This window comes from Blennius ocellaris, assembly GCF_963422515.1.
Source record: "Blennius ocellaris genome assembly, chromosome: 11".
NCBI classification, from domain to species: Eukaryota; Metazoa; Chordata; class Actinopteri; order Blenniiformes; family Blenniidae; genus Blennius; species Blennius ocellaris.
The window spans coordinates 15,611,868-15,675,467 of NC_137660.1; the positions used below are offsets into that span (position 1 = coordinate 15,611,868).

Sequence of the window (63,600 nt, forward strand, 5' to 3'; positions counted from 1 at the left end):
CACGATGTCAGACGGGTGCTCCTGGCAGTGAACCCCCGGAAAGCTACTGGCCCAGACGGAGTTCCTGGCAAGGTGCTCAGAGCATGCGCCCAGCAGCTCACCACCACCTTCACCAGGATCTTCAACCTCTCCCTGGCCCAGGCAGTCATCCCGTCCTGCCTCAAATCTGCCACAATAATCCCGGTGCCGAAGAAGTCTCCCGTCACCACCCTGAATGGCTACCGGCCGGTGGCCCTCACCCCGGTAATCATGAAGTGCTTCGAGAGGCTAGTTCTACAGCACATCAAGGACTACCTCCCCCAAGATCTCGACCCCTACCAGTTCGCATACCGGGCGAACAGATCCACTGAGGACGCCATCACTGTAGCTCTCCACTTTGCTCTGCACCACCTGGAGCAACAGAAGAGCTACATTCGGATGCTCTTTGTGGATTACAGTTCTGCCTTTAATACAATTAAAGGATTAAGGACTTTCTCTCCAACCGGCCCCAGACTGTGAGACTTGGCCCCCACCTCTCCTCCACCCTCACGCTGAATACCGGCTCTCCACAGGGCTGTGTGCTGAGCCCTCTTCTGTACTGCCTCTACACCTACGACTGCAGTCCGACCCACAACAACAACCACATAGTGAAGTTCGCGGACGACACTATGGTGGTCGGACTCATCTCAAAGGGGGACGAGGCAGCCTACAGAGAGGAAGTCCGGAAGCTGGCAGACTGGTGCTCAGAGAATAACCTTGCTCTGAACACCAAGAAAACTAAGGAGATCATCGTTGACTTCAGGAAACACAGCACCGACCTAGCCTCCCTCTACATCAACGGCGAGTGCGTGGAGAGGGTTCACACTTTCCGGTTTCTTGGCGTCATCATCTCCAACAACATCTCCTGGACAGAGAACATCACGGCAATCACTAAGAAGGCTCAGCAGCGGCTGCACTTCCTGAGAGTCCTCAAGAAGTACAACCTGGACTCCAACCTGCTGCTGACCTTCTACTACTCATCCATTGAGAGCATCCTGACATACTGCATCACAACATGGTATGGCAGCTGCACTGCTGCAGACAGGGAGAGGCTCCAGAGAGTGGTAAAGACAGCACAGAGGATCGTCAGCTGCCCTCTCCCCTCCCTGACGGACATCTACACCTCCCGCTGCCTCAGCAGAGCCATGAACATCATCAAGGACAGCTCCCACCCTGGCTCTGACCTGCTTGAACTGCTGCCCTCAGGAAGGCGCTACAGGGTCATAAGGTCTAAAACAAACAGACTCAAGAACAGTTTTTTCCCCAAAGCCATAACCACTGTGAACTCCCACATGCACTGACCTTACAGTCTACCCACCACTGGTCTACTATACTTTGTGTGAACACATCTGCATCTAGTGTAATAATCTGTATATATATATAGTATCATATTTATTTTCTGTAATTACACACAACATATTATTATGTATTGTTCTCAGGACTGAACTGTGCACCTTACCTCCTCTAACCCCCCCCCCCCCTTGCACTTATTCTGCACTTTCTTCTTAATATGTTTTAACATATGTTTTGCACTGATACTGGAGTTGTTTTTAATCTCATTGTACCTAGGTATAGTGACAATAAAAGGCATTGAATTATCGTTTATGGGTCTCTGCAACCAGTGACTCCGGTGAACCGGTAGGAGGAGACTGCGATCGGTCTTCCGCCTCACTTCTCCACTCACCGCGTGTTTAATACCTTTGTGCAGTGTCGAAGGGCTTTATCAGTTGGTGAACAAAGTCAGAAAATGAAGCGTTGGGTCTGAATTGTAGCTGGCAACGTCTATGACACCAAGGGCCATCACTACAGGAGTCACAACTCTTATAGTGGTGCCAAAAGTCCCTCAGACGTGAGGAGGACTTTTCTTCTCCAATTCTCTGACAGGAATAGGTGAGCAGCAGAGGGAAGGACGATGCTGATGTATTCCTGGGTATTGGAAGAGCATTCATACTGAGCCTGTGGAACTTAATTCATCTTTAAAAGATCCTTTCAAAGCCAATGGGGTCAAAACAAAATTAAACAAAAAAATGGACATAAAAGTGTAGAGATACAGTGTTTAGTCTCTCAGCATTGCAATCCCTTTTTGTCTGCAACTGAACTGAATGTGCTGCCTACGTCTTCTCTCCATCTCATAAGCCATCTATTCCTGGTGAGGGGCAGGTTTTTTTCTTTTTTTTCTTCAAAACCCAGCCCCCCATTTTTACACATCATCATCATCTTCATCAGCTCTGCCAGCCCAACCCCTTCAACCTGCTCGGTTCATCTGATAGCAAGCCAGTGGACAAACTGTTAAATATGCACGAGCTTGACAAGTGGCTTTGAGGAGAGAGAGACAGGAGTAACTGGGTGGCTGTGGTGTAAAAGAACAGCAGGTGAAACCTGAGACATATTCTCTGACAGCTACGTCGGCAACTCTTCCTTCTTCTTCTTTTATCAGAACCTTAATATTTACACTTGATTACAGCACTTAATCACTCCCGCCTCAGTGATACTACACACAGGGAACAAATCAACCGTACTTTGATGGGAGCTTGAGTTCAGTCAGATATGTGCATCTCCTGAAACTACAAACAAAAAACTATGATGTGCATCTGACATTTCCCTTTTTTTTTTTTTTATTATTTTTAAATACTTTACAGTCATTCCAATTTGCTGTTATAGAGAAAATAGAAAAGCCCAACATATCCACATGAGCAAGCAGGTGTGTTTGCGACTGTGGAAAGGAAAAACTCCCTCAACAAGGAGAAACCTTTGCAGAAACCAGACTCAGAGGTGGCGGCATTCTGCGGACCGGTTGGGGTGAGAGGATAGAGGAGAGGAGAGGAGAGGAGAGACAGAGAAAGGCTTGGTGAAACAAAATAAATACAACAAATACAAAATACAAAATACATACAATACCCTTGTTAGTGCTACATACATTTTTTTTTTTTTTTTTTTGATAATACATTAACCACAGTGATCTAAATATTTTCCAACTGCCATGAGATTAAGACCAGCCTGAGCAACAACAGAGCAAAAGACCTAAATAATGACAACAATTATAACAAAAGCAAAAACAAAAAGGACATAGAACAAAAATAAATAAATAAAACAAACAAACACAACAACAACAAAAGCAAACAACAACTTGGTTTTGATCATTAACAGAACAATCTCGTCAATGAGGAGTGTGTGTGTGTGTGTGTGTGTGTGTGTGTGTGTGTGTGTGTGTGTGTGTGTGTGTGTGTGTGTGTGTGTGTGTGTGTGTGTGTGTGTGTGTGTGTGTGGTTTGTCCTCTGGATGTGAATGGAACTGTTGTGGGGGGGCCGCAGCACCACCCCGGAGCCCATGGCCACCAGGGCCGGACGCCGCCACTCCGGCACCCAGCGACCCACCGGATCCAGGGAGGCCCCGACAAACCCCCCCGGAGAGCCACGCCCCAACCCGGAAGGCACCAGACGGAGCGCGGAGAGAGGACCCCCCCCCCCAGGCCAGAGGGGCCCACAGGAGAAGGATAAAGGGCGCAGAGCCCCGGGCCCCGACCGAGCCGCAAAGCTGGGACCGGCCAGTGCAGCGCCCCCAGGCCACGCGGGCAGGGAGCCCCCCCGGCCCCGACAGCGGAGCCCGCCGCACCCCCGGGGGCCATCCCCCCACCACCCCCCCAACCCCCGGCGGGACAGAGAAGGCCCCAGCCGCCGAGCCCCAGACCAGCCACCAATGTTTAGATCTTCTTCCCATTTGGAGGTGGGAAGGGATATTGTGGTATTGGAACATGACAGGACTGAAACGATTTTAGAAAGTGGTTTTGGTGCTGAGATCTTCAGGAGGTTTGTCACTGTCTGAGGTAAGTTTAGGTTCATCTCTTCTAGTTTGAACTTTGTTTGTATTATTGACTTAAGCTGGAGATATTCCAGATGGTTATTTTGACTGATGCCATACGTTTCTATTAGATCTTTAAATGGGATAAAAGAGTTATTAGAGAGAAGGTGTTTCAAGTTTCTTATTCCCTTGTTTTTCCAAATTGTGAAGTTTATTGGTTTCTTTTATTGCAGGATGTCAGGATTGTTCCAGATGGGTGTGAGTTTGCAGGGAATGAGTGATGATCCATTAATTTTAAGAAATTCCCACCAAGCTGTGAGCGATGTGTTTATATTGATGCTTTTAAAGCAGTTGTGTTTTTTGATGACAGGACTGAAGAAAGGAAGGTCTCTGATGTGGAGATCTTCACAGAAGGTTTTTTCAATGTCCAGCCAGCCTTCATCTAAGGGTTTCTGATTAATCCATTTTATAACGTAAAGTAATTTATTGGCAAGATAATAATTATAGAAGTTTGGAAGTTCTAAGCCTCCTTGGTCCTTGGTGTTCTGCAGTGTTTTTAAACTTATACGCGATGGTTTATTTTTCCATAAGAATTTTGAGATATGGGAATCCAATTTATTAAACCATGTTTTTGGTGGTTTTGTTGGGATCATTGAAAAGATGTAGTTAATTTTAGGCAGGACCATCATTTTAATTGTTGCTACTCTCCCCATAAGTGATATAGGAAGTGTCCTCCACCGAGTGAGGTCCTCTTCTATTGTTTTAATGAGGGGGGTGTAGTTTAAGTGCACCAAGTCTGACAGTTTGGCTGAGATATTAATGCTGAGGTATTTGATGTTCCCTGGTTTTAGTGGGGTATTTGATGTGTGCTGAAAAATAGAGTTAATAGGCAAGACAACTGATTTATTCCAATTTATAAAATAGTCTGAAATTGCAGAGAATCTGCCTATTAACTCTATTGTTTGTGGAAGAGAGGTCTGTGCATTTTGTAAGAACAGTAATACATCATCTGCATAAAGACATATTTTATGGGTTACATTTGCTGTTTGTATTCCTTTTATGTTATTGTTCTGTCTAATGGCTGCTGCTAATGGTTCAATAAAAATTGCAAAGAGAGATGGTGAGAGTAGACAGCCCTGCCTGGTACCTCTCTTGAGATTGAACCTTGAGGAAATTTGATCATTTGTTTTAACACAGGCACTGGGTGAAGTGTAGAATGTTTTAATCCAGGAGAGGTAATTTTGTTCAAATCCAAATTTCCGTAGTGTAGCGAGTAGGAATTTCCAATTTACCCTATCAAAAGCTTTTTCTGCATCTAAGGAGGTGATAATGGCTTTTTGTTTATTCTGGTGGCAGTGGTCTATAAGATTAATTAATCTCCGTGTGTTGTTAGTGGAGTGTCGTCCTTTAATGAACCCTGTTTGATCAGGGTGTATGATGTGGGGTGTAATTTTTTCTATTCTGCTTGCTAAGGTTTTACTGATTATTTTAAGATCTACATTGATTAGTGATATTGGGCGATAGCTAGATGGTAGTGTAGGATCTTTATCCGGTTTAAGAAGAAAATTGATATTTGCACAGTTCATATGTGGGGGGAGAGATAAAGATTCTTTAATTTCCTCAACTGTTCTAAAAAAAATTGGTGAGAGTAAAGGCCAAAATTCTTTGTAAAATTCAGTGGTGTATCCATCAGGTCCTGGAGCTTTACCATCAGGCATGTGCTGGAGAGCTTCATGCAGTTCTTCTACTGAGATGGAAGCTTCTAGGCCTTGGATCTGTTCGTCTTTTAATTTTGGGAGGTCAACTGTGCTTAGAAAGGTCTCTATTTCAGATTGTGAAGGGTCAATTTGTGAAGAGTAAAGTTTTTTATAAAATTCTCTGAAAGTAGTATTTATTTCCTGAGGGTCAGAAGTGATTTCACCATTTTGGAGTTTTAACTGAGGGGATTGTACATTTTTCTTTATTTCGTTTTAGCTGATTGGCTAAGAGTTTGCTGGATTTATTGCCATGTTCAAAGTTCTCCCAGCGTAATCTCTGTAGTTGAAATTGTGTTTTGTGTTCAATTATTTCATTCAACTCCATTTTTAATCTCTTTAACTCCGTTAATAAGCGGTCGTCATTGGAAGCAGCATGAGCTGTCTCTATGGTCTTGATTTTATCTTCTAATTCTTTTTCCTTTATTTTTTCCTTTTTGGTTTTGTATGAGGAGTAAGAAATTATTTTGCCTCTCATGACAGCTTTAGCTGACATTTCCCTCTTAAATGTACTGTACAGCACTTTTAAAAACTTTAACTTGAAATGAGTATTTTCAAATTCAGACAACAAACTGAATCGTGTGAGAGATAGCCTTGAGAGTTCGGTTTGGTGATGATCTGTGGCGGAACAATTGCTTAGGGAAATATCCAGATGTTTGTGCACTGGCCAAATATACAGAATACTCACTCTCCCATAGTTGACATATGCTTTCATTGTTTTATGTCCCAACAAAATCACAGAAATCCATGCTTAAAACCTATTTCAGTTTCAATTGATTGGTAATTCCAGATCTTCAGCAATAACAATTTCATTGGCTGTTGGATTTCTATAGGTGATTAGAAAAGCTCAACAACCTGAACGCATTACCTACAAATTGGTGACATCCTTCGGAGAAAACTTTTTGCCAAACTTTCACTTTGGTGAAATTGACAGCAAAAGAGAGAAAGAGAGGAGAAAAAGAGAGCAAGCAAGAACACATTTCTGGGAAAGCTGTGACTGCCATCTAGCGTTCATAATAAGAAAGTGACAAAACAATGTAATCAATGTAACCTTCTTCAATCAGGGTAGTAATACAAATATGTCTCGGATAATAAGGTTATAACCGAGAACTTAATTTCCTCATTTGATATAAAGGAGTCATAGCACACAACTGGTCAACACATTCCCGTTGTTCTTGTTTTTTCCCAAAAACCGTTTATTCAAAGCTTTTTACCCCCAAATCCAGCTTGTCACCTGCAAATACCTACTTGTAGGTGGGTCAAAGGGAGGGTCTATCTGATGTGGGGTTGACGAAATATCTCGGTGACGATACCAACGGTTTGCGTTCCAATTAGCTCTTTGGATCACACACACTTTAGAAACAATTAGATAAGCCAGAGAATGAGATGACAGACTTTTTTTTTTCCACTTCAAGAGTGTCATTTACAGGAATGAGGATGCATATTACTCTAGGAAAACCATTAGAATGTGCAAGAACACGAGGGCTGTATAATCTGTAGTGCTTGTTGAACATCCCTGGCAAAAAAAAAAGAAAATGGAGCGATGAAGCACTGCAGCTAGATGTGCTCCGTAGGCGAGGTGAGCGTAGACTGCTACTTGGCTCGGTGAGGAGGCGATGTGAGAGGATGTGAAAGCGGGGCAAGCGAGGAGGAGTACGAACAAGGCTAACGGCTAATCCCTGCAAGCCCGCGGTTCCAACGGCTCTCCTGGTCAATGTTCGGTCACCAGACAGCAAGCTGGACTACATCAGGCTGGCACTGTTTAGTTGCAAAAACAAAGTAAGGTTGTGAATTTTACTCCTCAGACTACAAATATGAATATACGTGTACATATATTAATATGTAGTCCGATAGGTTGATAACCTGCTTTTAAGTAACGGTGATTGTGCACATCTTGGTATGTAAAAAATAAATAAAAATTGTAAGCTCTTTCAAAAGGTTTTGGATCAGTGCAACATGATGCAGAATGAAAACAGCAACACAATGATACCAAGATTGTTCAATTCGGCTGAGAAACGGAAGAATTCTGGCCATTTTACCATCAGTTTCCATGGTTTTCCATTGTTTTTCTTTGAAAACTGATCACATATTTAAAAATGACACAAAATGTATCATAACTTCTTTGATTCTCAAGATATTCAAGTGAAATTTTCAGGATATTGAGAATATTGTGCCAGCATATGAAAACTAACTGAAATAAGAGTCATCTGAGCGAATTAGATTAACTAATGAGCATAATGTGCATCAATATGCATTATTCTCTGTATTGCTTTGTAATGCATGTAATACATTATCGAGGCCTTCCTAAAATTCACTAAATCAGAAAGACAAAATTACCTGGATAGCATATGATAGTGTTGTCCAACACAAGAATTTATTTTAATCAGCTGAAAATGTTCATCCATAAAAGCAAATGACATTTTCTTGAAACCAATCCATTAAACCGGCCGGGCTTAATACCCCTCCTTCTCATGGACTCAGAAGGGGGCTGTTTGAGGGGAGGGGGATGTTTGAGGTGGGGGCTGTTGTCTTACCAGTTCTTCACACAATCAAAGAGCCGTACCCAACCCCCGATACATTCCAGTGTCCTTCCTTAAGATATTCATGACAAGTCAGGCCAGGCTGGGCTTGATCAATTTCAACACCATGCACAGCTTGAACTCTGGAACCCAGCTCCATGACAGGGGTTGGACAGTCCATTTTTCCAGTGTTGCCCACAGTATGAGGCGGTGGGCTGGCGTGGGCTTGCTTATTGCCCCACAGCTCAGCCACCATGTGTTGGAGTTCACCCCGGTGAACGAGAGGGTTGTGTCCCTACGCCTTCGAGTAGAGGACAGGTCTCTGACTGTTGTCTCAGCCTATGGACCAAACAGCAGTTCGGAGTACCCGACCTTCTTGGTGTACCTGGGAGGAGTGTTGGATAGTGCTCCAACTGGGGACTCCATTGTTCTACTGGGGGATCAATGAAACTTCATCAATATTTAGTTCAAACATAGTAAATCATCTCATCTTACCTTAGAATGTTCTCACAGCCGGAGGGAGTGTACAGCAGTTGAATTAGGCATAAATGTTCAAATCCGTCAATCAAATTGAAAAACTGCCCGATCTGAAAAATCTGAAAATCAATGCGACAGCGGTAGAGTAACAACACTACGTCATAGCAAGAATTCCTGCAGAATATCAATGCGAGCCAATCAGTAAGAGCTTTTCTTGGTATGACCACCGTGCGACACAAATAGATCAGCAGCAGTGGGATGCGGAGAAAATTACTGCACTCAATGTGCGTTTTGTCACATACCTACGATAAGTCAGCCAGGAAACGGAGAGAGATCCTGGATATGTTTATCACGCTTCACAGTACAGGCCTCAGGTGTATAGCCTAGAGTTTTTTTGATTTGGTTGTCTGTCTTAAGAAGCTATGTGCCCCGGATAAGTGGTGGGGGTCAGGAAAAAACCGATGTATGCTGGTGATAACAGATTATGCCTTAAAATTTGAATGTGCTAGTTCCACTCCGTACTGATGAGCAAAAGCTTCTAGCAAAATGGTAAGGACCTTTTGAGCTGATGAAGAAACTTGGTCCAACCTCCTACCAGGTAGGAGATTTTGACCCAGGACGATCACATTCATAACAACTTCTACGACACCAAGGGTCACCATTACAGAAATCACAACTCTTGCTGCTTGGATGGCAGTTTCTACAACTCCTCTCATTAGGCCTTTGCTGCGACACCAAAAACCTCTGTCCTGAACCTTATCCAGGCAAGCTCCTGTAGCTTTCAGCTCCTGAGTTTCAGCTGCTGGTAACAAGAGGTTTTTACTTTTATGTGCTGCCAACACATCATTTCCCACTTCTTCATTATTTGTTTGATCTGTGTGGTCCTGATGCCCAGTCTTCATTGAGACAGCAGAGCTCACATTTGTCAGCTTCAGATGCTCAGAGCTTGAAGCATGAATCTTCTCAAGATCATCACACATACCATTTAGTTGGCTTTTGGCCTGTTGAGCATTTTTGGACCGACCATGTCGATCTACCTCCAGACTTTCAATCTTTCTCTGTTTCATCTTAACCTCCTCTTTCAGCTGGGCCACCTGAGAATTAAGACTGGTGTTTTTGTCATTGATATCTGTGGTCTCCATATGTAACCACAGTATTTTCATCTCATATACTGATTTTGTCTTCTCCCAATTAGCTTGCTTTTGTCGCAATTCATCCTGAGAACTTTGACAATATTTTTGGGAAAGGTCATGCGCTTCCTCGAAACTTTTAATTAATTCATGCGTCAGCATGACCTGCTGTTTCAACTGGGCCACCTGAGCAGTAAGACTGCTGTTTAGGTCATTGATCTTTATGTTCTCCTGCTGTAACTCCAGTATTTTCATCTTAACATTTGATTGTGTGCTCTCTTGTGTCTTCCACAAGGATTTCATTTTGTCAAGTTCATCCTGTGAATGTTGTGTCTTATAGTGATCCAACAATGTTTCCAATAGAGCCACCCTCGCAACAAGATGGTGCTGAGTCACACTTGATAACTTTTGCGGGAGATCCTCAATCATTTCGTGAAATGCTGACTCAAACCTCGTCATATTAAAATGTAATTGTTCAAGCTCATGCGGTAGTTGCTGTCGTTGAAATGCCTTTTTCTCCTGAATTGCATTTAACTGCACCTCCAGATGCTGGAATAGTTTCCGCAGAAGATCCCGCAGTGGATGTATTATCAATACTTCTGAAACAAACGTTCTGTTGTCGGAATAACCTTCAGCCATAGTAGCGTTTTCAAAATGAAATTCAACAATGAGTAGGTAACGAGCAGTAACAGCAATACTTGTAACTGCAGCTAGTGCATATCCTAGTGTTTGACATTTCCCTTTGATTTTTTTCACATTGATGTTGTCATAATACATCAAAGTGAAAGCACCTTTTAAGTATTGTGATGCTGTGACGTCCCAGATAGCAAAAAGTTATTGAATCAACATTGTAATTTCGTCAGGCTGAAGAGTGAGATCAACATTGATGTCAGAACATTGACAGTAACATTGAGTTTGCTCACTATGATCAACATTAAAAGAATATTGAATTTTCGATGAATCAACCTTGTTTCAACCACGCTATGATCAACACCCAGACGATGAATCAACCTTGTTTCAATCACACTATGATCAACATTGAAATAATATTGAATTTTCAATGAACCCAGACGATGAATCAACCTTGATTCAACCATGTTATTATCAACATTGAATTGCATTAACATTGATTAAACTAGATATACATGTTGAAAAATTACTATTAAAAGGCCATTTCAGCACTTTTAACATTCCTCTATTTTTTTAATGTGTCAAATAAAGCCAAAATAATCACTTTAATCTATATTTAGTGAAGTTCCACAGGGGTCATGCAAAAGTCATCCAGTAGTGACATCCCAGATAGCAAACAGTTATTGAATCAACATTGAAATTTCGTCAGGCTGAAGAGTGAGATCAACATTGATGTCAGAACTTTGAAGTAACATTGAGTTTGTTCGCTGTGATCAACATTGAGAGAATGTTGAATTTTCAGTGAACCCAGACAATGAATCAACCTTGTTTCAACCATGTTATTATCAACATTGAAAGAATGTTGAATTTTCAATGAACCCAGACGATGAATCAACCTTGTTTCAACCATGTTATTATCAACATTGAAAGAATGTTGAATTTTCAATTAACCTTGATTAATTGAGTCGCTGCCCGACTCAGCCTCGGCCATCCGCCACCGGAGCCAGCAGAATCTCAAGCTCTGGAGATCCGTACCCAGCGAGGACTGGCCCCTTTGGTGTTCTCTCTGTTTGTTTAATAAACTCTCACCAGCTGTCTCCTCCAGCTGATTTATCTGCACCTGAACCTCCAAAGTTGCACTGTAACAGTCATTGCATCATGTCTACTATGCATTGGCTGTGCAAGCTTTACATTGTTTGACATTTTATTTTTTACGTGTTGGAAAATGGTGGACAGAATGGGCACACAGGCCTACATATTTTATTTGATGTTTGGCAGCATTGAAATAGATTTAAAATGAATAAAGCATTCAATGGCATAACAAGCTTTGTGGCATGGTAAATGCCAATGCATTTTCTGACGTAATTTTCTGACACAAATACACTGCTGACTATAAATAACCTATATGAATCTGACCACTATCGTGGGAATTGTCAGAAATGCCCGCATGATGAAAACCATGGTTGTACTATGACCGTAAAGTGTTGTGATGAATTGAGCCCAATATTTCTATACCAAAAATTCCCTATAATTTCAGACGACATTAGAAAATACACAATTGTTCACCATCTTCTGACGGACCGTTTCCTCCTTCAGTGCGGTTTCAGTCTCATCAAACTGCTCCTCATTGGTCAGTGGCAGCACCACAGGGAAGTTGTCTTCCTTCTGCGATTCAGGTCCAGCAGTTTGTTAGCGCACGTGCAGCCAAAAATGTTTGACCGCATGGCCTGAGCTGCCGACTGTGCATGCGATCCTCCACCTTCCCGTCAGAACAATCACAAATTAAAAGCCAATAAAGATACCCAGACGGCTAAACTCCTAAAATGAAACCCAACTTACTTTAGGAAATGTGGAGAACACTGGGCAACAGAAGTGGGGATATTTTTGTTCATGTTATGAAACGAAGTGAGTCCAGAGTGGAGCATGGCCACCATCATGAACCACCCGCGACCTGCGCGAAGTCTGCAGACGAGCATTGCGGAGAGTATGTTAAGCCACATGGCATAGCCTCATGGCATCCCCCCCACCCTTCCTCCCACCGACTTTCCCAACGGATCTCTCCCGACACCGGGACCACAGTGTTCGTCATTAACAGTTGGGACAGTTGTCGACCGCAGGTAACGTTTGGGTTTCTACGATTTACGTTAAGAGGGCCAGTTTAGCTAACTGGCTAACAGCACATCGCTCACACTTATTTTTAATGAAACCGGGCAATAAAACTTTGCAAGCAATAACGCTCACGATACGTATTTAACCTTAATGTTACATGGTGACTCAAGACAATTATTATGCTGAAATGCTGACAATGAAATATCCAGACTTACCCTCTGAAATGATGGTGTGACCGCACGCAACTCCTTCCCAGCAATCAGACCTCTTCCGCAGTGATCACACCTTATTCTACCTACGACTCAAAGCGCGCATGACAAGATCACGTGTGTTCTCACGATAATGAACATCGTGGGACGATGACATAAAGCTGCAATCTCCAGACAGTTTCCAGCCATCTGCGAAGCACAACGTGAATTTAATTGCAGAAGTCAACATTCGTAGTACGCTTGGAAATTCATCGTGGCAGAAGAAATTGCATTAATTGTAGTTATAGTACATGTGGGACTGCGTGTGTGTGTGTGTGTGTGTGTGTGTGTGTGTGTGTGTGTGTGTGTGTGTGTGTGTGTGTGTGTGTGTGTGTGTGTATTCTGTCATTTTTCACTCTACGTCTGCCAAGCACTTTGAAATTGCTCGTTTTGATAAGTGTTGTATGAAAAACCTTTTGTATTAGCATTGTTATTATCATTATCATGATCATCAACAACATATGTTTAACAGATATGAATCTCGTGTAGTGGAATATACTTGATCCACTACACGAGGAATAAAGTATACTTTATTCCACTATATGAGATTCATATAATCTTTGAATTGAACAATTTTACAGGAAAAAGGATTTTACACCAAATGTATAGTTTGTGGTCCTCATGGAGAGCATAGCTCCTTGAAGACAGCCAGATCATGCTCTGAGGTCTGCAGGCGGCTGCAGTAGGTTTAGCAGCTGCCTAAAACTGCTACTGCCTTGATCTCGTGAGATTTTCATTGCCAGCAAATAGAGCAGATATCTGGTCAAATATAAACCACATCATGAAGAATATATATTATAAAATAATATGAATAATATATTGATTTGGTGTTCCATAATTGTCCTCAGGGTGAAAATATCCAGAATCCCTAAATATCTGTTTTTGGATTCGGTCTAGAATATGGACAGATATCTCTAAAGTATATTTTTGTTGATATGCACCATATCTGGTCAAATACGAACCCAGTATGCGACATGAAGACAAAATATTGTGCAGTATAGGCATTTTGGAGTTTGTCATATGTTCTATTAGGCCATATCTGATCACACTTTTTTTCTGGAATATGGATCAATGGTATATCTGAATATGTTAATTATACAGTCTATATTAAATTAATATATCACTTAAAGCCATAACTCTGGAACCGCTATAGATTTTCCAATGCATATGGTTGTGTTGGCATATCTAATCAAATACGGATTAAATATACAGCTCCTTATGACTATGATGCAATGCACAGTACAAACATGTCGACACTCTAATTTGAGTAGAATAATTGGAATATATCATATCAAAGTTCAACCTTGTGAAATTTGACCTTGATTTTACAACTTCAACAACATACCTGAAACTGAACAAGTAAAAAAGTGAATGGCTCTCCAAATACAATAAAACCACTACTGGCAATAATTGTGTGACATTATCTGTATCTATGAAATACACTTTGGAGCTGCTAACATATTAGTGCGGTAAACAAAAATCCACGGACTAAGAGTTAGAACAATACTCATTTCATCAGATGTGTAAGGATTTCGTGTTTATCGTGTATGGGTCTCTGCACCGGTGACTCCGGTGAACCGGTAGGAGGAGACTGCGATCGGTCTTCCGCCTCACTTCTCCACTCACCGCGTGTTTAATACCTTTGTGCACGTCTACTGCGCACTCGCCTACTTTTTCGTTCTTTCTTTCTTTCTTTTTATTATTATTATTATTGCACCAAAGAAAAACAAGGCGACGGCACAGAAATTTCCTCACTGTGCAGCTCCTCTTCCACCCCCCCTCCCGGCCCTCGTTACCACAGCCGTAACTAGAAGTCGTGCACCGCCTCATCCATGCATTGGAGTCCCGGGCCCCGGCGCACCGGCTCCAGCCATGTCGGCCCGGAACGCAGCGGCTGCCGGCGGTGACAGAGCGGGAGGCGAGCCGGCAGGTAATGACATGGCTTCATGAAGCTCCAACGAATTTGCACGTCGTCACACGTCGCCTTATTATATGATCTGGATGTGACAGGAAGCCAGGCGTGTGCGCTAGTGTTTTTGTTTTTGTTTTGTTTTTTTTCTTTGGCCGGCTCGCCGTAACTTTGCGCTTTTCCAAAACTAGGTCAGTAGATCAGTGGAGCAAGCGCTCCCGGAACGTTCCGCCATTTATATAACGCGACTTTCTTTACTATTTCGCCAGCATTTTGCGAGACCTATCTCGGCTCGCCACTCTGTTCGTTCAACAACAGTGGCGTATTTACGTGTGAAGTATGCGTTTTATTACCGTGTCACGTCAACGCGAGCGTCTGAAGCTCGGAACACGTTAGCTTAGCAGTAGCAGCAGCAGCAGCTAGGCCTGTGTTTACCAAGGCGCTGCTCTCAACCAAAAAAAAGAGGTGTCTCGGATTACTACTGTCGATACTACCGCTTAGATAACCAGGTTTTATTTGATTTTTCTTTTAAATAAAAGTGTTATCCGCGTTTACGCTCGCTTGTTGAGGCCTGTCGATGGTTTTGTCGTTTATTAAAGCAGGTTAGCGTTGCTCCACAGTCCGCGGAGTTTCTGTACACCGATCATCGTCTGTCATCAATTTCGTATTTAAACCCCGAAAAACCGTCAATAAAACATCGGCTTGTATTTTAAAGACTGGCTGCTGTTCTCCCCCCCATGACTCAAGATGTGTCGTTCTGTAATTTACAAACAATTCGAAGGTTCTCATCGAGAGTTGTCACAAGCCAAAGGCAGTGAAGTGTGCCACCTTCACATCTACAGAGAAGGTCATTTATTTTTCTTGGAAAAATAGAAACCACGAGATTACAGCCGTTTACCGCAATTGTTTGCAGCAATTTAACAGAGAGAAATCCAATCATGACATTCAACTGTCATCAAGCTATTCCATGTTCTCGACAGCGAAATGATTCCTGTCACTTTGACAAAGTATTTTGTCTTCTTGGTTGACGCATAAAACGTAAACTGAGAGAAAACCCGACCTTTATCAATACATTTGAGTTCCCCTATTTTTTGAGATTCATTGTGCTGTTGTAGTAAGTGAACAGCGCTATGGTTTGCTGCATAAATTAATCTTTTTAAAGTGTGAGTTAGGTGAAAATACATTTAAAAAAATGTATATTCTCTCAATGGGGAAGGTTTTTTTTTTTAGGGAAATAGTTTTTTTTTCTTCTCAAAACATGCCATCATATTTATTTGGAGCATAACTAGAATAAACCAATCGTGATAATAATCAACCTGTGTCAAATCGAGAACAAAATCTGTTATTTTATTTTTTTTAAAAAGACTGGAAAGAAGTCTAAATGTATTATATTACACCCTTTCATACACTGTGCTTGATTTATTACTTTATAAAAAATTAGCCGTTTAAATAAACTGAAAGGCTCAATTCATTCTGTCAAAGTGCTGCCAGTGAGTAAATGGGATGAGAAATAATTCATTGCAAGACCAAATACACCAAACACTGAAATGTGGGCTTTTTCACTTGTTATACATTCGATGTGTGTAGCACTATTTATCCACCTGTTTCTCTTGAATTCTAGCAACACGGCAGACATTGCTCATCCTTTACTGAGAAGTAGATTGTGTCTATATCAGAGTATTTTTGAATACAAGGACCCACATGCAGTATTTGAACCAGTACTGGTATCGGTATCACTGCATCCCTTTGTGTTCACCTTTTATAAATGCAGTGGTTATGGCTGGGCCACTGCTCGATTACAAGTGTAACTAATGAGTTGACGGGTGTATGCAAGGTTTTTCTGTTGTGTGTTTTTATTCAGAGGCAGGTGTGGGTAATATGACGCCTCGTAAAAGTCCTTTGGCTTTGTCCTTTGCTGGTCTCCCTTTGGGGCGAGTAACATGATTGGACTTATCTATGAAATGCATAGTACACCAGGATTTGTCTGACCTGTCAGATGTCAGGTTCCATTGTTTGTAGTGACAGAAAACTGGTGTGAACCCAGTTGAGTTGCATCTGTGTTGTAAGTCAGACCCCACGTTGTAAACAACAATATTAAGCTGTAAGAACGGTGTGCATTTGAACAATATAGCCATATATAAGCCATCCAAGTATATGAAATACCATGAAAAGGTTAAGCAGAGCCACCCAGTGAGATCTTATGTTTAGGTCCTGAATTGTGTATGATGTTATTTAGCCTACCTTTTAAAGATGCAAGACAAGTTTTTTTTTTTTCTTTTTAATCATTGACGAATCCATCTGAAACATTTTCCTTCAAACCATAACAGAAGAGATTTTCTCATCAAAATTTCTTCAGCTAGATTTATTTCTCCCCTTTTGTGCTTTTGAAATATGACAAACTCGTGTGGTGCTGAACTGCGGATAAAAAAAAAAAAAGTGATCTCTATGAAACTCAAAAGAGGATTGAATGAAACAAAATTGGATGTAGGCTGACTGGGAGGTTCAAATATGTAACCTCATGATACATTTTAATGAATAAGACATCACGAGTTGGTTCATGATTGCCAACAGTTGTTTGTATTTGCGTAAATCTGTTTGCATCGTTTGCTTTTTGACATCAAATAATGATTAATTCATGTAAATGACTTGTCATAATGGATTTAAGCAAGTGCTCAAAAGAGAAAAGGCTACCCTTTTTAAATAAATATTGTTCACAATTTATATACAGTATAATTACATACGTATTGTAGATTAGCGTATAGAGTATAAATCTATTTCAAATCGTTTTTTATGGTGTGGCCACCCTTTGCTTTCAAAACAGCTTCACTACTTTGCATCTGGTTTTTTTCCCCACAGCTGCATTAAACCTATGCAATTAACTGTATCTTGTAAGCTTTCCATACATTTTTATAAAGAGCCGATTATCCCGGTGCTATTTTGATGTGGTAATATATCCAGGCCATGTGTGGTGAGAGGTTTATTCAAGTGCAGCAAATGCTCATTCAGGTATCGAGTCAGTGAGCAAACTCATTGACACGTGAGCTTTGGGAAAGGGATTGAGAGGCGCGTGTGTACAACCCGATGTCTTGTCAACCACTTGCCTTCTCCACAACCTTGGTAATCCTGCAGATCTCGACAGGGATCTGGTGATTAAAAGTCAGCGGCGACCTGCTGATCTGGTGATGGTCATTTGGGTCACGCGTTTAAAAATAGGTGTCATGAATGTCAACCACATTTGTTGTGTTTCCCGCCACGGGAAATTCTATCCCCACACTCTCGCATGAATACGCATGAGGCTGTGACTAACTCGGGGAAATAGAAAGTAGGCTGCAATAGTATGGCGAGGGAGGCTGTTGTTCTTCATCATGGCTGATCTCTATTAACTAGGAAGTAATTCCAGGCAAGTTTCTTTTTTTTCCCAGGCCATCTCCTGCCGACATACGGTTGTAGCTGGGGTGAGATATAACCTTGCGTTCTGCTCTGCCTGAACTGCATGGTCACGCAGCATTGTAAACCTGATTGGGCCATCTTAGGAGTTCATGTGGCTGTCGGCTGAAAGGATTACTACATCCAGCAGTCTGCTCTCAGTTTCCGTCACAGCTGAGATGACAGAAGGTGAACGCTGCTTCAGTAAAATCAGCTCCGCGAATCTATGGCAGGAGAAAACTCGTGTCTCTAAATGACATGACAATAAGACTCTGGATTATTCAATTAACTAATTAGATTAACTTTCCTGAGAAAATGGCTATTTCTGATTTATATAGATTTCATTTTTCTGCATGAGCAATGGTCATTACTGATTTGTTTTCATTTTAATTTCGATTTTCGTAGAACTATAGCCAGCGCTTCCAATACAGATGAGAATACATACTTTCTTTCAATGCCCAAGATGTTCAGAGAATGAGGAAAAACGAATTCAAGTGATAGGGATTGCATCACTTTAGGAAACCTGCAACCACCAACATGCATCGCAGCCTGACTTGACACTCTTTGTACAACATTTCTGCAGCTCTCGTACACGTTACAATGACAGCTGGAGGAAGAGGAACCCGAAGCCTGCATGAATAGCTTCCTGTGGGCTTTTAGAGTTGTAACTTTCATTTGATTATAAGTCGTTCAATTGTGTCATGAAAGGGGAAAACAACACGTATACCAATGGCACTGGTGTATTGATTAGGTTCCTTTTTTTTCAATGCAAAGACACAATTGTGCCGTCAATAAGCCTCGGCCAGCAGCTGCTGTTTGGAAACCCATTTGGTGATTCGTTTCTCGAGCTGTGACTTCTGCTGCCTTCTATCAGATACGATAGTATTGGATATTTTTCAGTGACACTGTAGTCATACAGAGTGCCTTAATGTTCAGAAATTGTATGTATTGCTAGTATAATTTGATGTACAAGTCACTTCTTAATATGTGTAGCATGAAACATGAAAATGTACCCTAACATACATTATAAGCTTTTACTGCATTATAATGTTTTTGGCATTAGAAATATTGATACGCTATTAATCTGCACATCACGAGAATTCAACAACAAATACAGTGGAAAAAGGAAACACCCACTTGTTTTTGTCATCTGTTGTCTCGTGATGTGAAAACTATTAGATTAACTGAGGTAACTGACTAACATTCAGGCTGACATGCATATCCAGGTGTATATTAAAAATCAATCATGGACATGTTCTTTGCATTGAGCTGTGGTAGAGTTCCATAACAAGGTTTGTTTACTTGTTCACTAAATGTTTGCACAACTCTTAAGAGTTGCTTTGCATTTTTCCTCTTTGTGTGAGCTGTCTGAACAGAATATTGGAAGAAAGAAAAAGATTCCCAAAATGAAAACGGTCCATTTTACATGCAGCCTGCATGACGTTGAGATATATTACGTGACCAAGCCTCACTTTGAATGCGGAAAAAAATTAAAGGCTATAAACGTGACTCACCATCTTTTCCCTCCCCCTCAGTTTAAGTGAAGTAGATCAAACGTGAGAGTCACACTTTATAACCCTAAAATCTCCTGATAAGTAACACATAGTGGTTGAGGTTGGACTGGGAAGAAAACTTTCTAACAGCTGTTGGGATCCACAGGCAAGAAAATCTTAGTTCAACCAAAACCGTGGGTGAGGTGAGCCATTACACACCTCTATTCAGCATTCAGAAGGGGAAAAAAAAGGTTGTGCGTTTAAATTTAGGCCAGGCTATCCGATGTAAGATTTTGTTCTCCATTTTCTCCCAACAGTCCAAAAACGGCACAACAGAGCACAACAGGAGATCCTTCATTCCTATGGCAACAAGACTCTATAACTCCTCCTCATAAATAATGCGTGTTGTGTCACATGTTAAGCTCACTCTGCCCTGCCACTCCATCACTGCTGAGCTTCACTTTGTGTATATGGGCAGTTCAATTAATATTTCATATTTAACGTCGCTTGATATTGTGTCATTCTGTGTTTAATCGTTTCATTCTTTGTGTCAAACGATTTCCTCCAGGGATAATCAAAGTGATCTGATTCTGATATGAGGGCAGTTGGTGACCCCGGATCAGATTCTGCTTCTGATGAGTTGCCCGAAGGTGTTATTGTCTCTTTGTTTGCTCTATGATGGACTTTGCTCATAGTCGTCTGAGAAATGTGTCCAGTGTCCCGCAACCCTAAACAGGAAAAGATGAATGGATCGGATGTAATCGTCTGTTAATTTCACCAAGCGATTGCAAAGATGGCGCCATAAAGACGGTTTATTGAACCTTGCTTTGTGAGTGAAATGAAGCTGGAAATATGAATGGTTTTGTTGTATTGAGTGAATGTCGAGTTCTTGACAATATTGAGAATGTGAATATGCTGCAGTGACACCAGAGCAACCAGTCGCTCTGGTTCTGCTCGTAGGGTGATCAACACAACAAGTACGTGTACCACATAGGAATTCTGAGTCAAGGATCCATTAAAAACATGCACTCCTTTGTTCTTTAAATGTTACACAAGTTATGTGAATGATATGTTAAGCGTTTGTGGACACAAGCCAGACAAAACTACATATCGTGAGTACATCCATCTGTTATACTATACTATGCTATAGCAGTCTGTCCCATTCCGGGTTGCAAGGTGCTGGAACGTGTAATAACCTGGACAGATCGCCACTCTGCCACAGGGCAAACGAAGAGACAGCAAGCCACCCACACATACAATTTGGGCAGTTCAGGATCATCGGTTAACCACAGATGTGTATTTTTGGACATTCCGGTTGAAATGCAAGAAAGCAGAGAAAATCCTCTCCCGGAGAGAACATGCAAACTTCAAACAGAAAAGCCTGGCCTGCCGTCGAACCGACTTGCATTAATTATCAAACCTTTCTGGGTGATTTGCAATGAGCCTTGACATCAAAAACCTGTTCAAGTAATAAAAAAACAAAAACGCTTGAATACACACCACTGTGTCATCCTCATCAAAACCTACTGTAGATGGAGTGTTTACAAGAACACTGCGCTTTCACTGTGGCCTACATACAATAGAAAAATAAAGTAGTGCTGTTTCGCAAACAAAACCATCTGTTACTGGAGAATATGCAAAAAGAAAATGCCTGCAAAGCAGAGTTTCATTGTAATTAGCTCTGATCCAAAATGGGCCTATTGTTGAACTTGCTGAGTTTTTTTGTTTGTTTTTTTTAGCACAAGATTGTCTGTCGAGCCTCGTCTCGCTGCACTTATTTTAGAATTCAACCACTGCGCCAAATTACACGGCGAGGTTTGTCAAACCCATTCAAAAACAATGCAAAGTGGTTATGCGAGACAAAAGTACAAGTTATCTTCTTTACCAGTAAGTCACACCCTGAGTGCACCGAGCTACCTCACAGGGGTGTTTGATTTGGGTCACATGTCAAGAAGTGCAATATATCAGTGATAAGATGCCGTTGGGGCCACACCTGTTGTTGCCTTCCATGAACTATGTAGAGCTTCTTTGAACTATGTAGAGCTTCTTTGAACTATGTAGAGCTTCTTTGAACTATGAAGAACTTCTTTGAACTATGTAGAGCTTCTTTGAACTATGTAGAGCTCCTTGGTCACCTTGTTCTACTTTGTCTCCTGAAAGATTCTTGGTTTTGTTCAGTGAATATTTTCAGAAAGCAGCTACTTTTGTTTGTTCCTTTTCAATAATCGGCATTAAAAATATAATGAAGTAAAGAACCACACAGTAAAAGTGTCACTTCGCTTGTAAAATACCAGACTCTTGAATTACCTGTGTAAGTATTGTAATTCTAGCCTTATTGTTTGTAGGTATTTACTGCCTGCCCTGTTATTCCGGGCTTATTATCGGCAAGCAAACCTGAACTGCTAAAATGGCTTGTATCACTTATGGTGGCCAATAATTCCGTGATTGGTGACGTATATTATTGCAGCTTTTTTCATAATCGACCATTTGTCACAGCAGTATATGCGGATAAAACTGGTAGTCTGCTTTAAAGGTGCGACATGTTTTGTTCCTGGAAGTGGATTGGAAAGGAAATGTGCCATCCTCAGAGTCGGTGTTGTATTGCTGTTGCATCTATTTGTTGTTGTTTTTTTTTTCATCATTTCAACTTTCCCAGCATGTACAGACGGGAGTGTCCCCTCGCCTCCTTTAACACAGTTCCTGCTGTGTAGTACACTGATGCTTTTTTTTTTTAGCTGTGTGACCCTTTATGCTCACTGAGAAAACTGCTCATCGTGGCTGTTTGTGACCTCCTAACAGGAACACTGTGGCCAATGTCAAGCCCTGAATATAATAACACAACCAAATTTAGAGTCTGGAAAGGTTTGGGGGTGGAGGCCTCATTTGTATGTAATGATGTCACCAAGTTTAAACCATGTATGACTATGCTGTTTATTGTTGTTTGTTGCAGAGGATGTGCTGGTGGAGGAAAGTCAGATCAGTTTTGCGTCTCGGTCCAGCCTCATGACCCCCTCCTCAGCTTCTGGTATGTCCCTAAGCATGGAAATGCCCCGGAAGCGCAAGGGCAGCATGGACAACCAGTGAGTAACAGAGTGATTGCTTTTGTTTAATTAAGGGAAGAAAAAAAAAATCCAAACCTGTTGACCCAAACTGGCGCTAATATTTATGTTGTTTGTTTTTTTCAGGGATTCAAAATCAGTTTCAATGACCGACGCCGATGCAGATGATGACCAAATTGGGTACTGTGTTGGTGAAATCACAACACCAGAGATATATATATATATATTTAATTATTTTTATAAACGATCACATTTAAAATAAATAAATAAATAAAGCCACTAAATGAAATAATGGTTGCATTATCAATGACTTTGGATTGCAGTGTGTTTTAATTTTAGCGTTGCAGCACTAAGCATTAAGCTTTTTTTCCTGACTTATTGTTTTACAGGTCAGATGAAGAGGACCAACATGCCAAAATGAAATGCCTCAGGTAGATTCAATTTCACAAACTGTATCCGATGACGTTTATTGCATAGGTGCTGTTTTTAATCCAATTTTTTTTTATTTTTTTTTTAGGGAACCACATAGCCAAATTGAGAAGAGGAGACGGGACAAAATGAATAAGCTCATCGAGAAGCTCTCGGCCATGATCCCGACCTGTAACCCCATGTCTCGCAAGCTGGACAAACTCACGGTGCTCAGAATGGCTGTGCAGCACCTGAAATCTCTCAAAGGTACGAAGCACGTTTTACGGCCTGTGGGTTTGCAAAATAGACCAGTCTAATGATAATGTGACTCTACTATATTTAGGTATTCTGCAAATGAGCTGCGATATGTTGATACAGCGCCTTTATGATGAAGAGGCACAAATCCTTTTTTTTTTTTGTCATCTGAATGACATTTTTTTTTTTTTTTTTTTGCTGATGTGACAAATCCCCAAATAAGATTCAGTTTGTGTCACGTTGCTGTCTGTACTTTCAGGTTCGGGGACTTCGTTCTCCGAGGCCAGCTACAAGCCCTCATTCCTTCCCGATGAGGAGCTCAAACACCTCGTCCTCAAGGTAAAACACACGGCCTATCGATCAATCGTGTGCTCGATCATCTCAGTGCAAAGAATGTTGCTTTATTTTTTTTTCATTCGACAACGGTTTGTAATGTAAATTTAAGTCAGGGATTATCCCCAAGTTTTGTTTTTTTTGTGTTATCTTCTTTTAAAAAGGTTGTAAAACAATCTGAAAAGGTGAACTGGACTCGGTCGTGTGTCTTGAAAGACGTTTGGCCTCGTCACACTAATAAGCCTCGTGAATGGAGGAGCATGAACGGATGAATCCACTTGGATAAGGGGGGTGGGGGGGGGACGTCTTTCGAGATGTATGAGCAAATCCACTTCACCCGATTCACCCGTTGTGAGATAGATCAAACATTTCTGATAAAACATTTTTTTTCCTTTAGTTCATTTAATTTTTAAATTCCTTAGCTTTCTTTAAATTGCAAGTGTCTTCACCATGTTAAGTGATTCAAATGGTGTGATACACAGACAACATGAAGGGTGATTGTGATTTTATTGTATCAGAAATGCATAATTTGTATCTTTAAAAAAAAAAAAAAAAATGAACTCAATGACCCGCTTTCTTCCACTTCATAGCACTGACCCCCCCTTCTTCTCCCCGCCGTTTCTTTGTTTGCGCAGGCTGCAGATGGTTTCCTCTTTGTGGTGGGCTGCGATCGTGGGAAAATAGTTTTTGTCTCGGAGTCCGTCACGAAGACCTTAAATTATAGTCGGGTAAAACTTCTACATTCGTCACTGTCTCTGCAACCCTTTTTTGTTCCGTTAAAAACCCCACGAGATCGTCTGTGGTGTCTTGAGGCTAATGTCAACAGAGCAGAGTGTTCACGCCACGCGAGGCTCTGTATCAACATGTTTAGCCTCGTGTCGGCGCTCGGCAACGTCGCGCGCTTCCCGGAGATACAAAGTCGGAACGATGTCATGAGACTAACACACCAAGCTGCCCGTGATCCTTCTTGTACTCTGCTCATGATGCTAATGGCGTTTTTGAAATCTTGATAGTTTGTTTATCTCTTTCCAGAAATTGCTGTTCAAAAAACTTACTGGAAAGTTTTCCGAAACAGACACGTACAGTATGACTCTTAATTGATAAGAGAAACGTTATGTTGGTACATAAGCATCTCAGCTTGTTTTTCGGAGCACTGTAAAAAAATAGTGGCCACTTCATTAGGTACAGTTGTGCAGCCTTATGCGATCCAGTACCTCATCTCATCATGGTTTCTGCTTTTATAAGGGTTTGTGCTTTGGATTGTCAGAACGGCTTTAATATCGCAAAACATTCGTCTTTGAGGTTACATCCAGATTATTATCAGTGGGAAGTACAACTTGGAAAATATGACTTCAACTTAAAAGTATTTAATAATCTTAATGGCAGCTTAACATTGACCTTTGTAAAAAAAACAGACTTGGTGCCAGAGCAGTTGTGTTCAGTCACATTAGATTGTACCTAAAGAAGTGGTTGGAGAGTGTAAATTCAGTAACTGTCTCTGTTGCTGCTCCACACACTATCTACTGTAGTTTGAAGGCAACAGACCAAAAAAAAAAAAAAAATTGAAATTGTAATTAACAGGAGTTGCTTTTCATGAGAAGCGATTTGTTACATTCTAAAGTCAGGATCGAAGCTTTTTCCGTGTTACTTTACGAGAACATTGTCTTTTCCAGACGGAGCTGATTGGACAGAGCCTGTTTGATTACATCCATCCAAAGGACATGGGAAAAGTGAAGGAGCAGCTGTCGGCCTCTGAACTCTACCCCCGCGAACGGCTAATAGACGCTAAAAGTAAAAAAAAATTAATAAAAAAAAAAAAGCCCTAATTTCTTCCTTGCGCCTCAGTCTCATTTAACGCGTCTCCCCCGTCCTCAGCCGGTCTGCAGGTCCAGGCTGACCTCCCAGTCGGCGCTGCACGGTTGTGCTCAGGTGCACGGCGGTCGTTCTTCTGCCGCATGAAGTACAATAAAATCTCTGTCAAGGTGGAAGAAAAAGAATCGCAGGCCAACTCGTCCAAAAAGAAAGGCAAGGCGATTGTTCCGCGATAGTTTTTTTGGGGGGGGGGACTCGTAACTTAGCAACATTTGCGTTCGTGGCCTAATGATGGCTGGTGGGTCATTGTTTACGTTCACTTCCAGAGTCACAAAAGTACTGCACAGTCCACTGTACAGGCTACATGCGCAGCTGGCCGACCAGTCAGTTGGGAGCGGACGGGGAAGGGGAGTCCGACAAGCAGGACAGCTCCCACTTCAGCTGCCTGGTGGCGATGGGACGGGTCCACCCCCATACGCCGCCCCAGGTCAACGGCGAGGTCCGAGTCAAAGCCACAGAGTTCATCACGCGCTACGCCATGGATGGCAAATTCACCTTTGTTGATCAAAGGTCAGAGCACAGTTTAATTATTGGGCGATGCAGACCGTCTCATACTTGTCCTGATTTCATCATGAGCTCAGTCTATATTACCGGTACTGATATGTCATAGTATGTGCTGGCAACCCGATTATCATCCCTCATGATGATAATTGACTATGAAGACACACTCTGTTAAACAAAACGTCAGGATACTGGTTTTGTTCGATTAAAGTGAAAAAACAATGTAGATCTATTTTGATTGTCAGCATATGTTTTGTTGGGATTCTTAAAAAAAATAGCGCATTAAAAAAAAAAAAAAATTATTTCTTTTCCAGAGCGACCACCATTCTTGGTTATCTTCCGCAAGAATTGCTTGGGACTTCGTGCTACGAATACTTCCATCAGGATGACTTACCACATTTAGCTGATGGACATCGAAAAGGTAACGTTAGTCTCTTCAAATTTCCTTTGACTTCAAAGGAATTAATCATATTTATCCGAGGCAGAGTTTTGCAGGGTTTAATAAATATTATCTTACGGTTCAAACTATTGACCTCACTGTTTTTCTTCCTCAGTGCTGCGGAGTAAAGAGAAAATAGAGACAAACTGCTACAAGTTCAAAACAAAATATGGCTCTTTTGTTACTCTGCAAAGTCAGTGGTTTAGTTTTGTAAATCCCTGGACCAAAGAAGTAGAATATATAGTGTCTACCAACACCGTCATATCGTGAGTATATATGCCTTAAGTTCTTTTGTACAGATCACCTACGCACCTTTGCTGGTTGCATGTTCATCTGAGCCCGTTTTTCTTCATCCCATCAAAGGCATGACCACAGTCGAACAAGTCGATCGGGAAACAAGTCTGAGCAGTCGACCAACTCCAAGACTTCTGACGGTCAGTCCTCGCTGAATCACTGCCGCTGCATTAGTGTCACTTTTGTTTCCTTTCTAACTTCTTTTTTTTTGCCCCTGTCAAAAGATGGCAAGAAGTCCCTTCCAACCATACCAGGCATCTCCACCACACCTGGAACCATGATCTACGCTGGGAGCATCGGGACCCACATTGCAAACGAGCTGCTGGATTTCAACAGGTGGGCTTCCTTAAAGGCCTAGTGAAATGTAAAACACTACTTTGCAAAAAAAACGATAGTTGGGCTACCACTTATAAGGTTTCTCCGACTCTGCCCCACCACTGTTGTCGCATAGCAAAGTTCTTAGAATTTTGAATCTCCAGCCGACGAAGTCGGGGGAATCCTTCTTCGTGAGCGTGACGTCAAGAGATGTGCAGATCTCGATCTGTTGTGTTTACATTGGCTTGTTTCCCTCTTAAATATCGACGTTTTAACAGTGTTTTGAAGTTATCGTCTGCGTTTTATGAGCCTTGACGAAAGATTGAGCATGGAAGAGACCCGAGAGAGGAGAAAAGGAGCACAGGTGGCGGGAGCGGCTAGCTCGCGCGGCTAGCGGTTAGCGGGAGCCGCTAGCTCGGGCGGCTAGTAGACGATCAAGTAATACATGGACTCATCTTCGGTGATTCCGCGCAGTCGGAAAAGCGCTTCGACATGATCCACGAAGCCGGGTCGTTCTGCCAAAAGTCAGGACGCCTCAAAGCCGCGGTGAAAACTGCCGGCTGCTGAGGCGGACGAACCGTCTTCTGCTTCCTCAAACATGTTCCAGACGGGGTCACCGATGGCAGAACGACACATTCTGTGTCTTCTTCATCAATCACTGGATTTGAAATGTCCGATGACGATGAACTATCGTTAAATTCAGCCCTCTTCGTTGTCAAAACTCTGATCCGCCATAATGTAAACACAACTTGGGCGTGTGCACATCCCGTGATGTCACTCTGTTATTGTCAGAAGCTCCGGCGAGCAGCGAACATACCGCTGTTTATCGGCTATTTTCTCGCGGATTGCCGTCTTTGAACATTTTACCCTTCAACCAGTTGGCATAAAAATTATCCTAGAAGCAATAGCCAGAGTGTTTTGGAGGTTGAATTTTCATTTCACTAGGACTTTAAGGATGGCGCATGTGTTTGCATGAGCACAGTGTTCCTGTCATCTCTGGTTGGGTTCTTACTATTTAAAGGGCCGGATATTCCTGGTTACACGAACACTTGAGTAAAGTCAATAAGATGGATTTCTATGTACAATGACTATCGTCACGCTTTGATGTTCCATTATGTGGCCGTTTTAACTTGGACTTTGTGACTTTGTTCAGAATGAACTCTTCGCCCTCCAGTGGAAACGTCAGCCCGTTCAGTTTGCTGCCGGACAAATCTCCACAAACTCACAATCCACTCAGCAACAATGTAAGTTTTTGACGGCAACACCTGCAAACCAGAGTAACGTTTCCCATTCACAAAAGTTGCATCAAACTTTTGGACTGGCCCAGTGTATGTGTGCTTATTTTTGCCAACAGATTTAAAAAATAAATAAATAAATTTGTGTGTTTTGCGTTGATGCAATCGGAAAATTGTACATTTACTCTTATCAAATTGATCTTCGATAAATACATCTTTTTGTTCTGGTAATATTGGTTCTGATTCAGATATTATAGAAATCACTTGGTTTAAATATGATCATTTACACTATTATGAAATAATTACATCATAAAACGTACAAAAGAAAACTGGATGTCATTTTTGTGGAGTGCAATAATAAAACTACACACCCAGCTTGTAATCGGAAGCATTTTATATATAGAGTAACTAATATCTAAATTAATCATCTGTTGTCCTCTGGCTTCATCCCATTTATAAAATATCGGAACTAACTGATATGTTTCGGAGTCATTTATTTGTATTTGCATATGAAAATATTCAGTGTGAATAATGCAGAAATATAAAAGGAAGGAATTACCCCTGTATGCGCAATAAATTTAAGTTGAATTCCTTGTTGAGGTTGGATCTTGTAATGTGATTATTCCTCCCTCCTCCTTGGTGATCGCCGGGCCATGCTGCTCCTGTACTCATCGTGTCTTTTGGTCTTCAGGTGCCAAATGGCGAAACGTCCGACATGGAGATTCCAGGAAAGTCCAGCTCAGAGGACGAGCCCCAGGGAGCTGCGTTCTCGGGTGGAGAAACACTCATGGGTATTTTACTGTGAACCCATTAAGAAGCTGTTATTTCAGCGTATTAATAATCATTTCTCTCGATTACCGTATCTTGGTGTCATTTGGTTTTAACTCATGTTTCTTCTCGCCGAAGGGGAGAACTCCCAGCTGGATTTGGACAGTGTGGTCGGACCAGGCCTCAGCAGCCTGAGCAACGACGAAGCCGCCATGGCCGTGATCATGAGCCTCCTGGAGACCGACACAAACTTGGGAGACGCCGTGGACTTTGATGAGATGCACTGGTCCTTATAGAAAGCTGCAGTAATGTGTCTGAAGAACGCAAGAACTGCTTAATGTTTACTCCACCAAACGGCATAAAAATTTTTTTTTAAAAAGAAGTAATTTATTAGTGACCCTTTTACACATAAGCTGTGCTCCAACAACAGCAGGACTGACGACAAAAGGGGGTTTATCTGCTTCCCTTCTTCAGGAGGAGGATGTTCCTCTGAAGCCTTACAGATGTACGTCACCGGTCCGCCCTAAAATCTACTGTCAGCCTCACCAGGTTGAAGGGACCCGTGGACACAAGAGACAGTGATAAGATGTAGGTCACTGATGGCTTGGGGTTCCTGCTCCTGTTTCTCTCTCCTCCACCAACATTTGAACAAAGGCTGGGAGAAGCCATACAAAAAAAAAAACCAACCCACAAAACAAAAACAAAAAAAAAGTTGCACTGAATTGATATTTTCTTTGTCTTTTTTGTCTTTTTTTTTTTTTAAGTTGTGATTTCACTAGGTACTGTATGTTGTTGTTAAGGAGGACACCTTTGACAACCTGGCCCATCTTTGCAACCCCCCCCCCCCCCCCCCCCTCAGGATCCAGACCGGTGGTATCCACTGTACCGCGGCAGACCACACTTCCATCACCTCGACTCTCTTTGAGGGCCACCTGACGGCGTGGGACCTCTGGAGATATTCTATTGTCAGTATCTGAACATTATCCACGAACCAAGTCTTGTAACCTCCTCGCTCGTAACACTGATCTCGTCATGCTGTATATGTGTGGAGTTGGTATGACTGCAAACACCACGACTTCAGGCCACATGTGTCTTAAAAGGGATATATAGTTTTGCAGAGGGAGGCCCCCTGGGTCTTATAGGCTCACGCTGGAAACATTGAACGTTTCTCGGCCAGGAACTCGTCCACACTCGTGAATCGTTCGGAGAGAGCTGCCCGCTTTGCAGATTCACTCCTTTGGCTTTAAAGAGCATCACAGTACGACTCTCGTACAAAAGCGAGCCGGCACTTTAGAGTTGCTGGATTTGAGATTTGGTAGCAACGACTACCAACAGCAAATTAGTTTTGACATCTGTGACATTATATCGATACACGCATGAGACTACTATGCCAACGTGGTGGTTGAAGCGATAACTCAGGGAGTTATCCACTTTTAAGGTTTTATGTACTTCCATGCCTACTGTCAATTGGTGTGTCGTGTAATAACCCCACCCCCTCTTCTTGTTCACCCATGCATCTATGTCCTTACTGTCAGCTTTTTTTTCTCGCAGGTAAGCCACAGCTTTGGCCATTTTTTTTTTTCCTTTGGCCGTTCTTCACGCGACGTTCATTGTTAAATGTGTCTGAGGCACACAGCATTGTCAAACAGGTATTGAGCGGTTGTGCTATGCAGACTTATCATTCCAGATTCTAAACTTAAATATGTTCTTCTTTTTTTTCCTCTCCTAATGTGCACGAGTCCTCAAAATATATTAGAATCTTTTTTTTTTTTCCTTCTACTTTTCATTGTGGCTTTTTATGAGCTGGAGTCACTAAGCCGTATGTTGCCACGCACCTCATCTCGAGTTGAGTTTCGCCCGTGCCGTCATTGCACATACTGGCTTTCTCTAAAGAAAATGAGCATTAATACTCACCATTTAAAAGTAAAAAAACAAACAAACAAACAACTGCTGCAGTGAGTGATAGCTAGCCATTAACTAACAAACTGAGGAATTCTTAATGGCACATGGCGTACTACTATATGGATGTGTTTATAAATGGTCATGCACTGAGTCCCTTAGTGAAAGAAAGGAAAAAGTCAAGAATACACGCCGGTGTCATTTCCTTTCGAAGACGATGGCATCAGATTTTGTCCGAGGGTCTCCTGGTGTCTGTTCCGTCTCCTCGGCGCCGAGTACGTGAACCACTTGGACATATAAATGAAGAGAAGTGCAGATTTCAAGCCATGTCTTGTTTCGTATTGATTCTTCGGGGTGGCGGTTTGTCATAGTTTCAGGCTTTTTACAATTAGAACTCTTTCAAAGGATCGAAGGCTTTGTGACTCGTGAAGAAGATTCTCTTTCCTCTCCAACGCTTGAATTCACGAGGAGCTGGTTTAATGGAGCTCGCGCGGACCCCTCCTGCCTGTGTCCGAAGTGCCTTTTTTGTTTGGGACATTCCCGCTCGGACACACAACGAACCTGCGTTTTGCTTTGGACGTCCGCCCCCCCCCGGAAGGTGGCCGCCTCCGCAGACTGGAAGGAGGGCGAAAATGCACCGACGGACTGACTTGACGAAACACGGCATTCTGTGAGGTAGATTGCTTGTTCTGAGATGGAACCGGCGCTGTACATGTTGGGCTTCAGCACTCACTACCTAAACCACACAAGTAGAGCTATGGGGTCATGCCATAGACACAGGCTGGTCCGTTTCAAAGGCCAAAAAAAAGGCAATTTTGTATTTTTATTTCTTTGTTCCCGCTGTTCTTGGTCCACCATTGCACTGTTGTGACTGTCATCCCCCCCCCCCCCCCCCCACACATAAGAGGATCAACTATTTCTCTCACTTTCAGTGTATCAGTGACTGAGTGGCCAACCCCTTTTTTCAGGAGGTCACATATTTTGCTTCTGTCTTCAAACCTAAATAAACAAAATAGTTTCTGTAAGCAAGGGAACATTATGTTTTAAATCCCCCCACCCCAGTCTGTCATTCCTATTAGCATGTCGTTTGTGATACACTTGTTAGTTTTTTCTGAATTTGTCGTGTTTTCTGACATGGAAAGGTTAAAAACCCGGTGTCTTTTAGTGCCGATGCAACCGACCAGCAGTAACTGCACCAAAGGAAGCGCTTCTACCTTTTGGGGGGTTTTTTAGGGCAGTTTTGAGCTCAAAACGTTTGTTGTACCTCTTCCTGCCACTTCATACGTTAAAAATGGTTTGGGTTTTTGTTTTTGTTTGTTTTTTTTAGCTCAAGGAAAAAACTCTGTATATGTCTTTTTTCATTCTTGCTGCTATGATCAACATGTCTGGGTGGTCTGCCCAGGTTGTCATGTTGTTAATAAATATTAGTTTACTAAAACCCTCAACAGGAACCTTTGACAATATTTTTGAAGTATTTGTAATCATTTAAAATGAAGATTTAAAGTGAAAACTCTTTTTGTTAGTAGCACCTCTGGATGTCCACTGTTTCGTCAAGCTTTTGCTTTTGTTCAGTATTCTGTTTTATATCCTCTTTGTGATGGAGAGGAGCTGATCGATGGATTTTTATTTCACTTCAAATTCAAACAGATAAGCAGGTTTCAGCAATTTAACGTGTTCATAAAGAAAAATAGAACACGAGAGCAAGACCCCGGATGCAACCTTGTGTATGCAGTGACAAAAAGATGAGGTACACTTGCTGAATATTGTAAATGCAACAAGTCTAATTTGTATACTAATGCAAAATGGGTCATTTTCCCAGACAAATGCTGATCAATTATTTTTTTCTCTCATTGCATCATGGTGGTCGGGTTATTTAAATCAGGATAAACTTAAGCTGAAAATGTTTTCAGGCTTAATTTTTTTGTTTTTTGTTTTTCCGCAATGTCGAACACTGGTCCTGGATTATTTGGCCTAATTAACAAAGCACTATTGTGGCAGGGTTTAAACAAGCTGCAGGTCTAATCTCTACAGGTTGGTGATGGGTTGACCTTAATCCTGTTAATTCACAGTGTCAAACATGTATTCTGTCCTACTATAAATCAGACCCCCACTCCACACTCTACTGCCCCCTATAAGTATCCAAAATGGTTGTTAAACATGCTTTTCTCTGCAGGGAATTGATGAATGAGCGTCTTTTATTGTGGGTCAGGTGAGTGCACAGCAGATATGTCACATTGGGCAATAACGGGGATGAGCAAAGCACTATAAATAATGTGTGTGACAGTAATGGAGGCAGGACTTTTATCTTGAAGCTTTTACAGGCAATCAATAAACGCATTTTAATAATACATCGTGAAGTTTAAACAATACCTATTAATACACGTTTCCTGGTTGCTTTAATTAAGAGAATACGTGAGGGTTATCGGCTTGCTTGTAGAAGTTTCAGCTGTGGAAAAACTGCTGGTCGTTATGCTTCATGACTAAGAGACTAATGGTACATCCACACTATGGGGAAAAACAATATTATTTTTCTCCACAGCCTTCTCCAAAAAAACCTCCAACCACACCTCCGTATGAACACGGCTCAACACGAGGTTTCAGGGCGTCCAGTACATATGCCAATAATAGTTAGGAATAGTATAAATGAGATCAACAGGGTCTGTCTTCTCCTCTAATTGCTGCCTGTCCTTGTTATGTCTGGAGCCATCATCAGTTTGGAGGAGGGTCATAGGGGGTGCACATCCCTCTGATTGGATCACAAGGATGCTGGAATGTGAGGGTAGAGAGGCCCCTGAAGCAGGACGCCACTTTCGGGGTGCACAATGGACCTGTTGCCGAGTGATGATAATCATATTAGGTAACAATGATAAAACAGCTGGATGGAAAGTTCAAGTACGAACCGATGTCTTAGTGATTTTGTATATTTAGAAAGTTTTGAGCACCGATGCTCCGCAGACCATCGTCTCTACTGCCTAAGAGCTCTTGATTTTCTGCATAAATACTTTTAAAGCGTTGTTTGGCCAATTTTGTGTATTTTGGATCATCTCCAATATTCTGATTCTTGAAAATGATAATGAGAGTTTTCATGTCCTACTCATATGAGCTACACTCTTAAATATCTCATTTATGCTTTAGGCCAGATAAACCTCTACAATGCGATGTATCTAAAAGTAATTCTGATTAAAAATAAAACTGGAGATCTCATTTATTGATTTTTTTTTTTTTTTTGCAAATGAGGGGAAACAATCCCTCCCTGTTATTCTTAAATGGACTGAACTCTCTAGCATGAGTACACTTTGGTCTTCAATGTATGTCTGCGATTCATTTCAGCCATTTGTAATTATTTTTAATGACAATACTGTTCATGACAGATAACAGTAAATCCATGTGATCGAACTTACAAATGGCAAGTATTCAAATAAAACGCAACCTAAATGATGAAAATTATTTCTTTTGAATATCCCAAGTGAATTCCAACTGTTTTTTCACTCACTATATCATGATAAAGCTTGTATTAACTTTGGCCACTCACAATTAAATAATCATTTGCTCATTTGCAAGCGCAAGTCTTTAATGCACATCTCAGAGTTCTCTTATCCAACAATGGTGATTTTATCTATTGCAGCAGTAATATTAAAATGTTGATATATGATGTACTTATGATATAATGTATATGATCTAATTTAATAGCTTTATTATCATTGTTTGTGACATAATGTGAAATTACAGATGTTGCTGACTTTGTGCATCAATATAAAGACCAATTGTATACAAGACAAATCATAAGGTAACATGGAATTGGAGTGCATGTGATAGAGATTGCATAATGTTCAGGTCAACGACTATTTGATGATTCAATAACATTTCCTCAAAGTAACATAATATTTTCTATTATGCATTAAATATTTATTTTGTCAGGACTCTTTAAACAACGCGTATTGATGCACATACACTTTCCCACCACTTGATGGCGGTGTGCGTGTTTATCGCTCACTTCCATCGTCTTGAGTTTGAGGACTATGCTGCGTTCCCATGCCATCAAAAAAGTTGAAAAAACCAACCTGATTTTCACATCAGTAGATTTGGTCTATAAAGTAGCTATAATTGCAGTTATATATCTAATATATTCATCCACTGGTAATTGAAGTACAGTGAAGAAAGGACGCTTTTTAGGTAATAAAAATCCTGTGTCGTGAAATGCTGACGTTACCTAAGAACTGTTGTTCCCAATTGGGAAACAGCCGTCTCCGATTTTTTTCCAGTCTCCTGGAACGCACCAGGACGTCCCGGTCCCGGCCAATCAAGGTTCGTCCTGGCTGGAGAGGGGCGGGGCTTTCCCGCTGTGACGTTGGGTCCTTCTCCAGCGGCTGTGTCACTCCGACATGATGGCCTAGCGATGAGGGCAGACGGAGGACTGTACTGGTGGGCACGGAGAAGTTCAGAACTCGAGCCTGGTGGAGTTTTCTGGTGTTTTTTATAAAAGCGGCACACCCTAACAGAGGAAGCAAACTTGCGGAATCACTATTTATTCCTCCGAGTGAAGTTTCGGTAAGTTAGCGGATGATGTGGCCGTGATTTGTTTTAACCAAGCGCTGGAGTGGCTCGCTCGAAGGAATGTGCACGTTTTTCTTAATACATTATATCACTTTTGTAGCCTTTACTCACGTTCCATTAACGTTTAAAGTGCAAGTAAAGATGACTTACCTTTTTTTAAAGTAGATATAACGAGTGTATTACATTAGCATCCGACCAAAAAGTGTAGATCAAGTGTTATGTGGTTGTTTCTCTACGTTTATTGACGTCTGCACACCCGTTGTACTTTTACGTAATAAAAAAAAAAGTTTCAGTAACTTAAATATAAAGTTATCAACACAGCTTGAAGTGTGTCCTCTGACGTGAAAAGTGAGTCGGAGGTTAGTTTATGACTCTGCCACATCTCCAGTCAGCCAGACCTTGTCGTTAATGTCTCCAGTGCCCGAGGCTACTCTTTTTCCTTCATTGACGTTGCATTCGTTTCTTTACTTTCCACCATGTTTCATATGCGATCACTGAATGTTCACTTAACTGAGGTTTCTGATGAGGATATATTTACATTGAGTGGCTATGTATTGACTGTTCTGTGGAATTAAACGAAAGTAGAACTCATCATAAATCAAGATATCTGGAAGTAATACTGAAAATCTGAACTCCTTTACATTGAGATTGTACTCAGTTACATGTAAAAGGAATGTTTCCGTAAAACACTAAAGTATTAGTTACTTTTTAGCGGCATTTAATTGTCCTCTTGTCTGGCTTTTTCATTCAATACGCTTGTACCCAATACATGCGTTCTTATCACATTCCTACATACATGCAAACTATTTATGTGATCTAATGTCCATGTAAAGGAGAAGGATTCTGTAAAACAATATAACATTTCTCCAAAAACTTAAATATTAATTTTGCCAAGTAGCTGTACTTGGTTGCAGGTTGCATGTAGTACCTCACATGGTAACACATTGGACTTAAGTGTGAGTGAAATTACTTACTTAAGACATACTGTCAAGAAAACAAGTATAAAAAGGCTACAAAATAGATTAATGAATGTGTGTGAATGCATTTGTATGTACAGTCAAAATATACCTGTTTTGTCTCCTGTGACAAACAACTTTTCTTTCTTTTTTTTTTTTTACTGTCTAAGTTTTTTTAAGCAATGAAGGTTGTTATGTTGCCCTCAGCCCGACCTTTAAAACTTGTTTTGTCTCCCATTTCTCACGCTTTCCCAAAACAGTTTACATTTCCCCCAAACCAGATACCAGATGTCCTCCGTATATCGTATTCCTGCTACAGTTCTCACTGACACCTTTAAGGCTCTTCTATCTTGTTGACAAACCCCCCCAAGGCTCTGCTTCTTCCTGCCTTCCCTGCAGCAGAAATATACAAGACATTTATTAAAGATAAATGTCACCAAAAAAAAAAAAAAAGGTACCCAATGAATTTGTTGACTGATTCTGGTAATGCTCATTTATTCAGTACGTAAACAAAGCAGGTGAAGTTATGGGATTCATTTTTCTTTAATCCAATGTTCTTTCTCTGAATTGGTACTGATGTCACTGATAAGAGGCTTCTTAGTCAAATTACAGCACAACTTGAGCGTTTGTGAGCAATATGAAAAGAATGCGTGCTGCCGTCCAACATAAATTACTTTCTGTGTGCTGCGCGTGCAAAGCAGGGAACTGTTTTGTCGATGGGAGGACTTTGTTTAAAGAAAAGAAAAAAACGAACCTTTGTTTGTTCTGCTGACATTGCAATCCTTAGTGCATCATTGCCTTTCAAGTATTTATAAAAAATTTTAAATCATTATCTCCATTTTCAGCATGCGTGGGTGTTTACACATCTTGTTTTCAACACAGCGTATGGTGGTGTAAAATTAGTGATGATGTATTCCGCCTGCTCGCCGAAGTTGGAAATAGCTGCAGGTCATTCCAGAGCAGAGTCGGGGAGTAGCTCAAATATATTTACACCCGTTCAGTCGCTGGGGGCACATTTGTTTACTACCATTCTTCTCTTGACGCTTCCTACAACTCTGGAGACGAGCAATCGTCCTCGTCTTTTGTGCCTGCAATGTTTACTAATCGATGGCCGAAGCAGCGGACTGTGAAGTCGGCAGATCTAAAAGTAACGGCGACATACATTGTCGAGAATTCTTCCAAGGGTTTTCCCCTCTTAAATTCTCCGATGGAGGTAAAAAGAGGATGAGGTGTGCACAAGCCCGGGTTGAAACTTTCCCCCTGGAAACATTGCGTGTATGGTGAAAAATGAGTCAAGGCGAATGAGTCAAAACATAGAAAGTGTCATTATGTGGAGAGACTTGGATTTACCCAGTCATATCTATGGAAATCATCACGTCACCTGTATTTTAAAAAGAAAAAGGAACAAGCAAAGCAGACTGCTCCAAGGCAGTTTTTTTTTTTTGCTTTGTTTTGTTTTTTTTAAACACCCTTGCGACTCGTCTTAACATAGGCTGCTGGAGTCAGCTGCATTGTGTCTCTAAACTCTGTCTCCCTTCCAAATTTACCTTTAGGTCTCTGTTTTTTTTTTTTTTATTGCCTGTGCACAAGCACAGTTGGCATTTAGGACTCACAGATTACAGGACAGCCTCTTTTTCTTGTTGGTCTTTCTTCAGGAATACTTCAGCTCTCTGTATACTGTCCAGTGAGGATCCGTTGTGACGGCTTTCTTTGCCTAAAGGGAACGGAGCTGAAGAATTTGAAAAGCAATTATAGTGGTCCACTCTCCCTCTTGTATTCATTATTCTCTGCATGTCTCTGAGGATTATATGGCCGTTGTCACCGAGGGGCGAGACGCCTTTCTCAGTGGGTTTCTTTTACTTGTGGTTGGGGTTTTTTGAAACGAATATGCAAGCAGGTGTTGTTGTTGTTGTGCGCCATGTGTATTGTAGCATTGCAAGGCAGTTTCTTTTCTCTCTCTCTCTCTCTCTCTCTCTCTCTCTTTGTTTTCTTATGCCTCTCAGTCAAACCCACCCCGATGTTGAACAAAAGGCCTGTGTGTCTTACGGTTGGTGGAAGTGGTTCTTATAGAAAAGCAGACAGTGAGACTTTGTTTTGCTTGTTGGGATTTTTTTGAGACGTCTCCTTTGATGGCAGGATCGCGCGGATGGAATTTATGCTTTAGTGGTGGACGAAGGTACAGGCATGTTCCTCCTCGGTTCTATCAATTGATCAAAACTAAAAGAATGCTGCAGCTCGGACTTCCGAGGGTACCTACCTCATCAGTCATAACAAGACATGGAAAGGTGAATTCTTTGAAATGTGATTTCTATTGTTTGTTGTACACCTGAAGGACGTTTTGGGCTTCAGGCTTTGTTTTGTATAAAAACACCAAATGTAGAGGCATCTTATCTTGCTGCTAATCAACTCTCGTGTTTGCATATGACCAGTGTAGCGTAGAGGCTTCGGGGGACCAGAGGACGGAGCGCTCTTCCTTGTGATTTGAGCCTCTCGTCCACCTGGGATCCAGGACAAAGCTCTCTAGATGCACCGACACATGGGCAGCAGGTTGCAGTGCAGCATGTCTGGTCTTGGCCTGGTGTGTTTGAAGTGTGTTTGCTGAAAGCCATGTGTTATCCTTACCCATATTTGCCTTTCAGCTGTGAGAGGAAAGGCTGACTCTGGATTTTTGTAGGGGATGCCCTACAGGCCCTCATTCCAGTGAGACTCCTCACGATCCGCCATCTGACGGTGCTCTTAACGCTCCTCTCGTGCGGACCGGTCTCTAACGAAAGATACTTGTTGAATCGACTTGTTGCTATATTGGTGGTCTTCAGTGATTGTTGATACTTTGATTTAGTCACATTTATCTCAAAATTTTGTCTTTCTGTTCTTTTTCTTTCTCTTTATTGGTCCAATAGCTCTCATCATAATCTACTTTTTATGACGTCATTCATTCTATTTTCTAAGATAAGGACAATAAAGACACATGGAGTTAAATAGCTGCTGTTGACATTTTAAATCCAAGCCAGCACAAAGACGTGCACATGGCTGAGCATGAGGTCAACAGCGCAACATTGCCGAAACGTCTCAAATGTTCCCGTGATATATGATTGTCAATCCCCACTGTTCTCAGCTTATTACACACAGGCACACTTTCCCACTTGCTGGTTTTGCTCTCGCCATGGTTGCATTCATGCTCCACGTCTTGCTACCTCCCATACTTTGTTCTTCTTGATGCCTCCCAAAGGGTTCGACCTGAGGAACTTCAACTGCATGTTAACAGCAGGAGAAAGCGCACTATAATTTAGAAGAACAAGTCTCGAAGCGCAAAGAAATTGAATACGATCAACTTCGGTGTTTGCGTTTTTGCAAATCATATTGTCGCCGCGCGACTTGACGTAATCGCACACCGTCTCGGTCGGGTGTCCGCTGATCACATCCAGCCGGTCTCTTTTGTTTCTGAGGCCAACTCACCTTGACGCCGGAAATATTTTATTGATTGTCTGAAAGAACATTGTCAGGTCTTGGTTTTTTTGGGGGGGACCTGGTCTTTTAAGTGTTCCGTGAAGGCGATGAATGAAATAAATCAACTAAATTAAAAGGCAATATCACTGGAACGCTTTGTTTCGGCCTGTCTTTTTGAACACAAGTGTTCAAAGTCAGCTCTTTGCTATGACTTTTTTTTTTTCTTCTCTCTAATCTGTCCCTCCCTGCAAAAAGTGGGACAAACCAGCGCTGCAGAGGAAAAAGCTGTTAATGACATCGAGAGCTTTAATGTTGCAGACCGACCAATGCGATGTTTTACTATCAAGCTGAGTGATGGCAAGGGAACCGGTCTCGGCCTGTTGTTTAATGTGAGGTGGGGGGAGTGTATGTTTTAGGACATGCCTATTTGGCACATAATGGAAATTGTGACCACAGTAATGTTCAAATAACTAGTGCGTGGTCTGTGGGTGGCTTCCATAAAGTTTGAAAATAAAAGCTCCGTCCCAGTGTTGGCCACTCCCAGGAACCGAGGCGGCTGACGGGAGGTGGAGGAGGAGGAGGTGGGGGATAGATGAGTGTTTCTGAAAGCATGTTTTAGCATGCATGAGAATATGCCGCACTGTGTTTTGAGCAAACAGTCAGAGATAAAGAGCCGGCTGTGCTATTTGGGCCAGATGTCCAGTCCGGGACACTTAAATGTTTCTTCACTCGGCTCTAGACAAAGTCTCCTGTGTCCTATTTGCCCCGACATTGCGTGTGCCATTAATTTAGCTAAATAGCCTGATTGGTCTTCTGAAATACATTATTCATCAGTTTTACTCATGACGAAATTTACATAAAGGACGCTCCAATGTAAAGTCTAAAATAGAGCAACCAAACAAAGCTTATATACATGTTGGGTTTTTTTGTTTTGTTTAAGTTGTTTATGGAGTCATTGTTTTTCAAGCTGCCACAAATGCTTTAAAAAAAAAAAATTGGATTGTCATTCAACTGTTTGAATGCTGTTTAGCTCAGTTTCTCACAAACATAGTATTTCACCAGCCACAGTCCTGTTTTAGCATTCAGAGGATGTGCTACTGTTACAGCTTAATTTCTGGGTTGGAACACTTTTTGTCATGAGATACTTCTTGCCATTGTTACTGTGCTCGTGTGTCAAATTCCTCTGTAACGTCTATGCTGGTTTTTATCATTTCACACGCAAAAATAAACAAAAAACAAAACCTTCACGTCTCGTTACCCAAAGCAAGAGAAGGAATGGCTTGTTTCTTCTTCAGTGATTAAATGAAGATTTTATGAGCTTCATCCATTGGTTGCTGTAAATTCCACCACGCTTGTACTTTTGGTTGGTTCATAGGAAAAAGCTAGCGTTTGTTTTTTTGTTTGTTTTTTTAAAGTCCCCTTTCAGAATAATCTGCTCCCTTGGAGTTTTACACCTGAATGATGTCTGGATTATTAATCCTTGCACATTGTTATGGTTTTCAATTGTGGCAAAAACATTATTTTTTTTTTGACATGATTGAATCTGGTAGAGGTGAAGATACTGATGTATTCCACTCTTTTTATTGCTTTTTAAAGGTTCATCGGTGTCTGAAGATGATGTCTGATGCCAGCGACATGTTGGCGGCGGCCCTGGAGCAGATGGACGGCATAATCGCAGGTAAAGGTATCTGGCAGCCTCAACGTTTGATCTTTCTTTCCCAGTGCACAATGGGACTCGTGTTGAGGTTTTATATTGTTATCTGTGTTTAAGCAGAGCGCTCCAAAGTCTCCTTGTGCCGCTCTCTCTGGTTGAGTCAACACTGATAAGACTTTAATGGTCCCTTTCCTTGATTTGTTGCCGACTTGACATTTGAGGTTGTTGTCATGTGATGTTTGTCAGAGATATTGTAGCATTTATTGTGTGTTCGATTGAGCCTGTTATAGCTCCAAGCCAAATTCACCAGTTTCCCAGTGGCTGCGACAATGAGCAAGATAATATTCTGTTGTGTGTGAATGTTCAGTTTGAAATCTCCACATACAGGAGTTTTATACTTTTTATTTCAGCTAGTAATAGCAGGTCAATCCAGTCACTGACACATTACTACTATAAACACGAGTGACAAAATGTCTCTTTGTGCTCCTAAGATCACCTCTTGAACGTGATATAAAAAACCTGTCAAAATAATTACAACAGATGCCACATCTGTGTCTGTCTTTGGACTGCAAGTCCCATCTACTATTTCATTCTCCCCCTCCTTTGTGCTTCTTCGCTCCAGGCTCTAAGGCTCTGGACTACTCCAACGGTTTGTTCGACTGCCAGTCGCCCACGTCTCCTTTCATGGGCAGTTTGCGAGCACTTCACCTTCTGGAAGACCTGAGGGGCGTCCTGGAGTTGATGGACACGGAGGAGAGGGAGAGTCTCCGCTGTCAGATCCCCGACTCCACCGCCGACAGCCTGGTGGAGTGGCTCCACAGTCACATGGTGCGAGAATCCCCCCCCCCCCCCCCCAAAAAAAAAGAGAGAAACACACACTGTCTCTCGAAAATAGCGTTTCTATTTTTCATTGTACAAATGTGACTCGGGTATTCAGGTTTATAAGCGCGCACAGATTTCTCTTTTCAATCGCCGTCAGAATCAGGGAGATCACTTTCACAGGTAATGTCGCGTCACTGCGTTGTCCTGGCATCTAAACGGAGATGGAAGTTCCAGCTGTATCACTGCAGGAAAGTTTCAGGTTACGTTCATGTTTGCTTTTCGAAATGATGCCCAGCTGTGTTGTCGGGATGTCCCGTATAAATTGGCCACAAAATACTGCCACTGGTTTGAATCTGAATGTTTGCCCCGAGTGCCACATTAGACCTCAATGAATGCGGGACAGTACGAGCAAACAATCCGCTGTTCAGGTACACAGCTGAATTGTTTGCTCAGCGAAAACACGACCGTCCTGTTTCTGCTGAGCCTTCTGGAAATGCAAGATGGGACTGTCTTCGTCAGTCGCTGTGCAGTGAAGAGACCTGCTGGCTTCTCGGGAAGCGGCGCGGTGTTTCTGAGAGCGATGGGCGGCCTGCCAGACGGAGTTTTTGTGCGGTGCAGTAACTCACTCCCGTTTACAACGCGCCAAATGTGAGCAGACTGTTCATCCATGTAGGGTTTTGTTTGCTCGGAGTAAAAGCTCTGCAGCCTGTCGCACCATGGTGTCAGGAATGTCATCTGAGACCATCGGACACAGAAACTTCAGAATTAAAAAAAAAAAAATATATATATATATATATATATATCAGCTTAATTGGTTAATTTGTCTGTTCTGTTCTGCTCTTGAAACGCTCTGCTTGCAGTTTTCTATTCCTAGTTGTCTGACTGGTATATTCTTTTGCTCCATGAAGACCAATGGGCACATTTCTCTGAGTGGAGGGGATCACTACCAGGAACGGCTTTCCCGACTCGAGAGCGATAAGGAGTCGTTGGTGCTACAGGTACACGTGCAGCAAAATCTACTTTAATAACAACTAATGCCTGAGGCTGTGTGATTACGGTTAAAAATGTGATTTATAAGATTTCTATTGAATCTCTGATCACAACATTATCTTTGGTATTTCTCATCGACTGTCGCCCTGCCTGGTAAATCAGACAAGAGGGTGTCTTTTAAAACATGTCTGCTCCATGCAGGTGAGTGTGCTGACAGACCAGGTGGAAGCTCAAGGGGAAAAGATTCGAGACCTGGACTTGTGCTTGGACGAGCACAGGGAGAAACTCAACGCCACCGAGGAGATGCTGCAACAGGTGCGTCACTGTCGCGTTTTGTCATGTTTAAGCTGTGAAGGGTTTGTATTGGAGGCGCCGGATCTGAGCTCACACTGAAACATCTGAGTCGACGTCCTCTTGACAGTCGACATCTTTTAAACACAGCCACAACAAATTTTTTTTTTTCCCCTGGTTTTCATTGGTTATTGCAGGAGCTCCTGTGCAGGAGTGCACTGGAGAACCAGAAGGTTGAACTGATGTCTGAAGTGTCGAACCTGAAGCTGAAGCTCAACTCCTTGGAGAAGGACAGGCTGCACTTTGATGACAGATTTAGGGACAGTGAGGTATGTGAACTAATTGGGAGAACAGTACTCCTTTTTGTCTCTCGGTTTTTTTGTTTTTTTGTTTTTGTAACAATCCACACGCACACACACACACACACACCTGTGTTCCACAAGGCTTTATTCTTATATTTTTATTATCCGTCTGAAAGCAACTGTGTACAGAGTGACTTTTTTTTCCTCTTTGGTTGTATTCCTTCTGGTCACAGGCTCTTTAAAAACGAAGAGGTCAGAGCGAAGTCACAAATAATAGGGGGTTGATCTGTCCCCAGAGGAGCCGTGCAGCATAATGCCTGGATAGCTTTCAAACCCTGTCACGTTATTGTTGTAGCTGCGCGGCCGTCTCTTCCACCCCAGTGGAACAAAAAGCTGCTGTCCGTGTTCGCCTCACAGCACATAAATCACCGCGTCTCTACAAGCAGCTTCCTCCCCTCGTATCAAAGCCGCTTCTACAAAACACGCTCTAGGAAACTGACTGTAAAGAAATGCGTCATCGTTTCACTCTGCACCAATTTCTGCTATAAAGAGGTTCACAGCCGACTGAGGAAAAGTTTGATTTCCTCAGTACTTTCCTTCATCACTGCGACATGCACTTGTTTTTTCCTACAGGACTTGATTCTCGAAATTAACGAACTGCGGTACAGACTGACAGACCTGGAGGCCGAGAAACTACAGTACGAAAAGAAACTTAAATCCACCAAGGTGTGTTGTTGAAAAGCTCTTTTTGTATGTCTTTTAACAAAGTTAGATTTTTTTTTGTACAGAAACTTTCCTTCTGGTTTTAAATGTCAGAACATTTGTGTCATAAATTGGATTTGTGTTAGAGCTTTAGTTATTTATATATTTATTATCATATTCAATTTTGAAATTAACATGCAAGTAACCCCCCCCCCAAAAAAAAAAATACTGAGTGAAAAACCCAAGTATTTTTTCAGGTGCTGCTCGCTGAGTTAAAAAACTGCACTAGTGTCTGACTTACTGCTCCGCTTACGTGATGTACTTGTACTTTAAACCCCTAAAATATCTTTGTTTCACTTTGGATATTTCACCTCTTGACTTCTTATAACGTCACATCTTCTTGCATCTCTATTTCCCCTCTTTCCTCGGTGCTTCTCTCTGCCGGTAGTCGCTAATGGCCAAGCTTTCTAGCCTGAAAATCAAAATGGGCCAGTTGCAATATGAGAAACAGAGGATAGAGCACGAACTCCAGGCTCTGAAGGTTTGCTTTTTCTCAGGATGATTGTCGTGCCTGCTGTATGATTATGGGTTTTTTTGACCTCTCCCTTTGGTCCCTTTTCTTTTCTTTTTTTTTTTTTTTTTGAGAAAAAAAAAACACCGCTCTGGATTGCTGCAGGCTTTTTTTTCATCACTTTTAACAAAATGATGTCATTTTTGCAAACATTGGACTGACTTGATTTGCTAATCCATGTAATTCAGTGTGTGAGTGTAGATAGTCAAGTGTCGTCAGAAATACCACTTCCTCGAGCCTGCATCTACAAAGTACCACTTTTAGCAAACACTCTCGTTTTTTTTTTTTTTTTTTTAAACCACAGGTATGCTTTAATTTTGGGTGTTTTGTGTAGAGTTGGCAAACCGCCGCTTTTTTTCCGTCCCTTCCCTTCTTTGCACTTGTCCTACTGATTTCCTTTTCCCCCTGCCGTTTTCTTTTCATTCTTTTTTTTTTTTGTCTTGAACCACTTTGCACCTCACTGTGTCTCTCCTTAAATTCTTGTTTTGGGGGTCTTTTAGACGTGATGGGTTTTATGATGGCTTGTATCTTTGTTATGACCTCAGCCCTCCCAGTCGTCAGTGTTCACCCCCCCCCGCCTCACCTCACACGCATTTACCCACCGAGCAGGTGTGACCTGCGTGCCTTTACGCCGCGTTAAGCGTCTTTGAACCTTTGTTGTGGTTTGTTTGTAGTGTGTGTGGGGAGGTGGGCGGGGGTTGGCGTCTGCACGAAGGAAATCTTCTCCATGTTGTCCTCTATCCCACAGGAGGAGTTAGCCATGGTGAGGAGGCAGCTGGAGGGCAAAGACGGCGAGATGAGAAGAGTGCAGGATGAAACGGGCTTTAAAGCCGTCGCCCCCGGCAGCGCTGAACCCGCGGATCGAGGTGGGGGGGAGCGAACGGCGGCGAGTCTCTCCGCGACTTGAATATATGACTTAATGTCCCACAACCCGGTTATTGTTTTTGATGTTCTGTCCCGTTCAGTTTCTCATCCAGACGAAACTCTTAGAAAGAGGCTGAAAGAAAAACGTAAGGGGGGTTTGATGTTTGTGTTCATGCTGCACTTAATGACTGCACCCATTCCAACTCCCGTTTGCATGAATGGGCATGAGCCATCTGAACTTTGCTTGTTCATTTGATAACCCGTTGGGAGCGCAAGCACCCGGCCCCCAAGAGCACCACGTCGAAGTCAAACCCGTTCAAACTTTTCATTTCCAAGTGTTTGTTTGATCGCAAAATGTCACCGCAGTCTTCACCCATCACCGTGTTTTTGATTGTCCAGCCTAAACTAGCAACAAGATTTGTTTGCTTTGTGTTTTTTCTTTTTTTTTTTTGGCAAGAATGAGGAATGGACTGTTTGTTATAACCATTCAGGCTGCTCACTCATCTTTCTGACTCATGTCCTCCAACAATAATCACCTCCTGTTCTCCCCGTTGTCTCTCCTCAACGTCCTCTAAACTGTCTGCCCACTGTGTTTCCCGCTAACCAGACCTGTTGTCTTGTTCACTGTTGTCTGACGGCAACTCTGTTCAAAATGTTGTTTTCATACTTGCGCACTTGTGTAGAACAATTTTACTTTTCATCAACAGCACGCACGCTGACAACAGGATCGTTGCGCATGTGCTGATCCTGATGTGCTGTCAGGCAGCCAACCCGGATGTTTTCATATAAAGTATTTCGATCAACTCTGAAATAAAATTCCCCTATGCTGCTGATTGTCATATAATCGGTCGATCCAAATCATATTCCTCTTCCTCACTTCAAGGATTTTTTTTTTATTATTATTTATTGTGTCCCCAGAAAGTCATATCTAGAAATGCACGATCCTCCAAACAGTCCAATTTCACTTGAGTTAGACTATAAAACATTCAATATGTACAATCAATTACAATGACTTAATCTCCAAATTGAAATACTTTTTATTTAATTATGAATGAGTACGGATGAATAGAAGCATCCAGACGAAATTGTCAATATCAATAACCGACTGAGCTTTTGTGACAGTGTTGGTTCTGAAAAGTAAAAATGTTCTACAAAGTCGAACGTGAATTGGCTGCTTACTCAGGACCACTGTTTCTCAGTTTTGTTTTTGCTTTTTTTTAAATTAAATGACGGTGTCGCTGTAACTTGTAACGCCTGAGTTTGCTCCATCTACAGTTCACGCCTGTGCGCTCGTGCTCAAGTGTTCTGGTGTAGTTCCTTCAACAATGTACGCGTGTTTCTGAACGCGTCGTTTTTTTCCTCATTTAGATGTGGAAGTGCAGAGAATGAAAAAGGCCGTTGAGTCGCTGATGGCAGCAAATGATGAAAAGGTGCGTTCCTGGAATTCCCTTCGCATTCAATCCCTGAGTCAATCCGAAATTGGATTTGTTTCGCATTTCACTTCTCTTTTTCCTTTCGTAGGATCGTAAAATTGAGGAACTGAAGCAGTCACTTCTGCGGTACAAGAAAGTTCAAGACATGGTGATGTCGGTGCAGGGAAAGAAAGGTCGGTACATGAGAAATATTAATCGTGTCACAAATGAAGAGGTACTGAAGTTGTTCAAACACAAATGTTTTTGAACATATTTACAAATCTCTCTCTCTCTCCACTTTAAATATTTTCTTTTCTTAATTAGTAAAAAAAAAAAAAAGTGTCTTCCTTTAACAAATTCTATTAATTTTATTCTTTTACATCTATAAAATCAGTGTATAGAGCCATTAGTCTCACTTTGAGTTTTAGATACCATATTTCATGTTTTGACTTCTCGTTTGTTGTCAACTTAAGATAAAAACCAAAGAAAATGAGAATGTTGACAGTCCCAGTGATGGATTCACAGCATTCCCATCTCCCTATTGCCGTGTCCGCAGAGTTGGAAAAGCAGGATGTTGCAGAGTTGGAAAAGCAGGACGTTACAGATGTTGAGCATCTAAAAAGAAAGAGCCCAGATGAGGTTTGTATAGAATCATCGATTGTTGAAACAGTAAACTAAATCTTTCTCGCAAAATGGTTTAAGCAATTGTAAGTGAAGTCTTAACCGAATATAAAATGAGACAGTTACAACAGTTTTTGTTGTTTTTGTTGTCCTTCATATAAATATTTCATAATCAAAGGCTGAAAACGACTTTGGCTGTACTTTAGATTTTAGCATTTTCTTCCCTCCCTCAAGCAACTTCACGTCTCATTAAACCTGAAAATGCCCAGTGAAGTAATCACTCTCGCCAATACCTCGCTCTAATTTCACACGTCTAAAATGAATCCAGAAGGACTTGACAGCCAATTAATAGAATAACATGTTCTGTCAGTTCTCCCAAGCACACGTCCAGACCGCTCACAACGTCCAAACAACAGCGTCTCAGTTAAAAGTTTGAAGTCCTTCTGCTTTTCATTCTCATCCCGATCTCTTCTGGTCAGCTGGAGAGTCTCAATGGACTGAGCGACGAGACTCCTCCGTCACCAAGTCCTTCTGATCCTGAACGAATATCGGAGTCTGGAGCAGCAGATTCTGAAAGGTAAAATATTGATTGGCTGAATCACACTCACACTTTTCATGTTGATGCGTTTTGTTTTTTGGGGGGGGGGTTTAATTGGGGGGAAAAAAATCATACTAAAAATCTGAATATGGTATATAATTGCATTTTTATCATTATAAAAACTGAAATGTTGATGGTGAACACAGAATTTCTATTGATTGACTGTTCAGTCCTGCATAGCTATATAAGCATCGTCAATATAAGGGAACAATGCTGCCGTGGCTCATGTGAAGAAAAAGATTCCATCGTATGCATTTTCCAGGAGTGTGACAGGAAACTATGCGAGAGACGGAGAACAATGAGATTTTGAAGTCAAGCATGTGGCACAACACCACGTGCACCTAAGATTTGCTCTGCACAAATAAACACATGTCAGTAACACTGCTTTTGTTGCGTAAAAAAAACAAAACTATCCAAACAAATGTATTTCAGTTTGAATTTTGTTCTCAAAATGCTAAATATTGATCATATTCCTTCTAAGCTCTTGATGCTGAATGACTTTATTTACGTATTAAACAAATATACATCCAAACATGTTTGATTTAGAATGCAGACTTCGTAATAATAGAACTAGTAATTGATCATAGATTATTAAGATAATGCGTCGCTGTCCTCTATATGAGAATTCACACCTACAAAAACATGGGTGCTTTGACAACATAGATAAATGTTTTATCTATATGCTGCAGCCCTGGATTGATCACATTCTGTATTGACTCGTTGGACTGACGTAGATCAGCGTTCGTGTTTCAGCTGCACAGCTGCAGTGAGAGTATTCACTCTTTTGACTTGTCATTTCGTTAGCCAAGACGGCACCAAGGCCGGGAATCACGCACATCTGGATGGGAGCAATAATGAGAAGGTAACGGAAGAAAAAGTAACACAGAGGTTTTGTAGAGGAATGTAAGCCTCCATTCGTTCTCAGTAAGGCCCATTCCATCAATACAGTGTGTAAATGTAAATGTTGTGATGCAGAGCGCCAGTGAAGAGATCAGCCACCTCAGTGAAAAGCCTCCCAAGAACCCCTCTGCTACCCTGCCCGCCACCTCCGAGGACGACGCCTTCGGCTCAAGAAAGGCTCGCTCATCTTTCGGCAAGGGCTTTTTCAAAATCCGCGGGGGCAAGAAGCCGTCCGGGACCCCCAACCTCGGTAAGAGCGGCGCAGCATGGTTGAATTGACGCTAACATTCTGTGACGTCGAGCAGACTGCTGACAAGATTTGAGATTTCCTTGTCGGTTTTACTTTTTACCCTTTTTAAAGTCTTCATTTTCCCAAAAGCCACACCCAAGGACTCCACTATATGGACCGACACCATAATTTGCAGCCCACACAAGACTGTGGTTCCCATTTAACTCTGGGAGTGTGTCTCCGTGCTGCCGAACGCTGTTCGTCTGGTGTCTTTTTTTTTTTTTTTTTTTTCTCCTCACATTTCACGTGTATGTCTTGAGGTCCACCTCCAGATTCTTGCTCTTATTTCAATCATGATGTTCTGCCCTCTTGTCTTGTTCTCTCTTTGTTGGATCCTGTCGTGTGTCGTGTGCTTTGTAACACATGAAGACCGCAGCAGGAGTGCAAGTGCGCCTATGCTAGGTACAGTATAGACCACGAATGGCGTCGCCGTAGTTCTCCAGAGAGGCAACGAGAACTGCCAAAGATGTCCTATCCCCCCCCCCCCCCCCCCCCCCCCATCCAGCCTTCCCTCTCTAATCGCATCCATCCAGCTGACATCTTGTTTTTCTTAGTAGATTTCAGTAGCTCCATTTTTTTTTCTTTTAAACAGTCACATCCTCATAACTTCTCTTCATTCCAGAAATGTTGTCTGTCCAACATTTATTCTGCGACTGCTGCTTGTGCTGCGTTGTGTGTGTGTATGTGTGTTGCCCGATTCCCTGCATGTATTTGCTTCCATTTTTAAAAAAAAATGTGTATCAGAGCATTTCCACAAACACAAGTCTGTGTTGACGACGCGCAGTTGTTGGATAAAGAATATATATTCACGTGTTTGGGATTTTGAATGCGTCTTACTAAATGTCTGAAACAAGACAACTGTTCAGGTGATCCTATTTTTTTTTTTTTTTTTTATTCCAGTCGAGTCGGATGTCGACGCGTCTGCTTGCATGCGTACTGGCGATCATATTGCTTTTAAATCCCACTGCCATGACCTCTCGCTCCGTCTCTGGTCTCAAGAGTCATCATGTGTCTGTCTCATTGTTTCCCGGGCCTCCGCAGCGGCTCCGTCTCCGGCGATCGCCGCTCGTCTCCCACACTGGCGCTCATGATGTTGACGATGATTCTTGTGGGCATTTCCTTTGAAACAGCTGAAACTGAGGGACAGGGCACTGACCATCTGGATTTGGCCGGGATGCCGCAGAGGTCGGCGAACAGCGACAGCACTCACACACTCCCCACCACTCCAGAGAGCAAGAAGAAATCCAAAGGGATAAAGAAACTTTTTGGGAAGTGAGTAGAAAATAACATGGGGATATTTGACTCTCTCATTTTTCTTTTTTTTTTTTTTCTGCATTGAGTTAAGTTACTATGATGGCGCTGAAATGTTTTATTGAGCAAAGTCCTGCATTTTAGGCTCAAAAGGAGCCAATCTACAACATTCAACCTGGATGACAATGTGCCAGAGGGCGAGTTCAAGCGTGGAGGAGTGCGTGCCACCGCAGGACCCAGATTGGGTTGGTCCCGTGATCTCCAACGAGCCAACAAGTGAGTCTGTGCATTGAGCGGAATTAACGACGGCCGGGATGTGGTTCACGGTCGCGCAATTAAACTGAAGATAATGAAAACTTTTCGACAAAGTCCCCTTTGTGGAAGCTGCTTCTCCTATATCCATTTTTAATTTGTTCTCGTAGCGATGTGGATGCTCCATTCGCTCGCTGGTCAAAGGATCAGGTTTGCGGCTGGCTGCAGGAGCAGGGTCTTGGTCTCTATGTGAACATGGCCCGGGTGTGGGTGTCTTCTGGACAGACGCTGCTGCATGCCTCGCAGCAGGACCTGGAGCGGGTGAGAAGGAAGCGGAAGCATTTAATCTCGCCAACAGACGGGCGGGTGTATCGCCGTGCCTCCGTGGTTCACCTGGAGGACCTCGGTGCTGCTCTCTCATCTTCCCTTGTCGTCCATGTCGCAGGAGCTGGGCATCAAACCGCCGCTGCACAGGAAGAAGCTGCAGCTGGCCCTGCAGGCCCTCGGCTCAGAGGAGGAGGACAACAAGGGAAAGCTCGACTACAACTGGGTGACCAGTGAGTAGCAGCCCAGACACCAGCCGGAGTATTAGTACTCTGCTGGTTTTTTGTTTTTTCCGACGATCATCAGATTTAGTTCCAAATCACAGTTACTGTATTCACATGTGCCTTTGCGCTTCTTCTCAGGGTGGCTGGATGACATCGGGCTGCCTCAGTATAAAACCCAGTTTGATGAGGGGAGGGTGGACGGTCGCATGCTGCACTACATGACAGTGGTAAGTGTTGTGAAGACGCCCTGCGGATACGGAGTCCCGATGAATCCGCCGCCATCTCGCGTTAGCGTCGCCGCGCACAAAGTCTGACGAGCTCCACTTTGAGACGGCCCGCTCACACGCTCCGCGTTATCCGTGACGGCACTGACGCCGCTGGCAATGTATGCATGGAGAGTCTGTTCCACCAGTGACTCGTTGCTGCAGCAGTGATTGGCTTTTTCATTTTCAGTTACCTTTTAAAGTGAAGTTCTTAAATGATGCGGTTCACTCTGAGCAGCTGCTACGCGTTTCTCCCTTGTCCCAAAGGATGACCTGCTGTCCCTGAAGGTGGGGAGCGTCCTCCATCACCTGAGCATCAAGAGAGCTATCCAGGTCCTCCGACTCAACAGCTATGAGCCAAACTGTTTGCGGCGCAGACCGTCGGACGAGGTGCGTTCGCTTTTGACACGCGCCGTTCTGCATGTACGGAAGTATCCTCTCTCACTCACGTTCTGCGCGTCGTGTCCGTAGAACAACATTTCGCCTGCGGAGATTTCCCAGTGGACCAACCACAGGGTGATGGAGTGGCTGCGGTCTGTGGATCTCGCTGAATATGCGCCCAACCTGAGAGGCAGCGGCGTGCACGGAGGCCTGATGGTGAGAGCGTTTGCTGTTCGGCTTTACCGGGGGAATCGCCCCCCTCAAATTTCTGCTCCTAAAACGTCGGCCAATTGGACATCGTACACCTCCCACGCAGGTTCTCGAGCCGCGGTTTAACGTGGAGACCATGGCCTTGTTGTTGAACATCCCCCCGAACAAGACTCTGCTCCGTCGGCACCTCGCCACGCACTTCAACCTGCTCATCGGCTCAGAGGCCCAGCAGCTCAAGCAGGAGTGTCTTGAGAACCCCGACTACACTTTGCTCACTGCCACCACCAAAGTCAAGGTAATACACTGGTTCTCGAAGAGGAACCTGACTCGAAATAGAATTGCCACGACTTAAGAAATGGTTTCAGGTTCCCAAAGTTGCAAATATCAAAGAAAATGTTTTCTCTCTTGAGGGATTTTTTCTAAATTGGGGGGGAATCTATTGAATTTACTAAAAGCTTTACGCTGCTGACTTCACAGTGTCTCTTGTTACCAAACAAGACATGCAGCATGTGTAAGTATTGGTGTTGTGAATTTGAACTTTCTCGTGTCTCTCCCGGAACCAAAAAAAGCCAAAGAAGCTGTCCTTCGGTAACTTTGGAAGAAAGAAAAAGCTGGATGAGAATGAGGAGTACGTGTGTCCCATGGATGTGGAAATGCCAAAAGGACGAAGCTTCCAGAAAGGCTTTGAGCTTCAAATCTATGAAGATGACCTGGACAGACTGGACCAGGTAAGCTTTTGCTTCTTCCCTCTCAAGTGACCTGTTGTTGTCTGCCTGGGTGGACTTTGGTGAAATCTCTGCTCACGCGAAGCGCGTCCGTCCACAGATGGATGACTCCGAAGGAACGGTGAGACAGATCGGCGCTTTCTCTGAAGGCATTCAGAACCTGACGGTAGGAATTTGAACACTGAGCCGCACACTCGGACGCATTTGTTTTCACTGATCATAAAGCGAGCGTTTCTTCCTTTCATGTCTCTCACCAGAGCATGCTAAAGGACGACGAATTCTTCAAAGAGGTTTCGACTTCACCGAACCCCAGCGTAACAGACGAGGACTCCAACGCGTGAGAGCGCCGGCTTCAGACCCCCGGTCCCCTGCTTGTGAATGAAACCCTTGTGCCAACCCCTCTCCACTCGCACAAAGACTTGTCCCCGACGGAACCTCAAACAAGTGCTCCCACATTTCACTCTCTTAAGTGTTGCATTCAAAGAAGAAACGTCGCTTCGGAGAGACGGCGGCGTCGACTCCTCCAGTCCAGCGGAAACGAGTCACTCTGTCACTGCCGTCAGAGGAAACATTTAGGACGACACCACTGTTTTGCTCACCAGCTGGTTTCTGGAGATCTTCTTGCTCGCGGATTTGCTCTCACCTTTCTGTTTGTGTCAGGAATGAAGTGTCAACCAGCAGATCAGTGACATCCAGAAAGTGCGAATAAAGATTTAATATATGTATAATAAATCTGACTGGAGACAGCGGAAGAAACGGACGGGCGTCTCGGTAGGAATAGAAAACTTGGCAGAATTAATACGCAGAGGATTTCTTGATATATTTTTTAAAAGTTAGTATAAATTAATAATTCCAGCCGCTGCTATGTTTTCTACACAACTGAACCCTGCTAATTAAGAGACGACACTCTTTATTTTATCCTGTTTTGACCGTTTTTAGTAGTACTCATGACTTTTCACATATTTATACATAATACAAAAGCTAATAAAATATCATTGCATGGTGTTCAACTCCAGCTCATTCCTGTAAGAGCTTGAGTTTGTTTTGTTTTTTTTACCATACAATGATATGAAATGGAAACCTGTTGCCCAACACAATGTTATTTTTGGAAAAATATAGTAGCATATTTCAGATCTGTGTCATAAAACCATGTTGTAATGCAACACCCCATTCATACCTGAGAAAATAGATGGTTCTTTTCATGTTTTTGTACCAACTCAGTTACTAAGATCAATAAAGTAACTTAAACCATTTGAGTATTTTGTTGTTGTTGAGTAAACTGAATCATCCGCTTGTATAGAAGAACTGAGGGAGCCACTGGGAGACGTCAGAATCACATTAGAAAATAGTCTGATGTTCCAAACGTGAAATAACCAACCAGAGACATTGAAAAGTAACTGGAGGGTTTCTTTTTTTGTTTGTTTTTTTTGTAACTATGGACACACTGAATTTATCAGAAAATAAATGAGCAGTAATGTTCAGGTTTCAGTCGGCACAATGTCCTTATCCCATGGAGCATGAAACACATCTGGGCTTTTTCTGTGTGGCGTTTGCGTGTTATTCCTCTGCGTCCGATTGAGGCTTTAAATGTAAACATCTGGACAAAAAGATGACGAAACGCACTTCAACCTCTATTTGTGATCGCACAGTCTGCTTCACGTGAGGGTTTTGCATCCTGAATGCAGTCTACATTTTCAAAAAGTTAAAAGACAAACCTGTTCCAAGTCATTGAGGCTGATGGGTTTTCTGAACCAAAGCGCTCTCTGCTGGTCAAAGAGTTTCTGTTGAAGGTTGGCTCGCCCAGCCCTCTGCAGGATTTAGAAGTGCAGGGTGGAGACTGGAACAATAACTAAACTAAATCCTCCGGTGGTGGACGACCTGTAAGAGAGAGTCACAGACGGTCAACCGCTATCATGGCTGCAAGGTGGGTGTTTCTTATTGTTGGATTCACGCTGAACTGAGGATGTGTTCTGTTTTAGTTGACTTCAGCTTTGCTTTGCATTTCAAAGCGGTCTGCATGTTGGGTTTTTTTGTAAATTGTTAGGCAAAGGATCAAAATCCCTTGTTAACCCTTCATTGTACTAATGCTGTGTGCTTGGTGATCTGCAGGCTCTGTAGTTTCCTGCTGCTTGTTGCAGCATTTCTCTCTGGTCTGGATGCATCAAGGTGGAGTATCAACACTCATGTCCTCTGTCTATATAACAAAAATAGAAAAAAATGAATGCAACTGGTGTTTAAAACATGAAGTGCAGGTGGTTTTTGGGGTGCCTTGTGGGTTCAAAAATAACTTGATGATTCTGCAGGGAGTCGGTGGAGTATTTGTCAGATATTTGTAATTTCCTATGCTTTGTCTCTCTATAACAGACTCGCTGTAAACCAGGAACTGTCCAATCTCTTCAATGAGCTGTGGACGCTGGATGCGAACCGTATGTCCCCTGGGACGGACTACACGCTCTCTGTTCAGGTGTGGCACGTTCCCTCACGAGGACAGGCATTAAATTATAAGAAAGTAAGTTTGTCGACTGTCTTCCCAGGGGAGAGCGGGCTACGTGACGCAGGGCACTCATGTCGTGCACGACCACGCCTCGCAGCCTCTGTTCTCCAACGTAAACGAGGAGAAGATGAAGAACATCACCACTGTCTCCCGTGAGTCTGAATCTGACACGAAGGTGTCCCCTCGTGTCCCCCAACACTCGGTTCGCTTGCGGGAACCGATGCGATCGCTGTGCTTGCAGGCTTCCTGACACTGTTGGACAACTATGAGCGGTCGACAGGAATGACGGAACGAGTCACAACGGAGGAGCTGACGGAGATCAGCCTCTTCCTGGATGCCGTCTTACAGACAGAAGTCATGAAGGTGCATTTTTTTGGTGCATGTAGCCACTGACCAATATCTACCAAGTCCACATTCCCTCTCTACTTCAGGACTGTTATGTGCCGTCTGAGTGGCTCTCGGAGTAAAACGATTTCCTTTTCCAACTTACGCAACATGTTTTGCTCCCTCACATTCTTTTGTTTCTCCACTTTCTGCTGTTTTGAGTCTGCAGCTGGACTCCGGCAGGGGGGGGGGGGAGTTCTGCCTCTTCCTGTGGTACAGCAGCCCCCGATCACATAACTTCACGGTGATAGAGAGTTGGAAAGCACATTTGAAACATCTGTGTGCAGCTGCGTTGGAATGCTGCTGCTGTGGCCTCAGCTGTCTCCCCAAAGAGGATCACTGGAAAAAGTGTAGACAAGCGGGGCTTGTTGGAAGAAAGACATGTTTTGTTTCGATGGATCAGATGACTGGTTAACATGACTACATAGATGTTAACACTCTTCTCCTGAATGGCCGTCCCATGGTTTAGTATGTGATTACCGCTCACTCATGTGATGTGATGAATAGCTGTCGGTTGAGCTACTCGTAACAGAAATGTTCCCACACTGGGTTTATTTGATGTCTTTATGAAAGTCATTAACATGTCTTCCTTCTCTGCAGCGGGCTCACAGGTACCTGGTGAGTAAAGGAAAGTCCAGTGCCAACTTGAGGTTGTTTAAGAATCAGCTCAACTTGATCTGGTTCCACCTCTACCACAGGCAGAGAAACCTCGGGTGAGATGTTGCAAGGTCTATTTCGTATGTGTACAGAAAGCAGGCAGGGGGGTGGAGAAGCTCTGTTAGACATTATGCAATAGAAAGATTTTTTTTTTTTTCCTTATTGAAAACACGAACAGCTTGGACTCCAGTGGCTTTGAACACGTGTTCGTTGGAGAGACGAAATCTGGAAATGAAATCGTGGGTTTTCACAATTGGATCCAGTTTTACTTGCAAGAGAAAAACAACCTGTTGGACTACAAAGGATACAAGGCCGGGAGGCACGACATCGTGAGTGTAAACGGTTTCTGTGACAGGGTGACTATTTTTTTTCTTCCGATCATTCGATTCCAACTCGGTCGTCATTCCCGTGTTTCTTCTCCGCAGCCTGATCACGACGACCACGTCCTGAACCTGCAGTTCAGCTGGCACAGTCTGGTGAAGCCCGTGGGCAGCGCCTTCATCGGGACCACCCCCGAGTTTGAGATGGCCATCTTCACCGTCGTCTTCCTCATAAACACGGACCGGAGCACCACGGTGCTCGTCAACATCGACCAGTGTCAGATGGAGCTCGTGGTCATCCGACACGGACGCTGTCTGGGGACGGCGTACCCCAAACTGCTGAGCAGCAACAGCAGACACGTGCCGCAGTCGCACTAAAATTCACTCGTGGAATAAATGCGAGGCTTGTCTTGATCGCAGTGCAATGATGAGATCTGTTTTGATGTAGTAAAAGGCCTCAGTTGACTCTGTGTTTGTCAGGACCATCTTAACCTCCTTAACCTTTATACATAAGACATTTTTGTACCCGTATTTTAATCCAAAACACATTTAAATCTTGTTTTTTCAAATGTGGTGAGGATTTGAGTTGTGTGGATGTGAAAATAAAAAACGTCTGTTCAGCTCAATATTGCCTTTGAGTGTTACATTATTCGTGTGAAGCTGCATGGTGGTGTGAGAAGAGCTGTTTTCTTTGTATTTCAGTACCCTTCAAAAAAAATGTAGATTATATCAAATCACCTGACAAATACCTGTGGCGCCTCACAGAACAGAGAACTGAAGACTTGAAATCTAGAAGTGGATTTATTCCTCAATGGTTTGATCCACTTATTTTAATGTGTTGAAAATTATCATTTTGCCATTGAGTCAATGCTCCACATCTGCTCTTGGCGTAATATTCGGACATTAAAACAAAGTTTTAGTCCTGCCTTGATAACATGAATGTTGACATTAGAAAGCATTACATTTCTTTATTCACCCCCTTGTTCTTGTTTAATGTTTTTTAATTGCGGCAGGATTATATTTAGTTGATAATTTAACTCACTAAGTCAAGTAAAATTCCCCTCTGTTTAGAAAGTTTTACATTTGACCAAATTCATCTATTAATACTGTACAAACAAGCATACTTCTTTGTATTAATAATAAACATTAGCTACCAGATACGTTTCACAACTTTTTCCTCGTCATAAGACATTTCCTCCGACCCAGTCAGGAACCCAAAACACTTTAATCTCTTTTAATCAAATGTCAAGGTCCCCAATGCTGTAACTCTCCATACAGAGTTTTCCAAAGGAGAAATTAGGAGAAAACTGGCGCTGTTGGCGGGCGGACCACAGTTCAGTCACTTTGGCCATGGAGAACGTGAGAGGCTTATGGTCGACGAAAACCGTAAACTTACGGCCTTCTAGCAGGAAGCGGAAATGTCGGATTGCCAACCAGACGCCGAGCAGCTCCCTGTCGAAGGTACTGTATTTCTGCTCTCTAGGGGCCAGCTGGCGGCTGTAAAAGGCGAGCGGTTGCCACGCACCCTCGACCCACTGTTCCAGCACGGCTCCAAAAGCGTAGTCCGAAGCGTCGGTTGTAAGGGCAATCGGGGCCCCGGGTGACGGGTGGACCAACATGGCGGCCTGGCATAACGCAGTCTTCGTGTCGTCGAATGCCCTGCCTCTCTCGTCGGTCCAGTCGATGTCTTGGTTGGGGGTCTTACCCTTCAGGGCGTCGTACAGCGGGTGCATAATGTGAGCTGCCCGGCGGTAGAACGTGACCATGCCAAGGAATTCCCGGAGCCCCTGAGCCGAGCGTGGGCGGGGAAAGGCGGACACGGCCTCCACCTTCGACGGTAGGGGGACGGCCCCATCATTACCGATGAGGTGCCCCAGGAACGGGATGGACTTCGCTCCAAAGACACATTTAGCCGGGTTGATAATCAGGCCGTGCTGGTCAAGCCGTGTGAAAAGGGCCCGGAGGTGCTTCAGGTGCTCTTCCTCAGATGAGCTGGCGACAAGGACGTCGTCCAGGTAGACAAACAGGAAAGGCATGTCTCTGAGTGCCGAGTCCATTAGTCGTTGGAAGGATTGAGCCGCGTTTGTTAGGCCAAACGGCATCCTGAGGAACTCAAATAGTCCGAAAGGTGTCACCACCGCTGTTTTTGGAATGTCTGCCGGGTGCACCGGAACTTGGTGGTAACCGCGCACCAGGTCGACCTTTGAAAACAGGCGCTTCCCTGCCAAATGCGCTGAAAAGTCCTGAATATGGGGGACTGGGTATCGGTCTGGCGTGGTGGCATCATTAAGGCGCCGGTAGTCGCCGCACGGACGCCAGCTGCCATCCGGCTTTGGGACCATGTGGAGTGGCGAGGCCCATGGGCTGTCGGAACGACGGATGATGCCGAGGCGCTCCATGTTTTCAAACTCGGACTTCACCATCGCCAGTTTCTCTGAGTTGGGCCGTCGCGCATGAGCATGGACGGGGGGGCCTGTAGTGTCAATATGATGCTCAACTCCATGTTTAGCCGTGAAGGCCGAGAAGGTGGGCTGGGTCAGGCAGGGAAACTCTCCGAGAAGCCGTTGGAATTTGTCACCTTCAGAGAGCGAGCTGGAGAGGCCGTCATAAGTCCCCTTGTCGCGGATGCACGCAAAAGAGGAGAAGGTCTGGGCGTCCACCAAGCGGCCATTTTTAACGTCCACCAACAGTCCATGGGCGCACAAAAAAATCTGCGCCGAGGAGGGGAAAGGCGATATCGGCCGTGACAAAGTCCCAGGAAAACTGCTGTCCCCCAAAACATACGGTCACAGTCCTCGTGCCGTACGTCCGGATGGGGGTGTCGTTGGCGGATGATAAGGGGCGTCCCTGTGACCCTCCAGCGGCGTCTTCCACCGTAGCTGGCAGGACGCTTCTCTGGGCGCCGGTGTCACAGAGGAATTTACGTCGTGAGAGGGTGTCTTCTATGAATAGCAGCCGGCCTTTAGCGCCTGCACTCATGGCTAAACTGAGCGCAGGCCTTGGCGTTTCCCGTCTCATTGAAGGTGCACGGTGAGCGACACCTTTTGGCTTTCACACCAAAACGGGCGTGGAAGTAGCACAAACCCGGGCTGGCACGGATGTCTGTGGCAGTGTGTCCTCTGCCAGTGGGGATGCGGGCCCGTGTGGGTGTGTGGCTGAACGTCGGGGCCAGCATGTCTGGGGCGACGCGTTGTGTGGCCAGGAAGAACCGGTCTGCTTCTTCCGCCAGAGCACGTGGCTCAGTAATGGACGTATTGGCGAGCGCAGTCTGGACGTGTGGAGGCATGTGACGCAAAAACAGTTCAATGAAGAGGAAATTGGGCTCCTCAGCACCCAATAGGTTCAACATCATCTCCATGTGTTCAGAGGGTTTGCTGTCTCCTAAACCCTGGATCGCAAGGAGACGTCGAGCACGCTCAGACCGGGACAGTTCAAAAGTTTTTAGGAGGTACGCCTTGAGCCCGGCGTATTTATTCTGGGCCGGAGGGGCTGTGATGAAACTCACTGCTCTGGCTGCAGTGGACCTCCCCAGTGCAGACACGACGTGGTAATAGCATGTAGCATCGTCCGTAATGCTACGGAGGGCGAACTGAGCCTCCGCTTGCGCGAACGACGTCGCCGCGGATGTCTCCCAAAACTCCGGTAGTCTCAGCATGGCGGCACTTGCCATGTCAATTCTCTCGGTTCGCAGGTCAGCCTCGGGAACTTCAACGGGGCTGACGTCGGGGTCACCAATGTAGCGCGCAGGAACGGGAGTTGTAGGCGGCATGTCAAATGACAGTGCCAACGTCGGCAGTTTTATTGACATAAAGCCTTATAACAATTAACAGGAACAGAACGTGACTGGTTGCGCTGCGGTTGCTAACCTACTAACTACATCCGCTTCTGTGTCGGTATAAACAGTCCCACCGGAACCAATCTATGTAACACAGGTTCCGCGGGTGAATTATGTAACATCAATATAATATAAAATATAAAAATATAAAATAAATATAAAATATTTCAAATATTTTCAAATATTTCAATCCATTTTTATTTCTATTTTCATTATGGTAATGTCTATTCTTGAAGATGATTTCATATAAGCCTTGACTTGATTCGATTCGATTTGATTTGATTTGATTTGATTTGATTTGATTGATTTGAAAATTCCCCCGACAAGCGGAACTAGTTGCGTGCGTGTTCGCCGGCCGCCCGGAGGAATTATGGCGAGACAACAGACGGACGCACGCTGCACTCACTTCCGTTGCCGCATGTCAACACCGGCGAGAACAACCTGTGCAGTTTTCGCGACTTGACGGCTTTGACGGTCGCTTCGGTCATGGAGCTGCTGGGAGCGGAGTTCGGGGACTTGTCTCCGCAGGAGTTGGCGGCTCCTGTCAACACCGTAGCGGTGAGTTCGACATGGAAAAACACGCCAAGTTTCGCACCACGAGTGACGCTAACGTGGCTCTCAGCCTGAAAGACACACAAACACACACTGACCCGCACACATTGCGTCAGCTCGTCAGAATAATTCATCTCGCAGAGTTTCTTGATCTGAAATAGTTTGAGTGACTTAGATTAAGTTTCGCTTGGAGATATTTTGTAGCTGCACGTGTTCCGCAGGTTGTCTTTGCAATCAAACTACAGTCACATCTGATGTGTTTCACAACGTGTTTTGTTTTCGACAGGACAAATGGAAATTGTTGCCAGCCTTTCTGAAGGTAACATCAACTTTTGTGTCCGACACATATTGAATTAAAATTATATTCCATGGAGATGGTGTCTCAAGCTGTGTTTTTGTGTATGGGGGTTTGTTCCTTCTTATAAAGGAATTTAATGTAATGATAATAAAAGTCTCTCCCCTTTGTACATGGCACATTAGGGAGGTGGGTTCTTGCATACATTGGATCTGCATTCTGGTCACAGGAGAAATCAATCATTTTTGACACAAGTATTCAAGCAGATACTGGGTTTCGGGTTATTTTGTGTTTTCTTTTTTCTTTAACAACTATCCAGCAAAACCTTTCATTATCCGGTGCTACAGGGAGATTTTCAAAGTTCTGTCAATGGCGGGTTTAAACTCAAGATTAATATCCCCAAAAACCTCAGTGCTGCTTCATAGTGGGTCTGAATAATAATGATGATTACATCAGTCAAACTTTTGTTTAGCTGTGTTTCGCACTTTCACTTAACCCACAGGTTTTTTTTTTTTTTTTTTTTTTTTAAACATTTTATCTGTTTTACAGGTTAAAGGTTTGGTGAAGCAGCACATCGACTCCTTCAACTATTTTATCAATGTTGAGGTAAAAGACACACATCCATTTCATTTGCATGTGTGTTCACTGTTGCAGTGGTATGTTTATATCACTACTAATACCTTGGATATTTACATTTCCTTTAAATTTCAGATAAAGAAAATTATGAAGGCGAATGAGAAAATTACCAGCGACGCTGATCCTATGTGGTACCTGAAGTAAGTGGAATCATTGCAAATGAGTTTGACCATAAACGGAACCTCCCCTGGATATGGAACTGAATTTAAATAACATTCTTTGTAGGTATCTTAACATCTACGTGGGCATGCCTGATGTCGAAGAAAGCTTCAACGTATCCAGACCAGTGTCTCCACATGAGGTATTGAAGGTTGTTGACTGAAAAGGATGAAATTGGTGACGATGTGTTGCAGTTTTTATTCCCTCCAGGTTCGGCAATTACATAGAGAGAGAAAAAAAAAAAGATGTTTAAATGTTTACACAAAATGTTTTTGTTTGGAAATGTATGTTTTAGAAAGTCAAATATTTGTGCACCGTAAAAAGACTTTGGAGGATGCAAAATTAAATAAAGGGTTTAAAGCGTTTGTGAGCATATATAGATCCAGACATGAGGATGTGCTTTTATGTGTGTGTAATATGTGTGTGTCTGTCTTGCTCTGCTGCTGGACTTCATGTCACCGTTTGTCCGCACAGTGTCGTCTCAGAGACATGACCTACTCGGCGCCCATCACAGTGGACATCGAGTACACCAGAGGCAGTCAGAGGATCATTCGAAATGCTCTGCCCATTGGAAGGTATCTTCGCGTGGCTTTCCTCTTTACAGTGTGCCGGCCGACTGGAGGTCTGATCGTCTCCCCCGAAACCTCAAAAGCAAAATTCATTCAGAGTCCACTCTTTGTCTTTTGCTCCTGTATTGCTTGTGAATAAAACATTTCCTGAACTTGCCCTCCATTCACTGCAATTTGCCCTCTGTAGGACTAATTTAAATATTTCAA

General features: G+C 43.0%; 4 protein-coding genes across 5 annotated transcripts in view; all 4 read left to right on the plus strand.

Moving 5' to 3' along the window:
- Positions 1–14,361: 14,361 nt before the first annotated feature.
- On the plus strand, positions 14,362–32,334 carry bmal2 (basic helix-loop-helix ARNT like 2). Its single transcript, XM_080505030.1, has 17 exons — positions 14,362–14,613; positions 22,462–22,591; positions 22,697–22,750; positions 22,960–23,001; positions 23,088–23,245; positions 23,493–23,572; positions 24,202–24,294; positions 25,240–25,357; positions 25,442–25,591; positions 25,705–25,948; positions 26,254–26,360; positions 26,494–26,644; positions 26,742–26,812; positions 26,897–27,008; positions 28,141–28,231; positions 28,914–29,013; positions 29,129–32,334. The coding sequence occupies exons 1-17, from the start codon at positions 14,556–14,558 to the stop codon at positions 29,284–29,286; spliced, it is 1,917 nt and encodes a 638-aa protein (XP_080361156.1). The 5' UTR covers positions 14,362–14,555; the 3' UTR covers positions 29,287–32,334.
- Positions 32,335–35,279: 2,945 nt separating this feature from the next.
- Positions 35,280–54,743, plus strand: ppfibp1b (PPFIA binding protein 1b). 2 transcript variants are annotated; one of them, XM_080504243.1, is made up of 27 exons: positions 35,280–35,437; positions 41,443–41,524; positions 42,123–42,328; positions 43,231–43,320; positions 43,514–43,627; positions 43,801–43,932; positions 44,539–44,631; positions 45,927–46,044; positions 46,144–46,188; positions 47,411–47,472; positions 47,564–47,648; positions 48,011–48,093; positions 48,555–48,652; positions 49,478–49,535; positions 49,649–49,823; positions 50,232–50,264; positions 50,993–51,134; positions 51,258–51,389; positions 51,536–51,686; positions 51,811–51,922; positions 52,052–52,140; positions 52,444–52,566; positions 52,648–52,773; positions 52,874–53,062; positions 53,337–53,495; positions 53,578–53,658; positions 53,750–54,743. In XM_080504243.1, exons 2-27 carry the CDS (start codon positions 41,461–41,463, stop codon positions 53,831–53,833), a joined length of 2,844 nt encoding a protein of 947 aa, XP_080360369.1. In that variant the 5' UTR covers positions 35,280–35,437; positions 41,443–41,460; the 3' UTR covers positions 53,834–54,743. The 2 variants fall into 2 exon arrangements, with proteins under 2 accessions (XP_080360369.1, XP_080360370.1); XM_080504244.1 differs by having other exon boundaries at positions 53,593–53,658.
- Positions 54,744–55,312: 569 nt separating this feature from the next.
- endouc (endonuclease, polyU-specific C) lies at positions 55,313–57,973 on the plus strand. The gene is made up of 8 exons (XM_080504293.1): positions 55,313–55,416; positions 55,602–55,658; positions 55,857–55,956; positions 56,027–56,138; positions 56,228–56,349; positions 56,971–57,083; positions 57,206–57,356; positions 57,453–57,973. Exons 1-8 carry the CDS (start codon positions 55,406–55,408, stop codon positions 57,723–57,725), a joined length of 939 nt encoding a protein of 312 aa, XP_080360419.1. The 5' UTR covers positions 55,313–55,405; the 3' UTR covers positions 57,726–57,973.
- A 3,693-nt stretch (positions 57,974–61,666) lies between these two features.
- polr3b (polymerase (RNA) III (DNA directed) polypeptide B) overlaps positions 61,667–63,600 on the plus strand; it is a 22,115-nt gene continuing 20,181 nt past the window's right edge. Inside the window, exons 1-6 of the mRNA XM_080505142.1 lie at positions 61,667–61,740; positions 62,021–62,053; positions 62,579–62,635; positions 62,741–62,805; positions 62,891–62,966; positions 63,299–63,399. Of these exons, the coding sequence (XP_080361268.1) occupies positions 61,669–61,740; positions 62,021–62,053; positions 62,579–62,635; positions 62,741–62,805; positions 62,891–62,966; positions 63,299–63,399 (404 nt within the window). The 5' untranslated portion in view covers positions 61,667–61,668. The remainder of the gene's footprint in view (positions 61,741–62,020; positions 62,054–62,578; positions 62,636–62,740; positions 62,806–62,890; positions 62,967–63,298; positions 63,400–63,600) is intronic.

Excerpts from the sequence above, each read along its gene's own strand:
- bmal2 (XM_080505030.1), top strand. The coding sequence starts at position 14,556 with ATGTCGGCCCGGAACGCAGCGGCTGCCGGCGGTGACAGAGCGGGAGGC. Across the intron at positions 23,002-23,087 it reads GCCAAAATGAAATGCCTCAG|GGAACCACATAGCCAAATTG; the intron begins GTAGATTCAATT and ends TTTTTTTTTTAG. Across the intron at positions 25,592-25,704 it reads CAACTCGTCCAAAAAGAAAG|AGTCACAAAAGTACTGCACA; the intron begins GCAAGGCGATTG and ends GTTCACTTCCAG.
- ppfibp1b (XM_080504243.1), top strand. The coding sequence starts at position 41,461 with ATGATGTCTGATGCCAGCGACATGTTGGCGGCGGCCCTGGAGCAGATG. Across the intron at positions 51,687-51,810 it reads CGCAGCAGGACCTGGAGCGG|GAGCTGGGCATCAAACCGCC; the intron begins GTGAGAAGGAAG and ends TCCATGTCGCAG. Across the intron at positions 52,141-52,443 it reads TGCTGCACTACATGACAGTG|GATGACCTGCTGTCCCTGAA; the intron begins GTAAGTGTTGTG and ends CTTGTCCCAAAG.
- endouc (XM_080504293.1), top strand. Across the intron at positions 55,957-56,026 it reads ACTACACGCTCTCTGTTCAG|GGGAGAGCGGGCTACGTGAC; the intron begins GTGTGGCACGTT and ends CTGTCTTCCCAG. Across the intron at positions 57,084-57,205 it reads CACAGGCAGAGAAACCTCGG|CTTGGACTCCAGTGGCTTTG; the intron begins GTGAGATGTTGC and ends AAACACGAACAG.